Source organism: Hydra vulgaris, chromosome 15 (assembly GCF_038396675.1).
Source record: "Hydra vulgaris chromosome 15, alternate assembly HydraT2T_AEP".
In the NCBI taxonomy this organism is placed as follows: Eukaryota; Metazoa; Cnidaria; class Hydrozoa; order Anthoathecata; family Hydridae; genus Hydra; species Hydra vulgaris.
The window spans coordinates 39,927-112,015 of record NC_088934.1 but is presented as its reverse complement, the minus strand read 5'-3'; the positions used below and the strand labels follow the sequence as shown (position 1 = coordinate 112,015).

The 72,089-nt window shown below is 27.1% G+C and overlaps 2 protein-coding genes across 2 annotated transcripts; one reads left to right on the top strand and one right to left on the bottom strand.

The window, feature by feature from the left end:
• The first annotated feature begins 35,191 nt into the window (after positions 1–35,191).
• Positions 35,192–35,575, top strand: LOC136092440 (uncharacterized). Its single transcript, XM_065820682.1, has one exon. It carries the CDS (start codon positions 35,192–35,194, stop codon positions 35,573–35,575), a length of 384 nt encoding a protein of 127 aa, XP_065676754.1.
• Positions 35,576–45,709: 10,134 nt separating this feature from the next.
• LOC136091342 (uncharacterized) lies at positions 45,710–57,323 on the bottom strand. Its single transcript, XM_065818786.1, has 2 exons — positions 57,236–57,323; positions 45,710–47,900 (listed from the first exon to the last, which is right to left on the bottom strand). The coding sequence occupies exons 1-2, from the start codon at positions 57,273–57,275 to the stop codon at positions 45,823–45,825; spliced, it is 2,118 nt and encodes a 705-aa protein (XP_065674858.1). The 5' UTR covers positions 57,276–57,323; the 3' UTR covers positions 45,710–45,822.
• Positions 57,324–72,089: the final 14,766 nt, after the last annotated feature.

Below are 72,089 nucleotides of genomic sequence, written 5' to 3'. Positions count from 1 at the left end.
AATGGTATCATAATTTATTTAGTTGTTTTAATAGCTTTATTTAGTTTTAGTTTAAATGGAAAGTTAGTTAATTTGGTCAAGATCAAATCTAGCGTTAAGCTCAATATGTTGCATTAAATGATTACTATGATGTAGAATGTGTTCAAAAATTTCATTTGTATAAAAATAAATAGAGGTAGTCAACATATTAACAATGATTTGTCACGATTCATGTTGAGGAGCAACCCAATTTCTTCAGAATCAAAAATGCTAATATCAATGAGGCTTTTTTGAAAGTAACTGGGAGTTTTCAAAGAGCAATTAAAAAAAAAAAGTCATAAAAAAAGAGCAATCTTTTGATTATTTATTGTTTAATATTGTTGTTGTTAATTGACTGTTATGAATGAAGTTTAAAAGAGTTGATTTATTGACGACTTACTTTAGCTTTTTTCCTTTTTCAAAGATGTCAAATGGTATCCTTGATAAAGGTTTTTATCTTTTCTATTTCTGAATTTAAATAGACATTGGAATATAATCCTAATGCAGATTTCCTTTTTGCTTGCTAACAGTCCATTTAATCAGCCAACTACACCAGAGAAAATATATTTCAATAAAGTTCACCTTCAGGTAGATAGTGAAGTGGAGCAATTCTTTGATTATCTCAACAACCATTGGAGGTCACAAGAGAGGTGGAGCACTTCAGTGATCCTAACATATGCTCACCCAAAGAATATATTGCAAAGTATATTTTATGTGCAGTTTGCTGCAAAAACTTTACAATTGCTCAGGATTAGAAATTCCAAATGACATAAACTTTGACAGGACAATGATGAAGATGATGTTGAACATAGTCTTCATCAATGATGATGAGGACTATTTTCAGGCTAAATTAACACAAATCAACCAATTTGACTTGGCATTGGCAACAAAGAACTCTAATTAAAACTTTGTTTTTAAATCAAAGACAATAATGTATTGTTGAATATTACAAAGATTTTTTATAAATGTTTTATGTATGACTTGTTTAAGCATGATACAAACTCCAAAGTTATGCTCATGCTTATGTCAAATTAGTATACAAATTTTTAATTATTTGCATTTTAAAAATTATACTATTTATGTGAAAGTTTTTTTAGTTTTTATTAATTGTATATTAAACAATTGTCAAAATTTATCAGCCCTTTATAACCTCTTTGAAGAATAATCAATTCTGAACCCCTTTCTATCTCTTTTCTACTTAAAATCATTTTCCTAATTTTCATAGTAATGTTTTTTACTTAATAAATATTCAATAAAAAGTATTTAGTTTTTATTGCGTTTTATAGTAATATTATTATCATTATATTAGGCTGTAAAAAATATTAATTAGTAATAATCCTTAATTTAAGTTAGTTAAAAATTATATGAATTCAATATTAAAAAAGTTTGTATTATAAAATTACGAAAACTTGGTTCATTCAAAAAAAAAATCAACTTGGTTGTCTTTTGCGTAAATTTTTGAGTAAGTTCAGGGCAACTCATGCGCAACCCTAACTTTACGGTTAAATACTTTATTGTTACTTTACGGCAATCCTAACTTTACGGAAAATTTAATGATGATGCGAAAGGAAAGCGATTCGTATAATTCGCTTGGCGAATTTAAGTTAAATTGATTCCTAAAAGTTTTTCGGATTAATAATCCGAACATCAAAAAAAATCCGCAAAATAAAATCCGCAAGCAGTTCGTAAAAATTTTTGGATTAATAATCCGAACAGCAAAGACTATCCGAAAAAAAAAAATTCCCTATCAGTTCGTAAATTTTTTTTCGGATTATGGTTTGTAAAATATTTAACGATCGGACTATTTTAATCCGCAAAATCAGTCGAACTTTTTACGGACGTTACGAACCGGCGGTGCCTAAGTAAAATAATATATACAAATTTTAAATTTTATATAGATTATTTTTATAGACGAATTCTTCCAGAGCAGTGCAATTAAGTTTCTTTTTTTTAGCAATTGGTTCAATTTTTTCACAAGCAACGTTTCTTCTAATTGTTGTTTTTATCGTTTGGTGAAGCGTTGTTGAATAATCCATAAGTGACTGAAGCTATTTTTTTTTTAAATTTCATTAATTCTGAAGAAAAAGAGTACTTAATAAAAAACAAAATGTAAAATAACAGTGTTTTTTTTAATTTTGTTCTTTAATCTTTATTAATTACTAAGTCGTGTTATTTAGTAAATCGTGATCAAAACAAAGTAATATCTTTTACATATGCAATATAATAAACTGCATAAACAGTAATTAAAATCGTGTACATATATATATATATATATATATATATATATATATATATATATCGTATTACAATTAAAAATAGTTGGAATTCGTGATATATAATAAACCGTTAACAGAATATAGGATAGCAAAACATGAAATATAATAGATTGCTTTTACAATATTTAATCGTTTACATATATAGTAAGTTGTTTATTGGGTAATTAATATATTAAATGATTTTGGAATATACAAAATTACAATTAAGTTGTGGCTCATTTTATGGAACGCGTGAAACTTGCAGAAGACTAAAGGTCTTATGATCAAGAAACCGCTTTTTTGTACCTTATGATATTTTTTTGTACAATTTCTTTGTAATAACTTTATATTTATGAGCCACGTCATGTCCATAGTCTCTTCTCTGTATCGGTAACAAAATAAAAGAATGCTAAAAAGCAGATAATTTTAAATTCTCTTGACAATATAAGTGCTAAATTTGATTATTTTATTCAATATATTTTGATTATTTTAAATTTTATTCATTACATTTTATATATTTTAGATTTTAACAGTATGTATAATTTTGAAACTTTTGTTTTGCAAATAAACCGATTCAGCAGATTTCAAATAAATATTATTATTTTTATATAATTTTTTCATGCGTAAAGTAATAACAAATATTCTTGGAGAAAAAAAGTTTGTAAAAATTGAAATGCGCATGCTTTTTTGTTATTTATTCTTAAATGACGGAGGCACGGGTGGTAAATGGGATATGTGCATTCCCCCTTAATTTTTATTCTAATATAGATAAGTGATTGTGATTTTTGAGAGATTTTAATAGAAAAGAAATCCTTGCTTTATGTTTTTTCGAAGGTTTTTTATCTAAGTAATAAAGAAGTTATGTCTTCATCAGCAAAGTATTTTATAGACGCGGTAATAAATAAAAATTACTTTAAATCTACCAAATGGTGCCGTCACTCGTTATTTATGCGAGTAACGGCACTATTCTTTTGCATATAGCAAACAACAACGTTGCATATAGCAGATATAAAACGTTGTAGCAAAGCTCTAAGAATTAACACAACAACATCCATATGCATACTGTTTTTGTCACTAAGAGAGTTCTTTGTAAAATTAAATTATAATTACTTATCATATATATATATATATATATATATATATATATATATATATATATATATATATATATATATATACATATATATATATATATATACATATATATATATATATATATATATATATATATATATATATATATATATATATATATATATATATATATATATAAATATATATATATATATATATATATATATATATATATATATATATATATATATATAAACACTTGCTATGTTAAGGATCTTTCTTTCTATATTTTGTAAAAAAAACTTACAAGAGATATGTAGATGATTGTCACGCTCGCTTCGCTTCAATAAAACAACAACAAATGTTCCTGAACATCCTTAATGAACAACATCCTGCCATAAAATACACAGTGGAACTTGAAAACGACCTCAAACAACTCAATTTCCTAAATATTAATATTACGAACACAGGCTCTGAAGCTTATGAAATTCAAATACATCGAAAAGAAGCCATTACAAATGTTTAACTTAAACCTAACTCGAACATTAATCCTAACATTATTATTGGCGTTTTCAAAGGATTTTTATGTCGTGCAAAAAAAATTTGCTCTTAAAAACACCTTCAAAAAGAAATTGATTTTCTAATAGACGTATTTGTTGAAAATGGTCACTACAAGAACATTCTAAATAATATTACTATAGACTATTTAAAAAATGGTTCAAAAAACACCACATGTCAACCTTTAGATACCCAACCCTTTATAAAACTACCTTGGATACCAATTGTTGGTCCAAAACTTTGTAAAGAATTTCGAAAACAAAACATAAAGGTTATTTTCACATCAACTCCCAATTTAAAAAATATTTTTTGCAACAATAAAACTAGACTACCAATAAACACAAACCCTGGCGTATACCAGCTTAAATGTTCATGCGGTTCGATTTACATTGGTGAAACTAAAAAGAAGGTGATATCGAGATGTATTGAACACCAGAAAAACAGCTTAAAAGAAAAATGGTCCAGTTCGGGTGCAACTGAACATTCCAAAACATGCCATGGTAAGTTTAATTGGTTGCACCCCAAAACATTATCTGTAGCCCCAGAATATCGAACTCAAACAATCAGAGAGTCACTCGAAATAAGCAAAGCTAGGGTTCAACAGGAGTTGAGAAATGGTGATGCGGTTCTCAATCGGGATGACGGTGATAACGTGACAACTAAAACCTGGGGGCCATTTATTAATAAAATCTACTGACGTCAGTTATTTGAGAAAATTTTTGTATTATATTTTGGCTTTTTAGTGTTATCTTTATAACGGTTTGTTTTTACTATAACGATTTCTTTGTAACTATTTTATTTATTATACCTGATGACGCTGATCACGATAGATCAGCGAAATATCGAAATAATTATATATTATTAAAAAATATATACATATTTAAAAAAAAGTTTAAACAAAGCCGTATTTATTGAATTCTACCCATATTTTAACGTATAACAAGAAAATGACTTTCAAAGATAATATGTAATATAAATTTATATTATATATTATATATATATATATATATACAATATGTATATATATTTCATAAACATATATATATATATATATATATATATATATATATATGAATGTAAATTATGTTAGTGTATTTTACAAATAGAGTGCTCAATGTTCTTAAAAAACAGAGCAATAATAAATTAGTAAAAAACTTCAAGTTGACGAAAAAAGTTAGATAAGTGTTTTTTACTAATTTATATATACTGTGTATATATATATATATATATATATATATATATATATATATATATATATATATATATATATATATATATATATATATATATATTTATATATATATATATATATATATATATATATATATATATATATATATATATATATATATATATATATATATATATATATATATATATATATATACAGTGGGTGGCCATTGAAATAGGGCCATTGAGTTTTCTTCACATTTTTGTGAAATTTTATCTATAATGTATAAAAAAATGAAGGTTTACGGTAAAAAATAATTAAAAATTTAAAGAATAGTTGTTTATTATCAAACATAAATATAAAAACAAACGAATTTTTTTTTTATATGTATAAAAATTGTAATGTTATCAATATTTTGTAAATCCACCCTTTGCTGCTATAACAGCTTCTACTCTTCGTGGCATGCTGTCAATGCATTTCTGTGCCAATTCTTTTATGTGAGGGTTTCGATGCCAACCTTCAATTAGTTTTTCAATAAGCTGGGTTTAATTTGTCACCAGTTCTTTTGAAGAAACCTCCCGTTTTAATAGCTCTCTCAGGTTTTCTATAGGATTAAGATCCGGGGAATTTCCTAGCCAATCCAGCAGTGGCATTTTTTTCTCTCCAAAAAACTTTTTAATGGATTTTGCGTATGGCATGGGGCAGAATCTTGCATAAATATAAATTCGCCATCTGGAAACCATTCCGAGACTTGAGGAATGAGCTTTTGCTCCAAATCTTCTTTGTATTGGTCCAGGCTCATTGTCCCTTGTACTATGTAAAGCCTTCCCGTACCCTTACCACATATAACAGACCACACCATAATTGACAATGGATGTTTTACCGTCTCGGTAACACAGTCTGGATTAAATTTTTCACCCACTCTTCGTCGCACAAATGAGGCTTCGTCGTCCAAAATCTGAAACGTGGATTCATCAGAAAAGTACACCTGAAAATAAATGTTTCAAAAAATGTTAGTCTTTCATTAATCTAAAGAAAATCGAGAAATAAAGCAGAAAATGACATGTTTAAGAAATAAATGCTTTTCTCCAATCATCTGTTGTCATATTGCGGTGTTTTATAGCCCATTTCAGTCTTTTATCCTTTATGGCAGGCGTTAATTTTGGTTTTTTCGCAGGACGGTAACACTTAAAGCCTAACTAATCTAAGCGTCTCCTGACTGTGCGACCACTAATATTAGTTCCAGCATCTTTAATCAATGTTGTGATTATTTTTATGGGTTTCTTTCTATCTCCAAGCAAATATTCCTGATAGTTCTCTCAAACCTTGGCGTTGTAAGGCGTTTTCCTTTACAGTTTTTACGGAGTGTGGATATAGGGTTTTCGCCATTTTTTATTTTTGATGCTATTTTTTGCACAGTCTGCCTAGAAACGCCAATTCTTCTTGAAATATCTCTTTGAGATTAGTTAGTGTTGCTTAAAAGTGACATTATTTCACTTTTTTTACAAACATTCACATCTTTTTTTTTACCCATTGTGAGAAACTTTAAAAGATTTAAAAGACAAATAAACACACTACAAAAATATGTAAAAGAAAATTAAAAACACTTAAAAAAGTAAATTTTTGAAAAATTGTCAATTAAAAAAAACGTTTGAAGCAAGATCCTTAACACACACACAACAAGCTTCGGCACTCTACAAATGGTAACTGAACACAATTTCACGGTTTTACTTGTTAAAACATGCAAAATAGAGTGTTGCTAGCAACAAAATAGTGTTGCCTACACTATAATTTGTAATAATGTCGTAAATAATTATGAAAAATTGTGAATTTTCATTTAAAAGGTGAATTAATGCTGACAATATAGCAAAAAACGTGATGGCCTTATTTTAATGGCCACCCACTGTATATATATATATACATATATATACATATATATATATATATATATATATATATATATATATATATATATATATATATATATATATATACATATATATATATATATATATATATACATATATATATATATATACATATATATATATATATATATATATATATATATATATATATAATATATATATATATATATATATACGTATATATATATATATAAATTATAAATTATGTTAGTGTATTCTACAAATATAGTGCTCAATGTTCTAAAAGAACAGAGCAATAATAAATTAGTAAAAGCGCTTCTCTGATTTTTGATTACTTCAACACTGTGTTTCACCATCAGTAGGTTCATCAGGAAGAATGTCTAAACATAAAAAATTTTTCAAATTATAGAAAAATTATTTCAGTGGAAGTTGGGAATTTTTATAATTAATTATGTAATAACTGTAGTATTTTGCAACCAGGAAGTTGCATCAACTACATTAGATAATTAAAAAATCATGAAAAGAATTCTTTAGAATTAGGATAAATTTGGACTGATCATTTTTTTTTATAATTTTTTAAAAGGAACTTTTTTTCATGTCTGCATTTAGAAATTATTTCTGATTTTTTATTCAGTAAATTTTCTTGATCTAAATGAGTAATAATTTCAAATTTTTCTTGTAAACATAGTATACATTTTTTGGAAATGTTGTTATAGGCAGGTGCAGTTTTTAGGATAGACCAGTTTAATTTAAAATTAATATTTTTTTCTTTTAGTTTCCAAATATATTTAGACAGCATAGTCTCTTTTGAGTATTTTAAGTTTAAAAGATTGTTTGCGATTGGCATAACGTTTTTTCCATTTGCTCTCGGTTAAGCCAATATAATGTTTATCAGAGTTGTTTTGCGAGGAAACAATGCATTTGTAAATAATATTTTTCGATAAGCATTTGCCATTCATAGGGCAGTCAAGTTTTTGCTTGCAGTTACAATTTTCAGTATTTTTTTCTTTGAGAAATTCATTTTTATTAATCAATGCAAAATTATGGCTTTTTATAATTCTTTCAATATTTTTTGTACAGCTATAGCTTACTTTAATAGCTTACTATATTGATCGGTAAAATAAATAAATAAATAAATAAAAATATATATATATAATTCGTTTGATTTAGTGTTGTATTAAAATAATGCAAAGCTCTTGTTCGTTGAAAAGTGCTCAATGTTTAGGAAATTTATTTTGATTATATATAAATTTCAAAACAGAAAGATTTATAATTATAATTAAAAACGATAAAGAAAAAACTTTTATTATGGAACTTTAAGTTTCATGCCTAACGGCAATCATCAGCCATATATTACCATTATATATATAATATATGGTAATATATGGCTGATGATTGCCGTTAGGCGCGAAATTTAAAGTTCCATAATAAAAGTTTTTTCTTTATCGTTTTTAACTATAAATATATATATATATATATATATATATATATATATATATATATATATATATATATATATATATATATATATATATATATATATATATATATATATATATATATATATATATTTATTTTTATTTTTTTTTTTTGTTTTATTTTTTATTTTTTAACCATAAAAATATTAAAATTTACAATAATATTTATAAACTCACATAAATAAGGTTAGGTGTCACTCATATAGTTAAAAACTAGTCAATGGAGTGACACCTGAAAAAAAAAAAAAAGAGAAAAAAAAATAGAACACAGAAGGAATTATAAATAAGAAAAAAGAAAAATAAAAATTTTCAAGAAAAACAGAAAAGAAAAAAAAAATAAAATGGAAAGAAAGGAAAATAAAGCACTAATAAATAAAGATGATATTAATATTTGCAGTAATAATATAATAAAAGTAATAATATTAATAATAATGTGAATAAAAAAACAAATAGTAACTATATCATGTTAACTATGATAAAAATTATAACTAATAGTAAAAATAATGATAGTAAAGTTTATAACTACGACAGAAATTAATAAATAAACATAACAATTGCAAAAATTAGGGTAATAACCATAAAAACTATTTTTACAATTGAGTCACTATCACTATCATTATAAATAATATTAATAAGATTTAAAATCAAAGATAAGTTAATGATAATAGGAATATTAGTAGAGTTAAAAAAGACAGCATAAAATAAAAGTAATAGTAGTTTTATAAATACAGTAATATAAAAAAATCAATTGTAATAAAAGATAAAATTAATATTCATTAAATATATACTCAAATATAAATTTCTTAATTTGGTTTCGATTGAGAAGAAGAATGTTAGTAATAAAAGGGTTAAAATATTTAAAATCTTTTTTTTTATAAATGGTGTTATTTGGCTCCAGTGAGAAATACATTTTTTTTTAATAGAGAGCTTGCCATATTTGATAGTGCCGAAAAAGGAAGTGTGCAATTTAAAATTTTCAGTATTTTGAGTGTAATACTTGTTTAATAAAAAAAATGTGTGTCACTTGTTTTAATAAAAAAAATTATTGAACGAATTTGGTAGCTTATTTTGAAGAAAATCAATCACAAAGAGACAATTACAAAGCTTTAGAAGATCTTGAAATTTTAGAGTTTTTAATTCAGAAAACCTATTTTCGATATTAGAACGTAAGGGAGAAAATGTCATAATTCTTAAGGAAGTGCGTTGTAAGCTGTTTATACGATGTAATAGAAAACTAACTTTTTGACCCCAAACAGTGCAACAATAACTTAGATGCGAGAAGAACAAAGAATAGTAAATTGATATTAAAACATGTTGGGGAACATAGTGTAGTATTAATAACAGCATACTGTTGGCACGTGAGAGTTTTTTATTTAATTGAATTAGTTGATAGTATCATGTTTTTGTCAAGAAATATCCCGAGGTATTTTATATATTTAGATGTGAAAAGTCTTTTACCATTAATTCTAATTTTCACATTATTACTATCAATCTTTTTTTGGAGGGTGAAAAATAATAAATTCAGTTTTATTGATATTTAGGAAAAGACGGTTACTATTTAACCAATGACACAAATGATGGAGATCTGAATTATCTTTTTTACAAAGCTGCGCAAGTGATTTATTTATGTATAGAAGATTAGTGTCATCAGCGAAATGATGAACAATCGAATTATTTATAGAGTGAGGCAGATCGTAAATATATATTAAAAAAAGTAAAGGTCCTAGAACAGAACCCTGTGGTACACCATACTTAATAACTTTACATGTCAATTGAAATCGATTAATCGAGACAAACTGATTGCGATTGTTAATATAGGATGAAAACCAATCATTAGCGATACCCCGTATACCATAGTGATACAATTTTTCAGTTAAAATCTTATGGTTAACTGTATCAAATGCTTTTTAGAGATCAATAAAGACGCCACAGGCAAAAGAACCACTATCAATCGCACCACAAATCATATCAGTAATGCTAATAAGTGCATGGGAAGTAGACTGTTTTAAACGAAATCCAAACTGACGGCCGTAGAGACACTTAGAATTATCAAGAAAGTGGTAGATACAAGAATACATTAATTTTTCAAGAATTTTGCTGATGTTTGAAAATAATTATATTTGTCTATAGTTATTGCAGTCAAGTTTTGAGTCCTTCTTATGGATTGGTTTAACAGATGCAGTTTTTAAAATATTAGGGAATATACCAGTGGTGAATGAGAGATTAAATAGTTTAGCAAGTTCTGAGGAAATATCATTAGCAAGAAGTTTTAGAATAAAGGTTGGAATGCTGTTTGGACCAGAAGCCTTACCATCATTTAGAGAAAGAATAACTGATATTATTTCATTTTTTTCAGTAGGTTTAATGAAAAGAGAGTCAGGGTTTAATGTTTTTAAATATTAATGGAAGTCAGTGTGAGATGAATGAATATTTTTTTGCAGGGATTGAAATAAAAAAGGAGTTGAAAATTTCCGAGATTTTAACTGGATCATTGATAATGGTGTTGTTTGAAGATATACAAGATGTATATGAGATATCATTCGAACGTATATTTGAAAGAGTTCTAATACCCTTCCACGTTGCTCTCAAACTGTTACTATTGGTAGTAAAGTAGTGAGAAAAGTGTTTTTTTTTGCTTCTTCGAATAAGTGTTACAAGTAAATTTCTATAGGCTTTGTAAGTTTTTTCAAGAATTAGTTTGTCGTGAAGATTTTTTGTTTTAAGGAACTTCTTAAATATATTGTTTTGTTTTTTTTATCGAGGTTAAAATTGTTGAAGTAATCCATGGTTTAAGGCTTCGAGTTAAGCCACGGTTTCTTAGTTTTTTTAAAGGTGCGTATTTGTCAAGAAGAGAGTTAAAGGTATTGAAGAAATCTTCATATGATTTATTTGTATTACTATTGGACACTTTGATTACTTTATCCCAGTTGATTTCCAAGTAATCATTCCTGAATTCTTCACTATTTAATTTTTTGAAGTTTCGAAGAATAATATTGCTTTTTTGAGAATTAATAGTTCTCTTTGTAAAAGATGAATAAATTAGAAACTGTGGCAAATGATCCGATATTGTAATAGTTAGATTGCCGGAAAAAATATCTTTAGAAGTTGAATTTGAAAATATATTATCAATTAAAGTACTTGAGTGATTGGTAATTCTTGTTGGTAAAGATATAAAAGGAAGAAAGTTATTTGAAGCAATGGTGTTCAAATACTCCGAGATTGAATTATCGGAGCCTGCTTTTATAAGATCGATATTAAAATCACCCATTATAAAGATAGCTTTATTTTTTTCAACAGCAAGTTTTTCAAATAGAATAGCTAGATATGAAACAATAAATTCATTAATATCCATGTTAGGATGGCAATAAACACAGCCTATTATGATATTAGACTTTTTAGGGAAAATGATTTCAACAAAAACAGACTCTAAGAATTGGGGTTTATACATAAGTAAATCATTTCTAGATTTATAAACTAGTTTATTAGAAATATAAAGTAGAGCACCTCCAAATGAAGTTTTTGTTGGAGTATGTTCATAAACATATCCACTAAGATTAATTGGAGTTGTTGGGAGTAAATCAGATATCAGCTTAGTTTCGATTATACTAAATTCATAATTTATTAGAGATAAAAGTGAGGTTAATTCGTCAAAATGTTTAACTAATGAAGCGATATTTAAATGAAATAGAGAAAAGCAATTAATATTGATGTTTAAAGAGTTAAATTTTTCAATATCAATGTATTTACAATTGATTGGATTCTCAACTATGTTCGTATCATCATCGTCGTTGTTATTTTGCTGATAAGTAAAGTAATTATTAAGTTGATTAAAAGTATCAGATTCTCTAGAGCAAGGAAAGAGGGAAAGGTCATTTGGCAGATCATTGAAATGTAATATATCCCAGTCGGCAAATTTAGTTGTAAATGCGCATTAGAAACTCGTTTAAATACGTATCGATGTGGTATGTATGTTAGCCATTTTATCGTGTCGAACATGCATTAGAAATACGCATTAGATGCGTATAAAGACAGGTATACAATACGACGCCTTCTGAGTATCAGACTTGCATTTGAAACTCTTGTAAACACGTATAAAACACGATAACCAGAGAACATTCAATACGATATTTTCCTGGTATTACATGTGCATTTAAAACTTTCCAGAATATGCATTATTTACGAACATATGTTAGCCATTTTATCGTATCAAACGCGCATTAAAAATAACATCAGATGCGTATAAAGACAGGTATACAATACGACGCCTACTGAGTATCAAACTCGGATTTAAAAACGTATAAAACACGATAACCAGAAAATACTCAATACAATTTTATTAACTTAGTTATTAAATCATTAATCGCAATAAAAACACATTAATAACTTAATATATTATCTAAAATAATAAATACAAATTTATCTATAAATATTTTGACTTTGACTCCGTATCAGCAACGTCATTGCTTATAGGTAACGACATAAAGACCGCATTAACATCAGTTGAGTTCTTTTTAAAATCTGTCACAACACAAGTACCAGAAAAGGAAAGTCAAGTAAAGCCTGCAAATACCTACAAAAAACATTTAAAAAAAATTACAATTTTTAATTACAAAAGTACTATTTGCATTTTATTGTTAGTAGAATTAGGATAATATTAACAGAAAATATAATATATTTTCTGTTATTATTATCCTAATTCTACTATATTAATATAATACTACTATAATAATATATTATATTGTAAAATATTTCTTATAAATGGTCATTATCATTTGTGGTATTAAGAAATACGTAAGAGCTCAGTAATTACATAAGTTTTATTAAATCTCCCTTTCATCTAAGAAAGAGAGAGAGAGAGAAAGAAAGTGTTTCCAAAGCAGCATGTTAACAAATGTAAAAAAGCACGGAATAAATAGTAGAAACTGGATTTATTATGTTACCAGTAAACAAAATTATTTTTACCTTGATAAAAAGCTAATTTCCGGCATTTCATAATTAAGCTCCAGCTTCTCTCTAACTGTTGACTAATGATTAATAGAGTAAATTTCATATCATACTAAATTTACAAAATTAAAATCATGTTTCAACAGTTAGCTAACTAATCAAAAGATGACAAAAGGAAGACAAACTAAAAAAAAAAAAAATGAAAGAAAGAACATAATTATGATAGAAATTATAAAAAAAAATAAAATTATTTAGATTTAAAAGTGTTAATTGTTACTATAAATAGCTAAACTCATACTTTGCTTTGTTCTGAAGCGTGTAAAGTAAAATCAAATTAACAAACATTAACACTGCTTGACACGGAATTCTGTCAAGTAAGTTTTCTGCACGCCAAGTTGCATTACTTACATTTCAACAACGATTAACTTCATCCTGCCTAGATCTATTTTTTTCATTTGACAACTATTTTCAAGTTGCCTATTAGCATTTTACATTATTAACTTCGTTGAGCCTAGTACTATCTATTTCAATTTCACTGTTATCATTAAACATATTACCAGTAATCTTACTGTTGTTACAATTGAATAAATGAACGCAAAAGAATCTTACAAATTGTGATCTTTTCTAATCAAAGACTTTATTTAAACTTAAGATTTATTGAAATCCATATCTTTTTATATGTTTATATACATAAGTTGTTTATCAAAAATATTAAATAATATTTATTTACATCAATTATTTTTAATTTAAAAAAGAATCTACAATGCACAAAATTTTTTTTACCTTAATGAACAAAAATAATAAATGCACAATCTTGTATAAAAAATTGAAGCAATGTCAGTCAGTATATTTTACTCTAAAGTAAACATATATATATATATATATATATATATATATATATATATATATACATATATATACATATATATATATATATATACATATATATATATATATATATATATATATATATATATATATATATATATATATATATATATATATATATAATAATATACTGAAATATAGGCAGTTTTAAGTTTATAAACTTTCATGTCAACAAATTACACTCAGTTTTGCATGTTAAATACACAAAATATATATCTAATATAATATATATCAAATATAAATTAAAAACAATATGAAATAAAATAAAATAGTAAACTTTCTCAAACCAGTATCAGTTACACCGTGTGACGTAACTAAAAAACACTTCAGTTCGTTTCAATCACTCTAAAAAATAACTTTCAGCTCTTTCCAATTGCATTAAAAAATAAAACAAAACTTGCTTAGCTGAGTTGCCTAGTTTATAAGAATCTGAAAACAGATTAGTAAAAAACCAAGAACAAACAAACATTTATTTGTTAGAACTACAATATTTAAACAAATTAAATTAAACAAAAAAGTAACGCCAGTTCTCCTTAAAAGCTGAAAAAAAATTTCAGCTCAAATTTGCTTGCAGACCTTGCTTGTAAAACCATGTTAATAAGAAACACATTTAGAAAAGCCTGGAAAAAATTCATAAAAATTTACATACATTTGTTCTTTTATATTGCATAAATCCATCATATTATAAATCTGAAATGAAAAAATGTCATGGATAAGTAAATACAAAGAAAAACATCATATATGAATCGAAAATCAATATATCTGATAGAGATAAGATGTCACGATAAGAGAGTAGTAGTTGTTAAATATTGTTATTTCATGTTAGCTTTTAGAAAACAAATCATGTGGTATAAACAAAATGTATATACGGCAAAATGATTTTTCTTGAGTGGCTTTTAGTTAGTGATTAAAAGCAGTGAGTTTCAATAATAAAACCACTTATAATTTTTAACAATAGACACCGACATAAAGGTAAGCCAAATGTAACAACATTAGTAACATAAATAACAACTTTACACAAAATCTTGCTCAACATGTTTGCCAAGTCACACACTTTAAAAACATGGAAACAACATAATATAAACATATATAATAACTATAAAACAAAATACATTTATTTAACTTTATATAACATGTATAAACATATAATATAATATTTATATACACAATACTATTGTGTATAGATACATTTTATAATATTTTAATGTCACATTTATAAAACAATTACATAACACATATTACCACATACATATATTTATCAAAAACTTTTTAATTTTGAACATAATATAAACATATATGCAAACTATAAACATATATAACTTGAATTGCGCGAACAAAAAATTTAAAAATAACATAAAAAAATCTAAAAAGATTCATATATATATTCATATATAAAAACATATATCGCGTAATAAAATATCAAATTTTAATCATATTTAATTTAAATCAAATACTTATTGAATAAAAAGCAAAAAACAGATAGAAGAACTGCATTTCTTATAACAAAATTTAACGTTTGGCAACAATAAAATGTCAGTGTTGGCTCGAAATTTTAATTTATATTTCTAAATTTTTTAAAATAGTACAAAAAAAAGGTAATAGCATAACAGAAATGTTAATACAATAATAATCAACATAATAAAATAAGCAAGGTATGAAATGATAGGATTTATAATATATTTGAGTTATATTAATTTAGGACTTCATAAAACTAAATAAATTTAAAAGTAGTAATAAATATTTTTCTGTTAAAGTTTTATCAACTTTTTTAGTACAAAAAAGTACTGTAACTGTATTGGGGATATGCGATACTGCTTTAGCAGAACGATATCTCTTCATACAACTTTTCATGCATTCCTGACTATTCCTTTTCATTCCAGACAAACTTTTTACTAAATTTCTCAAGAGAAAACTTTTTAATTTAAATTTTGCTTTCACAGTTTCAGTTTAAGCATGCGCTTTAAAGCAAAGTTTTTCGTCTTTCCGTTGTTTGTTGATATTTGATCAAAATCGGGTACGATATCATATCCGAATTTGATCAAATATTAAATAATACGTACTTTTGATAAATAAGTGGTATTGAACTCGAATTCGAAACTTAAAACTAAATGCGTATTTTTCTGATATCAACGGCGGTATGTTATACGTGATCAATACTCCGAGTATTTACAATACTAGATATGCCGACTGGGATTGTCAATTGAAGTTTGAAGACAAAGTTCATTATCCGATATAGAACTAAAAAGAAAAATACTGTTTCAACATGTAATACAGAGCCAATAACTTATGGAAGAGTTTTTTAATAAACTAAAATCATTATTATTTAAAAAACTACATTTCTTGTGGATTGAACTTAGGCAGTGATTGCATTAAAGTGAATGATGATTAGCACGAATAATTTTATCACAAGTTTTGCAGAGTTTAGACATCATAAGTAGAAATTTGTTTAGAAATAAAGAAATTGATATTAGTAAGATTATTACAACAGAAACAATATAACAATAGTAGTAACTATACGACAATATAACAATGATGAAGTTTATGATAAAAATATTAACAATATAATAATAATAATGACGGATAATAATAACAATAATAATAATAACAACGATCTCAAAAATAGCAATAATAATAAAAATAGTGACAGTAATAACGAAAGTAGTAGTAGTAGTAATGTATGATAAAAATATAAATACTATAAATATGACTAACGCTTGATAATAAGATATACAATTATATAGCTAATAATAATGTAATCAATAATATAACATAAAAGATATGTAAAAAAGAAAATAAATTGAAAGAGCTAAAAAAAAAAAAAAAAAAAATAAAAAAAGTTTTTAAAATTTCAAATACAACCGTAAATTTTTAAACTTCTTTAATTATTATTCATTTAACTTGACTCGCTGATAGATGGCAAATAAGTAAAAGTTCATTTTCTAAATTCGAATTTCGTTGATGTTTTTTCTTTTTTTCTTTTTTATCTGTAAGCAGGTATGATCCACTGAATTCAATATAAACACTTTATTTAACTGGTTACTTATTAATTGAATAATTTATAACTTAAGTAGTTTTTTAAACAAACGATTAACTTTTTGACTTTTATATATAATTTGCAAATGCTTTTATCCTCTTAATAAGTTTTATTCTTTTTATACAAATAATTTCATTCTACTTTTCTTTTTTCTTTTTTTCTTCTTCCTATCAACCGTTAGATAGACACATCCGCCATTTGCGAACACCTTACAGTAAAAAAAGATATATATATATTTTTTTTTTCTTTTCTTTTTTGTTCTTTTTATTACATTATAAATAAGCATTTCGTTACAATATTTAAAATACAAATATATAATAATAAAAACATATATATATATATATATATATATATATATATATATATATATATATATATATATATATATATATATATATATATATATATATATATATATATATATATATATATATATATATATAAATCGTTATTAAATAATAAAAGAACGCGGGAACTCGTAGAAGACCATACGGTCTTGTCGTCGAGTACCGCTAAGAAATGATCGTGTTAAAATTTATAAAATATTTACAAGATAAGAAATAAGTCAACGAAGAAAGAAACTTAAAATATTCCGTTACAAATACAAGATACATTATTATATATTACAATTGTTAATGATGCATATTTAATTTTTATAAATCATAGTTAAATAGGGGGTAAAAAGGAAGATCACTAAAAAAAAAATATATATATCAAAAGTATATTGTTACATCTTCAATTGTAAAAATGAGTTCTTTAAGCTTTCGTTTAAAAGAAAAGTAGTTACTTTGATGAACAAAATCCTTAGTAACATTTTTTAAAACTATTTTATTCCATAAGAATGGTCCGCGATAATCAATACAAAATTTAAAAAGATTTGTTTGAAAAATGGGCTGCTTAATAAAATTATCATTCCGCAAAATGTATTTATTTTTATCTTTTGATGAATACAAATTATGGAAAGAAATAGGGGATGAATTGGTTTTACATTTAAACATAAAACAAAGAATATTAAAAATGTTAAGCTCATGTATATTAAAAACTTTCATTTCAAATAATAGAGGCTTGGCATGAGTATAACGGTCTTTAAAATATATGAGACGTGCTACATGCTTTTGCTGACAATAAAGAGGTTTAAGTTTAATTTTCTTTGCACTACCCCAAGCAATGTTTCATAGTTTATGTGACAATGAATAAATGAGTGATATAATTGTACTAAAGTACGTTTATTTAAAACATTTCTTGCTTTGTACAATATTCCTATACTTTTTGAAGTTTTAATTGATAAGTTTTTTAATGTGACTTTTCCATGTAAGATTTTCATCTATACAAACACCTAGAATGTTGGTTACTGTTACTTGTTTAATTTGTATATTGTCAATAACAAGAGGATGTTATTGTAAGAATAAATGAGGCATGTTAATTGGCAGTTTATGTTTTTTGATAAGAGGATGGAAAAGAACCCATTTAGTTTTATCAATGTTAAGAGATAATTTGTTAGTCTTAAACCAGTCAGATATTTTGATTAACTCGATGTTCAAGCAACTAAATAAAGTAGGAATGCTTTTGTGTGACATGAATAAATTGGTGTCATCAGCAAACATAATTGTTATTAAATCCGAGGCTTTGTATAAATCATTATTATAAATAAGGAAAAGAAGAGGTCCTAATATGGATTCTTGAGGAACTCCACATGTAATATTTAACAAATTTGATGATAATGTTTCATCGGCGTAAACAAATTGTTTGCGATTAGTTAAATAACTTTTTAATAATTTTAAAACATTGCCTGTTATACCACAACATTTTATTTTTTTACCAAGAATTTTATGATTAATGGTATCAAACGCTTTCGCTAAATCAATAAATACTGCTAATGTGAATTTAGAAGTATTAAATGAGTCTGATGTACTTCTTGTAAGCTAAATAATTGCATGCTCTGTTGAATTATTTTTAAAATCCATATTGCATGTTATATAATAATTTTTTTGATAAAAGGTGATTGTATATTCTGTTGTACAAAATTCTCTCTAAAATTTTTGAAAAAACAGAGAGAATAGAAATTGGACGATAGTGTTTAACATTAGTTTTTTCTCCTTCTTTAAATAAAGGAATAATTTTTGCTATTTTTAAATCATCAGGAAAAACTCCCTGATTAATAGAGCATTTAAAAATTTGGAAAAGTATGTCTTTTAAAATGCCAAAACAGTTTATAATAACGTTCCCATTGACATCATCTGGACCAACTGCTTTATTTGACTTTAACAATTTATAAGCACTTTCAAACTCTTCAAAAGACAAATCAAAAAAATTTAGATACGAGTTTAGAGGGTCATATGTTGCCTTAAATGATTTTTTAGGGTTTGGAATTATTTCGGCTAGGTTTTGTCCTACAGATACAAAATATTTATTAAATTCGGAAGCAATTGTTTTTTGATCAAGAATAAAATTATCATCTACTTTAATAACTGAGGGCAAAGATTGCGATGTTTTTTTTAGTGTTACCCGTAATTTCGTTTATTAGTTGCCAAGTGCGTTTAGAGTTTAATTTGTATTTTTCAAGTAAATTAGTGTAATATATTAATTTTGAATTTTTCCTTAGGCGTTCAAATAGTCTTACGTAATTTTTATAATTGGTCTTACTTTCAGTTGTTTTCAATTTTAAATATTTAATATAAAGTTTTTATTTAATTTTAGATGATTTTAGAATACCTTTAGTAATCCATGGCGATTTAATTTTTTTATGTTTGTAATTTATTTCTAATTTGTGAAAATTGATGTCATAAATTTCATAAAAAATTTTAAAAAAAGATTTGTATATTAAATTAATGTCTTCAGAAAAGTTAATAATGTCCCAATTAACTAAAGAAAGTTGATATTTAAAAGACTCTAGGTTTTTATTATGAAAAAGTCGTTTTTTAAATGATTTTTTTTCATTATATAAAATTTTCGCATAAATATCTATTGAAAAGAAAATAGGGAAATGATCAGATATGTCACTTTTAATAATGCCTTTTTTAAGCGAATTATTAAAAATATCATTGATTATAATGTTATCAATTAAGGAAGTTGTTGTTTGAGTAATTCTTGTTGGTTTGTTTATTAGAGGAACTGCTCCATTTTCAAATAGGCCATTATAAAACCCATTAATGTTTTTTTTGACGTGATACTCAAAGCAATTTAAATTCAGATCACCTAATATGTAAAGTAATTTCTTTTCGTGGTTGATTTTATTTACAATATCGTCATGTAAAAATGAACTAAATGTATTAATTTCGCCAGTAGGTGGGCGATAACAACAGCTAATTACAATATTTTTAGTTTTATTGCTTAATATTTCAATCGTTAAAACCTCTATATTGACGTCAGAAATACTCATGTCATGCCTAACAAATTACCGTAGGCTTTCTTTTACATAAATAATTAAACCACCGCCGCGTTTGTTTGTTTTCCACCCTAATGAAATTAAATTATAGCCCGGTATTTTAAAATTATTATCTAAATTTGAGTCAGCAGAACTACATCAGGTTTCAGTTAGGCAAATTACACTAAAAATAGTTAGATTTTTCTCAAAACTATTGCAAAGATTTTCAAAATTTTATTTTAAACTTCTTATATTTATATGAATTGCATTAAATTTATCACGCTCAAGAAATTCTTTTATTTCAAAAGTATAAAAATAGCTGCAGTTGCTTTGTAAAGCATCTGTTTCACTAAAATAACTTTGATCCGGATCGGACTCTTTGTTAATATAAAATCATTAAATTTAAAAATGTCAAAATTTTAAGAGTTACGAGTTTATTATATACAACTTTAGCATATTTACCTTTGGCTCTCAAATCTTTTGCTTCTTTAAATAACTGTTTTCGCAATTCTAAAGTTCTTTCACTGTAGTCTTCATTTACGTAAAATCGATCGTTCCACAATTTTAACTGAACATAGTTATCCAACGCAGTTTTTTTGTCTTTGTAGTTTAAAAATTTAACTATTATGGTTCTGTTGTACTTTTTTCCATCGCTACTTTTTTTCCCTGTCCTGTGCGCCCGTTCAATTTCAACATTACTTTTAAATCCAAGTTTTGTCTTTAAAACATTTTGAATCTTTTCCTCACTCAATTCCCACGTTTCGTTTTCATCTTCTTCAATTCCCGTAAACCTTAGGTTATTTCTTCTGCTCCTGTCTTCCAACTCAGCTAGTTTGTCTTTTACAACAACGTTTGTAATATCATTTTGGTTTGATGTTAAGTTTGGCTTTTTTTTCATTTCAGAAAGTTCTTGAACAGTTGCTTCATATTTCTCGCTAAGAAACTCCGCCGATTTCTTTAGTTCATTAGTTTCTTTTTTTAGTTTTGTATTTTCTTCTTGAAGAGTTAATAGCTTAATTTCCATTTTATCAAACTTCTCGTTAAATATTTTTAACAAAGTATTCTCATGAATATCTAACAGGTCTTTAATTTGAGAAACGGTAAATTTAGCCATTTTTAATTTAGTTTACAAAAGCACGTCCGTTCACGTCAAAGTTTTTGCGTAAGTATCAATATATATATTATATATATACTAATATATATATATATATATATATATATATATATATATATATATATATATATATATATATATATATATATATATATATATATATATATATTAGTAGTAGTAGAAAATCACTTAACAAAAATTTTTTCCATTTAACACTGTGTTTCATCAACAAAGATTCATCAGAAATGGATGATCAAATTAATAAAACTTCAATTTATACCAAAAATTATATTACAGGAAGTTGCAAATGTCTTAACTACTGTAAATTTTCACACATTTGTGGAATTTGCTGACACTATTATAAAAAGAATTCTTTAGAAATGATTACTTATGCTATTTTTTTTTTTTTTTTTTAATGTTTTTTTAAAAAGGGTAGGTAATATAAATATTATTTGAACTCATTTATTTTTATAGTTTTTTAGGAGAAACTTATTTTTGTGCCTACATTTAGAAATTAATTCCGATCTTTTGTTTAATAAGCATTCTTGATTTGCATGTGTAATTATTTCAAATTTTTCTTGTAGGCAAAGTATGCATTTTTTGGAAATATTGTTATATGCAGGCGCTGTTTTAAGGATAGACCAATTCAGTATAAAATCATCAATATTTTTTCTTTTAATTCCCATATATTTTTACAGCATGGTGTCTTTTGAGTACTTTTTATTCTTGAAAGATTGCTTATGATTGACAAAACGTTTTTTCCATTCACCCTCTGTTATGCCAATATATTGTTTATCAGGTATATTTTTAGAGGAAACAACACATTTATGTACCACCTTTTTTGATAAACAACTTCCACTCATTGGACAATTGATTTTTTGTTTACAATTACAATTTTCTGTAGTTTTTTCATTTAGGGTTTCTTTATTGTTTAACAAAGCCTTATTGTGACCTTTTATAATTCTTTCCATATTTTTTGTGCAACTGTAGCTAACTTTAAATGCATTTCGATTAAAAATTTTATGTAATTTATAAGATCGCGGGAAATGCTTATCGACCAATTTTAAAAACACTTTTCCTATGTTAGTAAAAACATTTTTGCTATATGGGGGGTTGAACCAAATTACATTTCTAGTTCTATTTCGTTTTTTTTTATTCTTTTTTTCAGGGTCAAATTTTAGTTCAAAATTTTCAAAACCACTTTTTTTTAGGGCATCTTCAAATATTCGTTTAGAGGAATTGAACACATTTTCATTTGAGGAGTTTTGGTTTAGTCTGTTATTAATTGAAATCGGGATTTGTTTCAGAACTTCAGGTGGATGGTTAGAGTTAATGTTAATATATATTAGTTCATCCTTTGGTTTTTTAAAAGGCTTATATGAATTTTCAGAGAGGTTAAATGTGACATCAAAAAAATTCACAATTTTTAAATTTGTGTTTATTTCGATTTGAAAGCCAATCTTTTTAAAAATTATTATAATATCTTTTCTAATTTTGTCGAGCTGTGGACCAGATTTTCTACGCATTACTATTAAACCATTGTCGCGATAAAGGCCTAAATCTTTTCGCCGGTTTTTCCACTGAGGTCTTCATATATATATATATATATATATATATATATATATATATATATATATATATATATATATATATATATATATATATATATATATATATATATATATATATATATATATATATATATATATATATATATATATATATATATATATATATATATATATATATATATATACATATATATATATATATATATATATATATGTATATATATATATATATATATATATATACATTAGGGTGATGCAAAATTTGTAGGTTCAAAACTTTAGTTGTCCTCAAGCTTGCCCTTGTTCTATATGACAATAGTAGTTATTGGGCAAAATTTGAATCAAATCGGATGATATTTAGGGGTTGCCATGTTATGTCACATTTTGGTATAAGGTTACAAAAAGTAAAAAAAATATTTTTTATTTTTACATTTTTTATATTATATTACTGAATTATTTATTATCAATTTCTTATTGATAATAAATACTAAATACTATTACTAGGCAATAATAAATCAATCATCTTCATCATTCAACAGTCATCTTCATCAGGGTAGACTTTGATGCAACTGGAAATTCCTTCCGGTGAAGATCAACCAATCTAAGAAGAAACTGCTTTTGGTTTTCATCTTTCGTAACGCTTGAGTTAAAGGATGTTATAAGTGCTATGCCTCGTTCCGCGCAATCGTTGACGACTTTCATTTGACGAACCTTGTGCTTCATTTCAAGATATGTTGAATCCATATCCCACTCTGAAGATTCTTTCATTAAAAATGATTCAGCTTTTTCTTTTTCATTTTTCAAAATTAGATCGAAAAGTTCTGCGGTTCGTTGTGTGACGAAGGAAGACAATGGGCTGTGACAATCGAATGTGGCAGCATCAAGTCTTTTGAGAGATTTCTGCCTTGGCTGTTGTTTCAGGTTGTTTGCCATGTCTCTCTTGGTGTTGTTGTCGACACGGGAATCGAAGAAAGCCAATCCTATTAGATGTTCAGAAAAATACCAGAGGTGGCGATGCAAAACTTTTGCTGCATTAATTGCAATTGTACAATTTGGATATTCTTGAATCCGTTGAAGAAGCTTGGCATCATTGAATGGTGCTCGTTCAGCTAACGGAGCTTCATTCCAAAACTGTCCGTATACAAATGCCAAAAAAAGACTTATATCTGTTATTCCTTTCTTTTCCTTTGCAGTAATAACAAATTGATCCTGAAACAAATATATCTTTATACAATATATAGCTTTTGCCATCCAACGTGCATTGTGTGTTGCACCTGGAGCCCGAAACTTCACTTTGTTGTAGTTGATCCTCCAAGGAAAATAAGGCACAAATTCAAGAGTTCTAAGTAATCATCCCTGGGTTGTTGACCTTTAATTGCTTCACTATAATATACTACCATTTCTTCACGGAGTTTGAGAAAAAAATCGCAGTTGTAAAATTCTTTATTCCCTATAGTGAACACCTCCTTGTTGATTGCTGGCCATTGTTTCTGAAACGGTTAAAAATTCCAACTTCAGGTCCTCCACTGGTTCCAAATGCAGTCGTGAAAATGGTGGAAAGCATGACTTCAAACATATGGTGCCTGCATGCTATCCATATAAGATTACGGTCAAGATTCTGCTCCATTATTGTGCAGGCACCATTGTTCAACCCAGTGTTAGATGAAATAGTGTCAAAAACCAGTCCCCGAACAAATTCTTTCAATTTCCAGTCTTTAAGAGCCTTCATGCAAGCATCAGCCTGTTGCTCACCTGTACCTCGATCAATCTTTGGAACACCCAGCAATTTTTCCACCCCACCACCAGTCACAAGGATGGCAATTCTATCCACTTTTTTTTGACCACCAGTGATATCAGGTAAGAGCTTTCCATCCCAATGCAGAAGAAGTGGATCATCAGGAGAGAAATCAACCTTGTCAGCTGTAGTCACCGCTTCACGAACAGATCGCCTTTTTCTGCGGATTGTGCTGTACGACAATGATAAATCTTTTAGAGCCTGAGACACTGTTCCAACCACGAAGAGTGCACGGCGATCAGAAATATTAACACGATCAAGAGATGATACAACATTATTTGTTAGAAATTTCATCTTCTTTTTCGTTGAACCACTTGTGCTCAGTGTGCTGGAAGCGGAAGGAGTCTGATATTCATCATCATCCGAGGAACTAGAGCTACTTTCACTCACAATGTCAACTGCTGATGAAGAAGAAATGAGTTCTGTTTTTTCCATCAGTTCCGCTTGACTTCTTTGACGCCTCAATTCCATTTTAGTTTCTCGGACTCGTTTCCGTGCCTCCCTAGCTGTTAAATTCCGATCAATTCCTGCCATACTACAACTTAATGGATCTTCTTGCTGCTGACGTAAAAATGCTTTATCTTCATCGTTTTTCATAACTTCTGATGCATTCTTGGTTGAAATATCAAAAAGTTCTTCAAGGTCAGCGTGGAAAATTCCTTCTTTCATTTGACAGCTGTCCAATTTTGATCCTCGGTGTTTTTTCAGCAGCAGATATTCGTCATAAAGTTTTTTTAACTTTCTTTCCGTATTGTCAATTCTTTGAGTTGGAATTTTTCCTCTCTCCCATATAACAAGAACTGCTTCAATTGTTGCCCGAATACTTTTTTTCACTTCTTGTTTCTCTTCTATATGATGGAAGAGCTACCTCCGAAGAACATCCCCTCTTGAAGGAAGTCTGGCAGTCGACAGAGTTTGTGTAGGTTTACCAACAAGCCACACCTCAGCAGAAGATCTAGTGGTTGCCATATTATCAATTTCTAATTTATAAATAAATAAACAATGAAAAAACAAATTTGCGAAATTTGAGAAAATCACAAAATTTTACCAATGGTTAATTCATCTTATAAAACATGGCAACCCCTAAAATTGCTTCTTTTAGTCTAATTTTTGGTACACATGATCCTAGGTGATAAAGGAACACAGGCAACCTTGAGGAGAATGTTTTTTGTGACATTTTTTTTTCTATTACAATCTGAATCACCCTAATATACATATTATAAAAAGTTGCAAAATGCAATATCTGAGTCAAACATATCTTGACAAAATAGTTGTATATCTGTATATCTTGACAACATAATTAACTAAATTGACAAAAAAGGTTTATTTGTGTTTGACATTTATTAATAAAATCATTTGCAATTTCTCAACAACTCTTGTTCTCAGCAAAACAAACAAACAAACAAACAAAAAATTGCTTTCTAATAGAATGCTGATAATAATCCGAAAAGATGTTGATAATAACATTATTCAATTTGACAATGGAATTGTGATGTGTAAAAACCGCACGTGGATCTATTATATATAATAAAATATTAATACTACAGAAACGTTTAATGTTGAGCGTCGTTTTATTAGTTATGCTTTGAAAGAACGCGTTTTCAAAATGCACTCGGTCATTGGAAAAAGATCTCAAGCGAGTTGAAACTTTTTTCCTTTTGAAATTTAATTATTAGTTTAGATATATTACATAAAGAATCATACTAAGATAAATAATCATCGTTAAGATCATATTATAATTGAAGTAAGTATATAAGATAGTTGTATATACATATTTTTATTAGATAAAGTAGAATAGATTAAATTTTTATTAGATGAAGTAGCAAGGATTTTAAGTAGAAAGGATTTTAATTTTTTAAATCGTTTATACTTTGTTTGTTTTAGTTTTTCTTTTAGCAGTTTTATTTTTATTATTTTATTTTTTGAAGGAAAATAAGGGTATGGCTGTTATTTAAAGTTATACTAATTCTATTTCCTTAAAATGGTTATTACTACTTTGAAATTTTTGTGATGCTATTAACTATTTTTGTTCTTTTTTAGAAAATTTAAAAAATTAAATTAAAATTTTTTGCCAACACTGACATGGCATGTCACATGTTATTATATGTAAAGGTTAAATTTTGTTATGAAGATTACAGTTCTTATGAAAAAAAAAGGAAAGGAGTATTGTTTGTAAATATATATTTTGTTTACTTTGAATCTTTTGAAATTTTCTCGCGTCATTTAAAAATTTTTTGTTTGTACACGTTTATTGTTTGCATTTATGCTTTTTTGATATGTATGTGTATGTGGTAATAAGTGCTTTATAGTTGTTTTATCAATGTGTTTTTATAATAATGTAAAGTGTTTTTTGTTGTTTGTTTATGTGTTAATATGTGTTATATAATTGTTTTTAAAAATGTGTTTAAATATGTATATGTGACGCATTTGACCAAAACCAGTTGGATGTCGCGTTATGTTATATTGAGAAAACCATCAAAACATCTCAAAAATTCAATTTTTATCATTTTTTATTTTTTTGCATAATTGTTTACATAATTAACTTTTCTTTGCTATTCAAACTTAACTTTTTATAAAAAATAATTTTTTGATGGTTAATTTGGTGAACTTTGTGAGGCTATTGTCTTAAAATTTCTGTGATTACTCATTAAATAGGTCCACTTTCAGTAATAAACATGACTATCTAGCGGAATAACAACCTTGACATTTTGGTATGGTTAGAAAGCTGACCTCTTTAGCTATTTAATGGTGTACACGTGTTTCTTTGTCTCATTTGAAATTTGACCAATCAGAGCAATTTTTACAAGCCACCACGTGTAAACAAACTTGGCAAGCGTTGCTATCACGTGGTTTCCATTATGTTTTGATCAATTCTATTGGACAACAACTTATAATCTGGCCATCGCGCATGCTCAGTAGTGATATTAAATAGCTCAGCGCATGCGCAACGACCGTGTTTCGTTATTGTTGATCGTGTAGCAGTACAGCCAGTAGTAAATAAATGATAACATTCTTTCAGTTTTATTTTAATTATTTTAATTAAAAAAATAAAATGGCCAACAATAGTATAGCAATAGCTAAGATGCTAAATTCGTCAAAGTCTGACACAGACAAGCTCAATTCAATTTCGGAAGAATATCTCTGGACAGATCGAATAGATGACGAACTCAACAGCTCTGATGATGAAGTTGCCATGGCAGACCATGAATCCGAAATTTCTGACTCTGATGATAAGAAGAATGAAGTTGATATGAAAAAAAATGATTTTGAACTGGCAATAGAACATGCTCAAGTTACTCCAGAGATCGTTACGGACGAGAATGAAGAACTTGGTCAAGCTGAAGCTTTCAGGTAAACAAATTTTAATATTAAAATTGCACAAAAAATAATGGCATTAGGTGTTTAAAAATTATTATTAAAAAATATCTGATTCTATATGTAGCACATAGTAATTATTCAGTTTGTGACCAGTTGTGTTCTTATCCTTGTAAAGTAGGGAAGGGATATTTATTAGTCAGCTTTATTTACTGTACCCACATGAGGACTGAGGTTGTCTAGTTTGTCGGAAAATGAGGAAAATGGTGAGTTACATATTTTGTGCTTATAGGATTAAGTTTTTGATTAAAATGAGATATATTTTGTGGCCAGATGCCACTCTCATCTTTATTCTGCTATAGGCTGGAAATGAGTATTTTCAATAAAACATCAACTATGGAGAAAATTATGAAGAAGCAAATTGTAAATGATTTTCAATTTTGAAAATTTTGGTATCAAAAATATAAAAATTTTTTTCTTTTATTGTAGATGTTCTTGCAAGCATTTTAAGGGTGAACTATGTTATGTCATCTTTTCACCAGAAGAAATGGTTCGTCGAATGATGGATATAGATGACATGTCACCAAGAGATCAAATGCTTGTTCTACTTGGAAAAATATTGTGCACGGTTAATTTATCGCTTCTTACCTGTCGATCCAAAATAACAGCGGCTGACAATAAAGAATGAGAACATTAGCGAACGACATACATGATCGAAGGCAACATTGTGTGTCGTGACACATTCAAATTTCTTCATAAAATTAGCCAGGATCGTCTAACAAGTATACTTAAGTGGTACAAGGAATATGGTCTGGTGCCTAAAGAAAAAAAATCGGGAGGTCGTCAGCACCAGAGCATAGCCTATAAATTCGAAGATGTGCAACGCACGGTTGCATTTATCAACAACTACGCTCAGGATCATGCTCTGGTGCTTCCAGGACGGGTACCTGGATTTAAAAAAGAGGACGTTAAGCTTATGCCTTCGTCGGAAACAAAAATTAAAGTTTACAAACTTTACGCCGCAGCTTTAACGGAAAAAAATAATAGAGTGATGTCTGAGTCCGTGTTTAGAGATACATGGATGAAACTTTTGCCGTTTGTTATCACTGCCAGTCCAATGACTGATTTGTGCTGGACATGCCAGAAGAACAATACTTTAATTTATTGAGGTGTGAACACTCCTGAAGAGGAAAAATCAGATCAACTTAAAAAACAGGAGCAGCATTTGATGATCGTTCACCAGGAACGCTCACTATACAACGACATGGTTGCTCGATCTCGACAAATCTGCCAAGCTAATCAGTTTGATAGTTTCCACAAGAATATTCCTTCTAGTCGACCGATCTCAATGCACTACAGTTTTGATTTTGCACAGCAGGTTCATTTGCCTAGTGATCTCCTCCAGCCAGGATCACTGTACTTTCTTGTTCCCAGGAAAGTTTGCCTGTTTGGCGTTTGCTGTGAAGGCATCCCTTAGCAAATGAATTATATCATTGATGAAGCTCATCTCATCTCTAAGGGTTCAAATGCTGTGATTTTTTATCTGCATCATTTTTTTGAAACCTTTGGTTTGGGAGAAACAGATGCGCAACTCCACTGTGACAATATCTCGGGACAAAACAAAAATCGTTTTGTCTTATGGTCTTGTGCTTGGAGAGTGTGCACTGGTCTCCACAAAACCATCGATTTAAATTTTATGATTGCAGGGCACACAAAATTTGCACCCGATGGATGTTTTAGGCTACTCAAGCGGGCATTCAAACGCCACGCTGTGTCGTCCCTGGAGGAATTTGAGATGGTCGTGAACGAAAGTGCTTGTGTAAACCAAGCACACCTTATTGGTAAGGAAGATGGAACATCATTTGTCGAGGTTGGAGAATGACAGCAGCATCTGAGTCCATATTTTAAACCAATCCCAGGAATTAAAAAATTTCATCACTTCCGATTTGATGCTGAGCACCCTGGCAAATTGTTTGCCAAAATTTCAACAGACACTGAAGTAGTTGAATTTGATCTTTTGCGGAAACCAGTGGCATATTTGCCAAGACAGGGTGCGCAACCAATTGTACCACCAGGACTTCCATTACAGCGGCAATGGTATTTTTACAATCAAATTCGTGAATATGTCAAGGATTCATTGCAAGATGTCGTTTGTCCGTTACCAAATACTGGTGCTCAAATAATTCCTCGCGATGACAAAATTCAGTCGATGACTTCTGTACCTATGGACCTCGACAGCGATACCGATGACTACGAAGTTTTGACAGAGGTACAAAGTACAAGAAGACTTTGTACAAGAGGTACAAAGTCCAAAAAACGATCAAAACAAGACAGTGAATCCGGTAAAAAAACAAAAAACTGTCAATGAGACGCGACCTAGAGGTCGAGGTTGGGGTCGTGGTGCATGAGGGCGTGGTTTAGACTTTTAACTAATTTTTTTATTTTGTTTTAAACTTTTAATGTTTGTTTTAACTCTTCACTTTTTACTCTGTTATGCTTGCTTTTAAACCAGCACATGAAATTTTTTATAAACAACATTTAGGTATTTTTTTTGCTTTAAATATTGGCAATAGATTTAAAAACCTAAAAATTAAAAAATTGATAATAATTTAATTTTCTCGATGTACTAAAAGTGTTATAATTTTAAAAGTAATTAAGCTACAGTAATAATTTTTTCAGGACTTGTTGCAAATGTATCACAGTAGATGTGTGCCAAATTAGAACAAAGTCAATCCATGGTTGCTAAGGAGTTTTTTATTTTATATGACATCAAACCTTTAAACGCGTTTTTTTCCGTTTTAAAATTTTAATATAGATGTTACATTTTTGCTCATAACTTTGGCTAGGGTCAAGCTAGAGCAATAATTTTTGCATCATTTTAAAGCAGAATATTATACCTTTTCTAATATGTATCACACTCAAAACTTAAAATTTTATACATGTGACTGGTTTTGGTCAGATGGGTCACATTTAAGGTATATATTTAACCTTATATACATATTTCAACACATTTATTGTGTTTAAAGTTGGTACATATGTTTATATTATGTTGTTTCAAAGTGATGTGACTTTGTAAATTTGTAGAGTAAGATTTTTCAAATTTGCCAGCCAAGTGATGTACTTATAACAGAGGGTTAAACGATAGTGTTTAATGTCAAAAAAAACATAATAATGTATTTTAATAACATTTTGCTTATTATTGTTACTTATGTTTTTTTAAATATGAATGTTATCTTACTTAAGTTATGTTATATACATATTGTATTAACTTATGGTGTGTGCTATTGTTGTGTGTTGTTGCTGTGATGTTTTTTGTTATATTTTGAGTTGATAGACATTTGGCTTATCTTCATGTTAGTGTCTATTGTTAAAAATGGTAAATAGCTAATTTTATTAAAAATCACTGCTTTTAATCATTCACTAAAAGCCAATACAAATTATTTTGCTATATATACAATTTGTTTTATCTCAATTTGATTTTTTGTCTTTAGCGCTGTTTACTACATGATTTTGCTATAAATATTTTGGAATCATGATGTTCCAGCATAAATTATTTTGTAAAAGCTAACATGAAGTATTAATATTTTACAACTACTACTCTGGTAAATCACAACAGCTTTTCTCTATAAGGTGCATTAATTTTCATTTTTTGTATGTAATGTTTTTCTTATTTACTTATTCATTACATTTTTTATTTTAGATTTATCAGATGATGTATTAATGTGGTATAGAAGAACAAAATATTGTAAAGTTTTTAAATTTTTGAAAAAAAGGTTTACTACGAATTTTTTTTGAAGAAATAATTTTTAAGTTTGCGACAATGGGTTTACAACGTTATTTTTTTAATCTTTCTTTTGTTAGCACTATGTTTATTATTAGAATTGCATGTTTTTAATAATTTTTTTTATTATTAATTTCTTAGCTTATTTATTTTCAAACATTTCCTAGCTGATATATATAATTTTTAAAGTCATAACATTATTGTATAGTTTATTTTAAATGACAGTCTGTTATACATAAAAATTATTTGTGTGTGCTATTTAGAGTAGAAAAAAATTATACAGGAAAGATCGCAATCTTCAGGATTCGTTTAAGATTTTTTGTTACTACTTTCAATTAAAAGTGAAGTTTAAATGGATGATATTAGACTTGACGCAGATATTAGTTTAGAAAATGGAAATGTTAATAGGCAAGTTGTTTGTGGCACAAATGAAACAGATAGACTTAGGCGAGATGAAATTAAAAATGAACAAAATGCTGCTGGCAAATAATTCGAACCCAAACAAGGAGAGCTTGGTTAGGTGAGTTGAAAATAATTGTCGCAGAAATGAAAGAGATAGGCTTAGGCGAGATTAAATTAATAATCGACAAAATGCTATAAATGCTGCTCGGCAAGCAGCAAATAATTTGAATCCAAATGAGGAGGGTTTGGTTAGGCGAGTTGAAAATAATTGTCGCAGAAATGAAAGAGATAACCTTAGGCAAGATGAAATTAATTATCAACAAAATGCGAGAATTGCTGCTAGATACGAAAGAATGCATTGTATAGCAAGAAGTAATACTATTCCAGATTATAATTATTTAGGAGAAATGAATTATATTTGTCAGCAGCTGTGGTGCTAAGAAATTTTCTAATAAAGCACATTTTTTATGTTGCCATAATGAAAAGGTAATTTTGTCACAACCTTCATCATTTTCACAAGATTTAGAAGTATTATTTAAAGGAAACTATGCAGATAGAAATGCCAATCTGAATTTTTTAAAGTATATTAGAAATTATAATGCTTGTCTTTCTTTTGCTTCATTTGAAGCTAATGTAGTTTAACCCATGAATTATGGGTCGCCATGTTTTAGATTATGTGGTCAAGTTTTTCATTGTTAGTTGACATATTGTCAACTAGACATCTTTGACCCACTTCCAGCAGTAAATTTTAGAATACAACAACGTGGAAATGACCTTTGCTTAAATGATTTAATGTTTCAATTGCAAACTATTATTAGAGAAGAAAACTCATTTGCTCTTGCATTTAAAAACATGGCGGAAGTGGAAGATGAAGAAATTTGTTGAGCAGTTCTAAAAGGTCGCTCCGTGTCAGTCGTAAAAATGTCTTTACTTGAAGGGCATGATAGACGTCGCTATAATCTCCCTTTACATAATGAAGTTGCAGTTGTATTTGTTGGTGAAGATGGTGCACCACCTGCTTCCAGGGAAGTTGTTATTTACCCAAGAGGTCATCCTCTTAAAACTATATCAAGTATGTCTGCCAACTTAGATCCTGTGGTTTATCCTCTATTTTTTTCGAGGGGTGATGCTGGTTGGAATAATCAATTGGTTCACAACCCTGAACGTGCTACATCGGTTAGAAATCATGTTACATTATCTCAGTATTACAATTATAAACTTTCAGTTAGCCAATTTTTTTCTTTACTCTTTTATGGCAAAAAACTGTTTCAGCAATATGCTGTTGATGCGTATGTTAAAATTGAAGGCCAGCGCCTTGGTTTCATCAAAAATAGCCGAAACAAACTGAGAAGCAAGCAGAATGATGTCTTACACAAACATGTAAACAACCTTGGAAATGATCATTATGTTAGACCAGGCCGTTTTGTAGTTTTGCCATCAACTTATGTAGGAAGTCCTAGAGCTTTAAAAGAAAACTTTAAAGGTGCTATGGCTATAATTAAAAAGTATGATAAACCAGATCTTTTTATTACTTTCACTTGCAACCCAAAATGGAAGAGAGATAACTGAAAGTTTATATTCAGGTCAGACAGCAAATGATAGACCTGACTTGGTTATTTGAGTTTTTAACTAAATAACCTTTTCAATGACATTTTTAAGAACAGTGTATTAGGGAAAGTTGTAACACATGTTCAGGTTATTGAGTTTCAAAAGCGTGGTTTGCCATGTTCATATTTTACTTCACTTTGCAAATAATGATAACTTGAAACAGCTCATGAATATCAATAATTTAATATCTGCAGAAAATCCAGATCCGATTGTTAATCGAGACCTTTATGACGTCGTTAAAACTTGCATGATTCACGGTCCATGTGGCGTACTAAATCCAAATTCTCCAAGCATAAAAGATGGGGTGTGCAGTAAAAACTATCCTAAAGAATTTAGCAGTAGCAGTTTATAATGGTTTTCCACGCTTTAGAAGTCGTGATAATGGTTTGGTTATCAATATTAAAGGTAACAATGTAGATAACCGCTGGGTGGTACCTTACAATCCATGGTTATCAAAAAAATATCAAGCTCACATTAATGTTGAAGCTTGCATGTCTGTTAAGGCTGTTAAATATTTGTACAAATATGTAGACAAAGGTCACGGCTGTGCCAATATTTTAATAAATGAACAAATTAATCATGACGAAGTAAACACTTTTTAAGATTGTTGTTATGTGAGTGCACCTAAATCATTGTGGCGAATTTTCGAGTATCCAATAATTCATATGTCACACACTATTATACGCCTTAAAGTTTATCTACCTGAAAATGAATTAGTGTATTTTAGAGAAGGAGAAAAACAAATGTCTTTAAAATACTGAAAATGAAAGAGTACATTGCTATTCATATTTAGACATTCCTTATTACTTTATATTTGATGATAAACATTTTAAATTGGAAATTTAGACAAGGGCTCTTCATCAAATTGAAAAGATTATAATCAAAGTGGTAAAACGCTGGCTGATTACAATCTGCCTGTTATTGATGAGTCTATGCGCCTTAATCTAGAAAATTTTGATGAAAATGTTCAACAATCTATTGACAAAGCCAACCGAATGAGACTGTTGCTTAATGTTAATCAATTAAATGTATGTAATGCTGTCCTTGCTGCACTGAATGAGCAACCAAGTGTAGAAAACCAACATTCTAGATTGTTTTTCATGGATAGACCAGCTGGTAGTGTAAAAACCTTTACTTATAATTATTTGATTGCTGAAACCATATATAGGGGCTTTAAATCTGCTACAGCTGCATGGACTGGCATAGCTGCAACTCTTCTTACAAATGGATCTACATTGCATGGCTTATTTAAACTTCCTATTCCAATATTGGATAATAGCACATGTAATGTAACTCCTAACTCGGGAATTTTTTAAGACAAGTTAGTTTGTTTTGCTTGATGAAAAATCAATGATACCTAAGCATGCTTTAAATGCAATTGATAGGTTGTTAAAATATATTTTCAACAACAACTTTCGGTTCGGAGGAAAAGTCATTCTTTTTGGTGGTGACTTTAGGCAAATTCTACCTGTTGTGAAAAGAGGACAACCAGTTAAAATAGTAGAATTGTGTATAAAATGTTCTTTGCATTGGCAATGGGTACAGAAGTTTGCATTTACTGAAAATATGAGAGTGCAAAATGGGGAAGGTGAATTTTCCCAATGGCTACTAAAACTTGGGAATGGAACAATACCTGTCAAAGAGGAGGATCTTTTTAAAGGATGCATTGAGATACCAAATTAGTGCATGATTAGAGAAAATGAATCAATTGCTGAAAAGATTTTTGAAGATGCTGATCAAAATGGTTATTCTAAATGCGTGATTTTAACACCAACTAATGTTGATTCATTATCAATCAATGAAGAAGTGCTTGAATGTCTGCCGGGTGAGGTCAAAATTTATTTAAGTGCTGATCAAATTGATACTGATAACTTTAATGAAAGAAATAACTTTCCTGTTGAGTTTTTGAACAGCTTAACTCCTTCAAGTATGTCACCTCATTGTTTAAAATTGAAAACTGGTTGTGTAATTATGCTACTTAGAAAATTAGATCTCAAAGCTGGGTTATGCAATGGTACTCGAATGAAAGTTTGTGCTCTTCAAAATAATTATATTGATGCAGAAATTTTGACAGGTTTTTCTGGTGGTAAACGGGTTTTTCATCAGATTCTAATTTACCTTTAGTCTAAAACGTCGTCAGTTTCCTGTCAGATTGGCTTATTCAATGACAATTAATAAAAGTCAAGGTCAAACATTTGATAGAGTTGGTTGGGTTATATCTCAAAAAACGTGTTTTTCTCATGATCAACTATATGTTGCATATTCAAGAACTAGAGCATTTAATAGTTTTTTTTTCAAAATTGATAAACATCTCATTCAAGGTATGGTAGGTGGAAAGTGTTACACAAATAATGTTATATTTTCTGATGTTCTTAATTTATAGTCTTTAGATTTTCATTTTGAAAATTTATTGTTTGTAGGTTGTGAGCTCATTTTGTATGTATAACTTTATTTGTTATTTTAATTTTTTTTTCACAGTTTTTGATAAATATATCTGTCATTTAATATTGTTATAAAATGGGTTTATATGTGTTATATAAAACCATATTTGTTTATAGTTGCATATATGTTAAAATTATGTTGTTTCCATGTCTTCGAAGTGGTGTGACTTGGCATTATGATGAGCAAGATTGATAACCTTGCCAGCTAAGCGGTGTACTTATAGCAGAGGTGTGACTTCGCAGCATTTAGTGCCAGGCGGTGTTACAGCTTTAGAGCTAGGTTGTGTTGTCTAGCCTTTTTTAATTATTCTGGAAGCACATAATGTCTGTTAATGTTTAGCGTAATGTGTATGAGAGAGTATGCAACCTTGATCTTTAAATCTAGGGCGTTTTAATGTTCTAAATTTGAAGTAATTGAATAACTAATATTGAATATAAAAGCAAATATACTTTTATGTATTTATGTTTGAGTAAAAACATAAATATAGTTAACTTTAAATTGGTTTTCTAATTTTGTCTTTCATATTTTAATTTGGTTTCTTATTTTTGCTGGATTTTAGGATCAAGGGTGTAAATATTCTATTGTTATGTGTTATTGTTGAGATGTTTTGTTTTATTAGACTGCTTGGCTTACCTTCACGTTGGTGTCTATTGTTAAAAAAATTCATTATTGGAACTTACTGCTTTTATATATTCACTAAAAGCCAAGACAACATTTTGCTAAAATGCAATTTATATCTTAATTTGATTTTTTTTTTTTTTTTTTTTTTTTAGTATTTTTAATTCTTTGTACTTCGAAACAGATTTTATAGTTACATTTCAATAAATGTTTATATTAACTGCCATATCAATATAGGTTACTATAAATAGGTAAATCGATTTTGAGTTTTTATGTGGTGTTTTTTTTTTGTTTTTTTATTATTATCATTTTTTTTATATATTTTTTTTATTGTAATTATGGTATCATAATTTCATTTTTTTTTTCTTTAAGATTAACGATTGACGCATTTATGCGATTTATTAAAAAAATCCTGATTTTCTTTTATTGTAAGTTTTTGTCAGTTAAAATGATATAAATATATGCAATTAGTTCAACTTTTCTAAAAATTTCTCAATTTTATGCCTAATAATTTGTTGTACGTAACTTAAGGGATATTTTTAAACGGGGGGTCGCAACTAAAAATAAATTAAAATTCTTTAAAACATGGATATTGTAGTTTTGCGCATTTATCAAATATCGAAAAATAAGTAATTAATTAGCTTAGTTTAGCTTAGTTATGCAAATGCAAACTAGCATTTGCAACACTATTGAGGAAAGAAAAAATTCTTATATATGTTAAATTCTTATATATATTAAAAAGAAAAAATTCTCATACATGTAAATGATTGTTTTAAATTTTATTATATTGGTAAAAGGTCTTCATCAAAAACTTGATTACTCCTAATAAAAATAACTCTATTCTCCTGGCCACCATTAAGGCAAAAACGAGGAAGGGAGGTCCTTCATTAGTGTCAAAATATTTACGAGAATTAAATTCCGAGTAACAAAAAGAATTTTTAGTAAATGGTAGCAAATTACCGTTTACTAAAAACTATTGAAATAAAGAGGCCATACAAATAATATAAAAATGGTCTGTGTTGAACAGACTTAACAAGCCCCGGGTCCAGTCAGCTTGGTTTACAAACATGAAATTATGTCACGTTAAAAACTATGAACTTAACGTAACCTTTAAAAGCCAATTTAAAACATTTTTGGTAGCCAAATGCGATAATACATTGAAAGAAGAAATGTGATAGTATAGTAAAAAAAACTATTTTAAGAGTTTTTGGCTCATAAAATGGAGTTAAGACTTAATTGATTGCGGTTAAACCGCAATAAATAACGATTAGAAGGCTATATGGCCCAGACGAAATATGCGACATAAATATCAAATTTGTATTTTACTCATTCACAAACAATGGAGTTCAGATAAATCAGCTCTTATGTCCAGATATGTTTACTGCACACATTAATAAATAAACTCAAACTTTAAGTTGTGAAAAATAGCCACTATTAATTAAGAAACAGACCGATCATAACCAGTATTACGGGTTTCTTTCTGCTAGTTACAATAAATACTTTATTTTTTGCAATAAAATGCAATATTGAGAAAATGTAAGATTTTCGCAGATTTTAAGTTTATTTCAAGAAAACAAATGCTATAAAAATAAAGTCATTCTATAACAAATGTTAAGGCCAAATAATTAAATAATATTTTTTTTCTTAAAAGTGTTTTGTTTTTGAGAAGAAACAAAGTTAATAAAACAATTCTTATTAAGTTATAAAACTCTAATCCCCTACCGTAGCTACGCGCCAGAATATAAGAATTTAGTAGTTTATAAGTATTAATAACTTTTATTTTCAACGGTTCCATATCTAAAATAATCTTTTTTTTTGTTGTTGTAACTTATTTCGTCACTATATAAACATTTTGCATACAAATAACTTTAATAAATTTATAAATACAAATATATTTATATGTATACATGTATAAATAAGATAAAAATTAAGATAATGGCAGGAGCAAGTAGGAGACTGCAGTCTTGTCATCAAGCCTCTTTCATTCGCAACTTTACAATCAGTTACAATAAGTACCAGGTGGGCAAAACGACGGCTAAACAACGTCGGATAAACATCGAAGTTGGCGTTGGATTGACATCGAGTGGCCTCTGGTTTTTACTTTTCCTCATTTTCAGTTAAATACAAAGTTTTAAAGTAAAACTTCGATTCTTCTTCAAAAGTAGCATTGAGTGCCATAAGTTTCTCGAGCTTAAGTTTCTTCTTTCTTTGCGATGAATAAAGTTAGGAACACTTTTTGAGGATTCTGGCCCTTCCGAACTAGCAGGTGAAGTACATACCTCTCTTACTTTAGAGGCTAACATTGGATATCGTTTTCGTACCAAAATTTATCGATTTTTCAAGCTTTTGCTTTTATAGTGTAATTGAAAAAGGATAAATCTTCTATTATATTTTGCTTTGAGTGTGTTTTTTTCACACAGATTAAAACTACACAAAGTTGCAAGCTTAGCAAACCCATTTTTGCGTTTAACAAGAACTTCAGGTGAAGCATGAAATTGTAAATCAATACATGAATCAATCACATCTAAAAATGAAAACAAATATTTATATATTGTCGAAATGTAATCTATTTTTTAACAACGCTGAAAATGTAAAAAATGTAAAATTTATGTATAAATTTAAAAACAAATACTGTTTTTTAACAAACGTAAATTTTAGGTTTATAACTAACCACTTCTCGAATAGTTTTGTTCCTTTTGAAAAACAAATGTTTGTATGCGTTGATCTTTAAGGTTATTGTCGGAGTGCTGACTTTAAAAATTTTTTTATAAGTTTGCTTTCTGCTTCTTGATATTCTTTTTCTGTGAGACACTCGTTTGTTGTTGGATCAAAAAAACATGCCAGCAAACTTTGCAGATTTTGCTTCGTAGTCATCTTTTCAACAAAGTATACAATGAATTTGAGAAGACTAGCTCCTAACATGTTCTCTCTTTCCACCGAAGGCGATGGTTGAAAGTGAAAACATTTAGTTTAAGATTCATTTTCAAGAAAGTTCATTAACGTATTTTGGAGAAATTTTGCCGAAGAAAGTGTTGGAAAATTTTTAGTAGAGAGAAGTTTAGTTGCCTCTAAAAATGGAGCAAGATTATAATGTAAAATGTCTTGGAACTTCCAGTCGTCTGATAACAAAAGTTGGTTTCTTGAGTTTAATTATCTATTTTTCTGTTAACTCATTGATAGTGCCAGGATCTATGGTAGTTTTATTGTAAACATATTAGGTCTAGGAATTAATTCATGCGCTTTTTAATTGAAAATTGAAGGTTTATTTCGAAAACTAAATGGATGAATACATTAATAAAAATAGTGTCCATCGCTAGTCACTACTTTTGCCTATCTTTCCGGCAATTTACGAGTTCCGTGTCGAAAAAATGCTTCATCCTTAGAAGTGATCCAATCAGAGACCCATTTTTCGATATTTTCTGAAGAAGTGTAGCGCTGTCCAATCAAATCGTTATTCATGCAATCGAACAAGTAGTAGTCAGAGGGAGCAATGTCCGGAGAATACGGCGGGTGGGGCAACACTTCCCATCCGACATTTTCCAAATAGTTTTTGACAGGTTTTGCGACATGTGGTCGAGCGTTATCATGCTGAAAAAAGAGTTTATCATGTCTGTTACCCCAATCTGGTCGTTTTATGACCAGAGCTTGCTTCAAATGCATTAATTGTCTTCGATAACGTTCTCCATTAATAGTTTCACCAGGTGTCAGAAGCTCATGGTACACCACACTTTTCATATCCCACCATATACACAGCATAACCTTTGTACAGTGAATATTCCGTTTGGGTTGTGATGGACCTGGTTCACCTGGCTTTACCCAGACCTTTTTTCGTTTAGGATTCTCGTAATAAATCCATTTCGATGCAAAAATCCCTTTCTTTTCTGTCTTTCAAGCAACAATTCACAAATGGTCTTTCTTTTTTCCACGTCTCTGTCTTTCAATTCATGTGGAACCCAATGAGACATTTTTTGAATCATACCCATGGCTTTGAGGCGTCTGGAAACTGTTGATTGTTCAACTCCTAACAATTTGGCAAGGTCATCTTGCGTTTGAAAAGAATCCTGATCGAGCAATGCTGCCAATTCTGCATTTTCAAATTTTTTCGGCTGTCCTGGTCGCTCTTGATCTTCCAAACAAAAATCACCACTTTTAAACCGTGCAAACCACTTCTGACACGTTCGCTCAGCTAGAGCATGATCACCATAAACTTCAACCAAAATACGATGACTTTCTTCATGTTAAAGTAATGAAGAAGAACCCCCCGCAAAAACACTTTATCAGGAACAAAAATCGACATTATCAGTTAAATTAAAAATAGTGTTGTTTACGCTTAAATCAAATGATTTATAATGAAAATGATGCGCAATAAAAGTTGTCTTCGCACGCATGCGTGTCTAAACGAAACGCTGAGACAATAAGCTAGTTTCGTAATCCCTTGTCAAACTGCACGAATTAATTCCTAGGCCAAATATTTCGCTTTTATTATCTTACTAATCATCAAAAACGTTGAGTTCCAACGTACCTAAAAATCTGACAATAAATTTTTTAATTCCAGTCCCTGCTTTTTAATCTCACTAAAAACAAATGATTGTAAAACAAAAGTTCGTTTAACAAGTGCTATCGTTTTTCTTAACTTAAATAATATGCTGGAGGAAGAAATAAGTAACTGATCAACAGTTTCATCGGTTGATGCCTCCTCCTCCTCGCCGCATTCTTCATCATCTGAGCTGACGTCTTCTTTGCCATAAGTGCATGCAATTTCTTCTTGATCTTCAGATAAAAATTTTCCATTAGATTTAATAATGCTTTCATTATAATTATTGTAATATATAAGATCTTCATCTACATCTGCTGTGCTATCCAATAAGTTTTGTGATAGCTTAGTCCACAATTTGATTCCATGATTCAAAACAAGATTTAAATTATGACAAATGCACGAAAGTCGTAAATCAATAGATCCCATCGCCTTTTTAATATCTTCAGCATTGTCAGTTGTAATTGAAATAATTTTAGATTCAATTTCAAGTTTATTAATTTCTTTTTGTACAAATGCTGTAAGCCTATTACTTTATTGCCTTCCGTAATACCTACGAAAGCAAACTACTTTTGATTTATATTTAAACTTTTTTGTTAGATAATGCGCTGTTATGCAAAGCCAATACAATCCAACTCAATTTTTCCACAAATTGTTAGTGCAATGTAGGTAACTGATTTAAGCTTAGCATTAAGATCATTCATATATTGATAGTACCGCTTTCTCAAGCAATTGTTTTTCGATGAGGCGGCTTGTAATGCGGAGCAAAAGTGATTAAAAGTTGCAAACCAGATTTATGAAAATCATTGAAAGAGCGGTAATCTTGAATAATGCAATTTATTATGGCTTCATCTATTTCATCTCTGTTCTTCATTCCGAGGAATTGATCTTGAGCAATTTTTTTTTATTTTTGAGAATCGTAAAGGTACTCTGATTTTTTATGAAGATGAAAAATATGTTTCCGCAGATTTGGCTCAGGCCCATGTATGTGAATACAAGCCTTCCATTTTCTGGACACATCAAACAAATATACTTATTAGCTACGGAAGCAAATGAAAATAGTGACTTAATGGGAAATGCCTTCATTTTACAGAATGGTTTTATAATTTAATCATCGCCAGTATCATATTTCGAACCTATAGTATAAAAAACCTTGTAAGAATATATTTTACGTACTAACGCAATTTTAAGACCGATTTCAAACACATAACTGTACAATAGTATTTTTACCGGTTATAATTTTTTAATATTATTATTACTACACTCTGTTTTCATTAGCTAAACATGTTTATGTTTTATTATACAAAATATGTTTGCGAATATACTTGAATATGTAATACTGCCGCCAGGTTGACCTCTAGATTCTTCAGTTTCTATGTTTCTCTGAGATAAAGTCAAACGTTTTTGACGATGTATGTTGATAAAGGCTTGCGTTCCAAATAAAGATCTTTTAGATAATCTTCTGTCTTTATCTTTTTTTTCAGCAGTATCTGTAAAAATAAAAATTAAGCGGTACTGGTGCCTTCATCTTCTTTATATTATTTATAGAAATTCAATAATGAAATGAAAATAGAAAAAGAAATATATATACCACATATTTTCACTAGCATAATATATTTTAATATATATAAATGGAAATAGGCAAAATATTAAAGTTTACTACGAAAAAGTATAAAAAAGTCGCAGCTATCTGATTTTTGATATTTAACAGTAGTAAGTAGAAGTGGAACTCCAATTTTTTGAGCTTTTTTAACAGTTTTGCTAACAAAAAAAAAGGAATTACTTAATGCTGCTCTTTTTTTTTTTTTAATTTGGTTTCAACTTTTATTATTTTTTAACTAATAATGTAATTTATTGCTAGAAAAAAACTCTCAATATCATGTTTTTACTTTAAGTTATTAAGAACATTGTTGTGTATTCCGCTAAAAAATTCTTGTATCTGTTCAGGATATTTTATTTTTATGCTTTTTATTTGATGATATGTCAGAACATAGTTTCTGTTTCTCAGGATGTTCAAATTCTTTCCAAAAAAATATAGCCTAACACTTAAGATAAAGCCAAAATATTTGTTACGATTGTATTACTAAATACTTATATATATATATATATATATATATATATATATATATATATATATATATATATATATATATATATATATATATATATATATATATATATATATAAATGTATATAAATTAATAAAAAACACTTATCTAACTTTTTCTTCAACTTTAAGCTTCACCATTGCTGGAAAATCAAGAAGAGTTACTAAATCTCAAAAAAAAATAGAAAAAAATATTTTACAGGAAGTTATAAATTATATATATATATATATATATATATATATATATATATATATATATATATATATATATATACACATATATATATATATATATATATATATATATATATATATATATATATATATATATATATAAAGTTATCATAACACTCGTATTAATTTATTTTTTTATTTAAAAATAACTATTTACGTCATGTTTCTGTTCTGTGTTATATTTCAGTGAACGTGATAAAGGTGTTAACTACCGTAATAAAACAACTACTGTGATAAAAAAGCAATCAAATATACCATCAGTTCCGTATGATCGGCACACCCAGCACCGGGTGCGCAATTTTATTATGGGGCCCCTTATGTTTGGTTGCCCTACAGATATTAATTTATATTTATAGAACTTAAATATAAGAACTGAAATATAATATAGAACTGAAATATAATAAATATTTTTGACTTAAAAAATGTAATTTCCCAAAATATACAAAGTGTTTGGTTTTTTGTTATAAATCTTATTTTAGATCAACAGCAAAACGTAGCAATATAAACTTTCTCTTGCTTTTTAAAATAAAATCTTATTTAGAGCGTGTGTAACTCGCAGGAGGTATCGTAAAAATATTTTGAGTTTTAAGATTTCACTTCCAACCGCAGATTGTCGTGCGTTATTTACTGAATAAATATATATAGACATTTTTTATTTTTTTAATGAAACTATTTTTACTTATACTATATTATTATTAACTTTTATATTTGTAACTAAATATAAAACTTAGTAACATAATAATGCCAGCAAAAGATGTCCATAAAATAATGATATTTTTTAAACGAAATGAATCTCAAAACAAGACATGTTTAATAAATACTCTTCCCGCTTTGTAGGGACTTATTCGTGTAACCAATCTATTAAGATCACAATATTTTTAGTGTTAATAATTTTTTAAACGATGATAAATTTTATTTAACATCTATCTAATTTAAGCTAATAAGAATAGAAGAATTAAATCATCATCACTTACGTAAAGAAAATTATTATCGTGAGAGTTTACAAACGTATCATTTACTGTTTTAAACATTCTATACTATAATTCCTATGGGAATCAAATTCTTTGGTTCACCTTTTAAATATACATTTAACAAAAAAAAAATTATATTTATATATATATATATATATATATATATATATATATATATATATATAAACATATATATATATATATATATATATATATATATATATATATATATATATATATATATATATATATATATATATATATATATATATATATATATATATATATATATATATATATATATATATATCGCAATAAAAAAATTTTTCTTTTAAAATACTTTAGACTTTTATAAATTAACTAAACCAATTTAAATACTTTAATTACTTTAGTAAATAACTAAAATTAGTAAAAACCATAAATTAGTTTCATTTTTTAATTTATAATCAATAATACGTACAATATATAACATGTAAATAAATGATAAAGTAAATGAGCTTTTCGTTTTATTTTAAAAAAACGCGCGTTGGAATGATAACAAAAATTAAGAAAATTTTTATAAGAATTAAGAACGGAGTTCTACAACTTTTAAAGAAAAATGTTTGTCAATTATAAGTTAAGTATAACACTTTACATATATTAAAACTAAAATAATAATTAAATAATTAAACAACTTGTTTGCTGTTTTTCTTTATTTTTCAAACAGTTTGCGATATTAATTTTTGTTCTTGTTGTATCTGGATGGTTGATACCTAAAATTTCAGTTCGTATTTTATCAACAGAATAATAAATTTCTAAAGCTTTGTTATATTTTCCCATATCGCTCAAACAGTTTGCGATATTATGTTTTGTTGACATTGTATCTGGATGGTTGATACCTAAAATTTCAGTTTGTATTTTTTCAACAGAATAATAAATTTCTAAAGCTTCGTTATATTTTCCCATATCGCTCAAACAGTTTGCGATATTATGTTTTGTTGACATTGTATGTGGATGGTTGATACCTAAAATTTCAGTTTGTATTTTATCAACAGAATAATAAATTTCTAAAGCTTCGTTATATTTTCCCATACCGCTCAAACAGTTTGCAATATTATTTTTTATTGTCATTGTATCTGGATGGTTGATACCTAAAGTTTCAGTTCGTATTTTATCAACAGAATAATAAATTTCTATAGCTTCGTTATATTTTCCCATAAAGTACAAACAGTTTGCGATATTATTTTTTGTTGGCATTGTATTTGGATGGTTGATACCTAAAATTTCAGTTATTATTTTATCAACAGAATAATGAATTTCTAAAGCTTCGTTATATTTTCCCAAATACCACAAACAGTTTGCGATATTATGTTTTGTTGGCATTGTATTTGGATGGTTGATACCTAAAATTTCAGTTCGTATTTTATCAACAGAATAATGAATTTCTAAAGCTTCGTTATATTTTCCCATATCGCTCAAACAGGTTGCGATATTATGTTTTGTTTCAAGCGTAAATGTATTATTTTCGCCATAAGTTTCTGCATTAAAACTTTGAATACTTTTTAATATTTCGATTGCTTCTTCAAATAAACCTTTTGATACTAATAATTTTTTAATAGATGTCGTCATATTATGGAATGTTTTTGAAACATTTATTCCTTTAGTGCGAAACATACAGATAAAATGGAAAACAAAATAGTTTCCGTAATCCATGTGCTCTTTTACTTCATTCAATTCAAATATAAATAAATTTTCAATTAAACTAAGATACGTACTTGTAGTTGAATTTCTATTTTGAAAACATCTACACGTCACCTGTGTCAGTTCGTGCATTGAATATTTTTTATCATCAAAGTTTAGTAAAGAATAACTTATTAGTAACCCAACGGATTCATCTATTACATATTCTTCGTTTATTTCCATTTGTTTTGAAATTTGGATTATAAACTGTTTACTTATGTTTTGATAGTCGCAATGAGATAAACAGTTTAATATTTGAAATGGAAAAGGTTTACTTTTTTCTAATTTTGTTAAAACTAAGTTAATTGCTTTTATTGCAGACTTTGGTTTTTCTTCGGTTGGAAAGTTGTTGTCTAATATTTCTGGTTTCGATCTATATCGATCTACGTATTTTTCTATCGAAATTCTATGAATATTTATATATTTTATTGCCTGAGTAATAGCGAACGGATGATAACCAAGTTCTTTAATTAGGTTTCTTATATTTTCATCGGCGTTTTCTTTAATATTATTTTTTACATAAGCGAATGCTTCTTCTGAAGTAAAAACATCAACTAGCATTTTGTTTACGTCATTCGACCACGCTCTCCATTGGGAGGTAATCAACGTAAATGAAGCCGGTTTTCTTGAAATATACATGGTCAGGTTTTTAACACTTTCATCGTCGACATTGTCAAAAATATACAATGTTTTTTCATTTTTATAATGGTTGTGAATTTTTTCAGCAATCACTTCTATATTCAAATAATCACCTTTCGAGTCATGAACTTCGAATCCTAATATTTGACATTGGTTTCTCATTGAGGTTTGTAACTTTCCAAATGCTGCGTCTATCCAAACAAAGTTTTTGTAGAAGTTATAATAAATTTCGCAATACTTTCTTGCAATTTGTGTCTTTCCAACACCGGACATTCCATATAATATTAAAGTTGACTTGTTTGCTCCATGTAAAAAACGTCGAATTTCACGAAGTAGTTTTTCGCGTGAAAATAAATTTTCTGAAAACGGTTGAACTTCTAAAAATGAACGCATGGTTAGTTTATAAAAACTTATTCTCTCAATTGAAATAAATTTAATATCATTTATTTTAGTAAAAAGTTTTAACTTTTTACTAAATTTTTTCCAATTTTTTCAAACGTGACGCGTTATTCATTAGCGTATTAAGTCCAGTTTTAAAAAGTTTTAATATAAAAAAATTATAAAATTATACTACTTTTGAAAATGTTTTTAAATAAAGTCTCATGTTACAGTATATTTAAATATTAAGAGAGCGTTTTTGTGAACAAAACTTAATATACTGTGTAAACTTAACAATTTGAAAAACATCAAATAATTATTCTCGAGAATTCAACCAAAAGAACGATGTTTTTTTTAAAATTCAAATTTTACGAAATTTAAATTTTAACTGAGTTTTGGAGTTTAAAATTCATTAAAAAAAACACAATTTTTAAAGCTTGTGCTCTACCAAACCGTAATGCAAATGTTTGGACTTTCATAAAATTTCTATTTCTATTTTATGTTTGCTTGTTTATTTCATTTTCGAATTCTAAAGTTTTGTACAAATTAGTTAATTAGTAAATGTAATTTATATTTTTGAATTAAATTAAGGAAAACTAACCAAAGTTGTGGTTGATTTAATTATCAGGTTGAAAGATTGCTTGCGCAGGTTATGATAAATAACCTAAAAGCTATAGTCAATATTTCTATAAAACGGCAGCAAGAACACTCAAAAAAGGTTTCTCGATTTACTTTCTGATCATTATTTATAATCATTTGGAAAATGAAGTACAGATAGCTGATGCATTAGAATGATATCTATAAGTTTCTTCTTTGAGACTCTAAATATAGAACTTCGCAAATCTAAGTTGAATTATATATCCAACATGTCTAGATAAATTTTTTTTGATGAACCTATTTCTTATAGTCATAAGTGATCACATACCCAACAAGCATTTTCCGTTTTTTCAATATTAAAATTAGGTCAATATTTTGAAGCCATTTTTTTTTAAATTCGACATATTTTTCACGTCAAACCTCAGATGTTGATTAATTAACCTGATTTCAACCCAGGGCCGTGCACAGGATTTAGGGGCTCCGAGTATCCTTCAATTTGATCCCCCTTATTACCAAAAAAAAAAAAAAAAAAAGCCTGCTAAAATATTTTGATTATACTGCTGGTATATAACCATAATTAAGTAGTCCAACTTTTGTGTCTTACATTGTTATTTTTTTTGCTTATTTTTAACAAACTCTTTAATCACATCATAAAGTCAATATTTTGAACTAATTGCAATCTATTACTTAAAATAGCAAGATCATAAGTTCGTTCTTGCGCAAAAAGTTCTTGAAGAGCTTTAATTTATTGAATTAAAGAAACGCAGTGCAATCACTACATATTTTGAAAAGTTTCCCCAGCCTTATTTTAGAAATTTCGTTTAAAAAGCCGAATGATTTTGTTTCATATGAAGCAGTTCCTAAGTCAGTTCATTTTCAGTCTCATCACATGAATATTTCTGCAAAAAAATGGGAGCAGGCTCTCTTGATTTCTGGTTCAAACAGTTTTTAATATTCCCACAAAAATAGAGAATTTAGCAAAAACTTCTTGAATGGCTACTAGCAGTGAGTCCACCAATCACAGAATCAAAAATGTGATATAAAACGAATCCTTGAAATGATGCCTGCTTTCCTCATTCTGTCTCTGTTGATTCCACAACATGTTTATCAATTCAATTAGCTCCCCAGTAAAACCTTTGCGCTTTACTTTTTGTTGAACATTTGAAGAAGCTCATTTATTTATAACCACATAATCACTGGTGCTCGAGTAAATTGCTCGGGGCTGCGGCACTAAGCAATTTGAAAACTTTGATTAAAAAAAAATTGTCGTTAATTTTATCACTAGTTTTTCACTCTAATAACAATTCGTTAGAACGAATAGCTTAGGAACATTATTTGTTGTTTTAGATACAATTAGATTTGATGCTGTATGCTTATTTATTATATTGCACAAAAAGATTTTTGTGCACTGCATTTAAAACTTTGAAATGTTTGCAATTTTAGCATTTAAAAAACTTCTTCATTTAAAAGTCTTCATGTGAAAACAAAAATCATAAATAAAAAAAAATTGAATTTCTGTTGCATTTAGACATATACTTATACATATTTATAAGATTCGATTTCTTCTTCAATTTGTTGAATTTAATTGCACTAGTTCATTTTTAGCATTTTTATCTGAAACTGAAAATTGAGGATCTAAAATGTTAGTAACATTTATTTAGGTTTTAATAATTTAAGTTTTTAATTTATAAAAATTTAAGTTGGTTGTTATGACTCCTCAATTTTTTTAAATTTAAAAATGTAGCTTTTGATTTACCTTTCTTATTTTCAGCATCCAAGAGATACCCCTTATTATTCATATCAAAACAGGTAAGTCTTTTTCCAAACTTTTTTTTTTTTTTGAATTTTTGTGTTTAGCAGTAATCAGGTAAGTTTTTTTTTTAGGAATAGCTTTTTTCTGTTAAATTAACGAAGTAATTCGTAGCCAAAAATCACAAAACCAACGGGGTAAAATTAACTATTAGCGGATTCTTCAAAATTTCGTTAAATCATCGGATTAAATATTCAAACCCGTTGAAAAACAACTAAACTTTTTATTAAAAAGGGTTTCCATAAAAAATTATAAAGTGCTGCTTCTGTAGATTATATTTTTAAACCTTGTTTGTTTTAGATTTGTCAATATATTATAGTTCTTTATTTATAAATGATATAGTTTTTAAAGGCGTTTTTTCAAACCACATTTAAGTCGTATATAAAACGTTTGTTGAAGTAAGTTTAATTTGCCATTTTTTAAATAGCTTCACATTTCGACTATATGTGAAGCTATTTAAATAAAGCGTAATTTAAATTGTATTTATCCACTTGCTTTTTTTTACTAAATTTTAGTAGAGAAAGCAATTAAATAATCACAGTTTAAATTACACTCCGTTATTTGTAATTTCGAAGGTTGTTAAACTTATTTTAAATTTTTTATATAAACTTTATATTGTAAATTTTTTATATAAATTTTATATTTTAAATTTTTTATACAAACTTTATATTTTAAATTTTTTATATAAACTTCATATTTTAAATTTTTTACATAAACTTTATATAAAAATTTTTTATATAAACTTTATATAGCAAATTTTTTATATAAACTTTATATAGAAAATTTGAAATAAGTTTAACAACCTTTAAAATTACAAATAACGGAGTGTAACTTAAACTGTGTTTATCCATTTGCTTTATATGATAACTAAGGGGTTAGTTGAACAACTGTTTCTATAATATAGCCTATATGACTTGTATATATTCTTGTATATTCTTCTATTTTAAACGTGACATGTTGTAGTTTACGATATAAGTTTAAATCAGTTGTAAAATTAAAAGTATTAACATATCTTTTATTGGTTATTATTATTTAGGTTAGTTGCAGCTATGTTTACATAGAGCTAGATTTAGATATTAATTTTAGACACGTGGCATGCAATATCACACTGTAAGTTTCATTAGTTGTAAAATAAATCAGTTGTAAAATGTTTACTTGCATTTTTTTTGTGGGTACTTATTTATGCTAGTTAGAGCAAAGTTTATATTTTGATTATTATAATTAGTCTATTTAAGTTTTATCATTTGCTATTTTAGACACGTTTTTTTTTTTTTTTTTTTTTTTTTTTTTTAAATTATTTATTTTGCCATTTAAAAATGTTTACATTGCAAATAATAGCAATAAATTACACATTACCGTAACGTAAAAATATATATAAAATAAAAAATAGAAATGAAAACCGAAAATAACTAATATAATTAGAAATAAAATATATATATATTTTTTTATTTAAGAAGTGTTGAAAACAATTGCTAAAATGTTTAACAGATATATTAATAAAAAATAAAAAAGTCAAAAAATAAAATTACTTGAGGATAAGAGACAACAAGAAATGAAATTTCATAATTAATATAATCACTAGATAAATTATTAACATCATCAGTGATATTTTATATATGTATTTTTTTTATTTTAAATATTTTGTATTAATTTATATTAATCACTGATACAATTAAATCTATTGTTTATATGATTGTTTTTAGTTTAAAATAAACATTTAAAGTTGGAATATATCCATGAATAATAATAATCGTTTTGATTCGTCCTAAAATTGCTCTAATGTAGTCTGTTTATTGTTAACAATACCTGGAAACTTTTTCCACAGATTAGGTCCGCGGTATTTAATTGAATAGGAAGTTAATTTTAATTTATATTGTGGAGCAATAAAATTGTTATCTGAAAACTTTGTTGAGTGTTTATGGTTAATTTTATTAAATAAGATTGAAATATTTTTGGAGATAATCCAGTTTTTGTTATAAACATAAATAGTAAAACTTGGTGTAAATTAAGTTTATACACATTTAAAACACTGAGCACACGTAGAAGTGGTTCGCAAGGAACACTTCTGTCGGCTCTAAATACTATTCTGCACGCATGTTTTTGTTTGTTCTAGAGTTACTTTAGCTTTGTATGGTTAGTACTACTCCACACAATATTACAATAAGACAAATGACTATGGATAAAGGCATAATACAATTTTTTCAGGGATGATATATTTAGAAAAGGTTTAGCCCTAAACATCGTTGCAATATTTTTTGAGATTTTTTTTCAATACTATTTATATGTGAATACAACTGTAAATTTTCATTCAATTTTACTCCTAAAAAATTTATGAATGATTCTCTTTTAATAAAAGTGTTATTAATTTTAAGATCTGGTAAATTAAGAGGAATATTTTTAGATTTACTTACTTTATGAAAAAGTATATATTTTGTTTTATCCGCATTTAGTGAAAGTTTATTACTTTCAAACCGCTTACTAACTTTACATAGCTGTTCTTTAACTATTTTCAAAAGTAATTTAACATCTCTGTGAGAAAAAAAAAGATTAGTATCATCAGCAAACAAAATTTGGTCGAAAAGATTTGTTGAAAAGTTTAAGTCGTTTATGTACAACAGGAATAAAAGGGGTCCTACGATAGATCCCTAAGGAAACCCGTAAGTTATGGAGTATGGAACAATATTTGTTTGATCATAGTATAAAAATTGCTTTCTGTTTGTCAGATAAGCTTTGAACCAAAGTAAGTTTTTATTTTTCACTCCGTAGTTTTCGAGTTTTTTTATTAGAATATAGTGATTTACGGTATCAAAAGCTTTGGACAGATCAATGAAAACTCCTAATGTAAAACAGTCATTATCTAAGGCGTTAGATATTTGATTGGAAATTTCAACTACTGCGTGTTCAGTAGAATGTTTATTTTTAAAGTCAAATTGTTTGTAATACAACTTATCATTCTCGGTTATATGATTATAAAGTCTGTGATACATTATTCTTTCAAGCAATTTTGAGAAACATGGTAATATTGGTATAGGACTGTAATTTAAAATATTTGACTTACCTCCAGATTTAAAAATTGGTGTAATACGGGCAATTTTTAACTTATTAGGAACAATACCTGACTTTAATAAGAGATTGAAAATGTGAAATAAAGAAGATTAAATGACGTCAAATACTGATTTTACAATACCGACACTAATTTTATCTAAGCCTTCACTTTTTTTACTTTTGAGACTGCTAAAAGCAGTTCTTAACTCACTCAGTTTTAAATCAGTTTCATCCGTAAATTTATCATAAGTTTTTAAGTATGAATCAAATCGAATGGAATTGTTAAGAGTTTTAGAGGCCGAATTTGGGCCAATTTTAACAAAGTAGTTGTTTAGTTCTTCAGCTATAATTGATTTTTTATAAACTAACTTTTCATTAATTAAAAGATTTTTTGGCAGCGAACTTTTGTTGTAATTATTTTTTCCAATTAAATCCTTAATTACATTCCACTTATTTTTTGGTTTTTTCAAATATATTTTTATATTTTTTTTTTGAGGATTTTAGTAAACTTTTAGACATCCAGGGAGTTTGGAGCGACTTATTATTTATACTTTTTTTTATTTCTGGAAACGCGATTTTATATTTTTTGCAAAATTGATTAAGAAACAATTCATATGCATTATTAGCATCATTTGATTGCAGTACTAGATCCCAATCAACGCAATTTTGTAAACAGTTTTTAATTTTTTTTATGGAGTTTTCATTAATCTGTTGCCAAATTAAGGTGGATTTTGTGGAAATATTGTTTATTAAAAGATTATTTGAAGCTAAGAATGTAGGAAAACGATCCGAAATATCGATCTGTATTATATCTGTGTGAAGAGGGTTATTATGAAAGTTGTTAGTAATGATGTTATCAAGAAGAGTAGAAGATCTATTTGTTATTCTTGTAGATTTGTTTATTGTTGGGATAAGGTTATTTTGTAGAAGAGTGTTTATAAAATTCTTAGCATAAATATTTGAGGTATAGTTAATCAGGTTGATGTTAAAATCTCCGACCATATAAATATGTTTTTTTTTATTTATAATTTTGTTTAGAAATATTTTAAGATGAGTTTTAAATTTTTTTAAGTTTCCAGATGGCGGTCTTTAAGTAGTATGAAAAATTATTTGTCTGACACAAAACTTGGTGTAAATGCGGTGAAACAAATTATGAATTTGAACTAATTAATTACACATCAATTCATCAAGCACGTGAAGTAAATGCAAGTGAGGGCGTTTGTATTTATATCCACAGTTCAATAAATTTTGTCTTACGTAACGATCTCTGCATCAATGAAACAGATAGTGAGTTTTTGTGCATTGAATTAGTAAATTCAATGCACAAAGACTCACTATCTCTTTCAAAGCAGAAAGAAACACAATTATAAATTTCACAAATTGTGTTTCTTTCTGCTTTGAAAGAGATAGTGAGTCTTTGTGCATTGAATTTACTAATTCAATGCACAAAAACTCACTATCTGTTTCATTGATGCAGAGATCGTTACGTAAGACAAAATTTATTGAACTGTGGATATAAATACAAACGCCCTCACTTGCATTTACTTCACGTGCTTGATGAATTGATGTGTAATTAATTAGTTCAAATTCATAATTTGTTTCACCGCATTTACACCAAGTTTTGTGTCAGACAAATAATTTTAAAATCGTGTTTAATTGTATCCAATAATATTTTTAAATTTTCAAAGTTTTTATTTAAACTTCGAATATTGATATTTAAAATTGAAAAAGTGTTTTTAGTTTTTCTTAGATATTGTGATGATTTAGAAACTGAATAGTATTGAATTTCTAGCATTTTGTGACTAAAATAATTTAAATCAGTGCCGTTATCATTGATAATGTCATTTCCATTTGAAGATTTAAATATGAAATTTTTCTCCATTTTTAAAAACAGTTTAAATTAAATATGCATAATAATAATGAAAATAAAATTGCGTTAATTAATGACAAATATTATAAAACTTATTGCTTTTTTTTTGCATCCCAATCGCGAATTATCAATTGATCGTAAGATAAATTGGCAAGTATCGTAAGATAAATTGGCAATTTATTTATCTTCAACAACACAGTTTAGGAACTGATGAGAGTAATTGGGATGAGAAGCATCTCTTTTTTATCTTTCCCAATTACTTTTGAAACAAGAATGTAAAGCTTTTGTGGCTTTTTACTATACAGTCCCAGGCTAATTTTTTTCACCTTGATAAATTGTTGAACATGATGAAAAACAGCATAATCCTTTGGAGTGACAGATATTTGAAGCTTCAGAAAACTGGATTTAAAACCTTTGATTTTCAAAACATAAGCAAATGAAAGAGAAGGAAAAACAACGAGCTTAGATAGCAATAACCAAGGCGCTGAGAGAGCAATTGATGTGGAAAAAGTAAGATATTTAAAAAAGTAATATTTCTCCTCACAAACTGGCTATCTTCTGAGCTGGCAGTAAGTTCTTATGGTGAAGTAGTCTCTTAATGCCTTTTGCTGAAAGTTGGTTTCAACTAGCCTTACTAGGCTAATCTAATTGAGAGCAAATCCAATTTTCCTCATTCCGGTATTTGAAAGTCCCATGTTCTCTTGGATTGAAATCATATTTTGAACACTCAAAGGACCAAAAAAAAGTTACTGGGAAGCTGATGACCCTAAAAATTACATTATAAGTTAAAATTATCTTATTTATATTTTGATCCGAACTGTTTCTCTTGGTGATGCATCTTTGCCTGAAATCACAGTTGATGAAATCTGCTCTGCAACTGTTGGGTCGGTTAACACAAGTTCTCTGAGGTTTACATGACGATTTCCTTGTTTACAATGATAAGGATGTCCACGAGCAAACACAGATAAGCAATTGTGCTTAGCTGTGCTAGTTTGTGATTAAAAAGTAAATCATATCTGGGCTTGGATCAGATTTATTTTTTGAACTAAACCCAGCTATTTTATCTTCTAAACCTCAAATTACGTAAATACAGCCATAAAGTTTTTTACAATAAAAATTTATTATTTTTAAACTTAATAAATGTTTATAAAAACATTTTGTTGTTTTTCTTACGTTTATGTACTATCTCCATTAAAAATGGTTTGGAGTAAATCAATCTGTAAAATTAATCAAGCGGTTTGCACGTTTCTGATTGCGGTAAAAGTAAATTTACGTTAAGTTTTTGTTACTTTTTCAGTGCTTTCCAAAAATATACTTTGATAGTTTATATAAGTGCTAGTAAGTAAGATTTTTATTAAGATATGATATGGATTTGTATAAGACTCCGTTACAATTAAACTTTTTTGAGCAAATATTGTCAATGTGTGGTTTCCATTTATTGTTTTTGTCGAGAAACCACTCCTAAATGCTTCGCTACAACATCTCTTTTTATTTCAATTTTATCAATAAAAAATTTGGCTGAATTTTGGGGTAAATAGCGTATTTAAGAGACCGAATGGATATAGATCCATTTGGTTTTAATAATGTTAAGAACTTATATCTATAAAAGTTAATATAATTAATATCCTCCATGTAAAATAAAATTGATCCCAAAAATAAAGTAGGTAGACAGTAGTACGCTTTTAAGAGTTTTTTAAAATCTAAATTTGATTAAAAATAAATTTCCAAGCTCGAAAATAATGCTACATTTACTGATGTATCCACATAAATCTTTGTATTAATACTACTACTAACTTTTTTTAAGTGTTTTGTAAAGTTTTATAAATGTCAGATCTACTCGAATATAACGAAGATTCTTTTGCAGGTTGTTTACTACAACTACTACTACTACTACTACTACTACTACTACTACTACTACTACTACTACTACTACTACTACTACTACTACTACTACAATCACTAAGTATCATTGAAAGAAAGAACTAAAAAATGGACTTTTATATAAAAATTACCTTTAAAAAAGCTAATTTTATCTCCTTGATTTGGTTCCATTTAAATTTGTACAGTCGTTATTCTAAAAGGTTATTATAAAGTATTAATGAGTATTTTAAAATTAGATAAAAAAAAAAAACTTATAAATAATTAAGATTGTATATATATATATATATATCAAATCTGAATATAAACAAGTATAAACTGAGTATTAAACAAAATGAAAAAAAACTTTATATCTTTATATAATATATATTATACATATTATGTACATAAAATTTCTATATATATATAAATAAAATTTTCAACATTCGAAATTATTTGAAATAAACGTTTTTAACTTTGAAAAATGAAACTATATGTAGTATTTAATTCCTGAAAACAAACCTTTGTTTATTTAGATGTTTTTATTTATCGAAAATACAAAGTATGTTTGATTTTTCATTAAATAATAATGAACATTTTTACTATTAAAGGTGAAAAACTCATCATACGAAATATGACACTGCAATTAAAAGTTATGTAAGTCATTTCACCTACTTACGTGAAAAAGGTTTACTATATTGGGGCTTTGAATTTCTTATTGACTTAAGCTAAAAGAATATAATACAAATTTTCTATACATATTGTTTTTTTTTTTAATTACCCAACTAGTGATTACAATTTATGCTTTGAATCACGTGAAGTCAAAAATAAAGAATAAGAGAGTGAAAAAAAACTTCTGCAAAATCCTTTGTGGTTTAAACACACTAAATAAGCGTCTTGAATAAAAAAAAAACCTAACTGGCTGCTGCGTTTGTGATTTAATATAAAACTGGGCTAGGGACTTTATTGTTATCAGTTAGTACGCTTTCCACTTTAAATAACTTTACTTTAATTCTTTAATAAAATTTTAAACGTTTTTTTAGTAAGTTAAATAACTGTTAATTTTGTGATGTTTTTATTCTTTTTTTGTTGATAAAAAACATTTTTATTCAAAGAGTAAGTATTTAAAGAAAATATTTATGGTTATAAAATATATGTTTAGAGTATAAATACTTTTTTTGCATATAACAAAATCAATCGTTAGAGCAAGAAAAGTGCAAATTTAGTTTTATTATCGCTCATTACTTAAAACATCTTTTACAAAAACGTAACATATAAATATATATATATATATATCATGACCAAATTTGTGAAAACTAAGGTAAAAAAAAACTTAAATTAAAAAAGGTTTAATACCGCCAAACTGTTTATGAAATAAATAGTATTTAACATCATCGCAAATTGATATTAAAACAGCAGATAACGCTGTTGAAATGGCATAGAAAGCTGATGAGATGGCATTTAAAAGGCAAGCGAAGTTGAAACAGCGTGAGAAGTTTGCTTGATTACGAAACGGTATCTTAAGTTATGGCAGATGACGGTGACGATATGGTAAATATTTTATCGTTTTGCGTCGAAGTAATCATAGAAATTGCTAGAAGCTTTAAGTTACTTTATTTACAATATAATGACATTTTAATAGTTTTAAGTTTATTAAACTATCAAACTATTATTATTAGTTTTTTAAACATTAGTAGTAGTTAGTTTTATTTCGTCAATTAACACACATTTTACAATGTTATCTTTTAGATCTAATAAATATATATAAATACAATCTGACTTGGGCAAGTAAAAGACAAATTGTCTTATCATCAAGCCCCCTCGTGATGTAGAGAAATATATAATTTGACAAGTTCTAATATTATACAAAAGAGTGAAACTAAAAAGTTTAAAAAGAAATAAAAAAATTTAAAAGTTAAAAAAGTTTGAAAAAAAAGTTGTAAAGTTAATAAATTAAATCGTTTAAAGTTTAAAAATTAAAAATCGTTATTTATACCTACCGTAATATAAATTAAATATAAAAATGACGTATTGTATAACGTAAATATAAAAGACTGCAAATCGATATTTACAATTTACAAATCGATTTATACGTATACATATTCAATTCAAAATGGAACGTAGTAATTACTTATTGAATGTCTTGTTTCGTATTTAGGATTAATTAGAGAAAATTTTTAATAAAGTTTTATAAATGTAAGGTAAATATATATAACTTCCCGGTGTTGGCAATTTTTTGGATCTAACACCTATTGTTCATCAATTATATTGAACAAAGCACCCGGTCTTCGCCATTTTTTTAACCAAGGTAAATTTTTTATAACTTAAATTTAGTAAGCAAAATTTAGTAAATTTTTATTTCATAAATTATCAATCTCTTAGTCCTAACTATAGAAAGTTGAGCTTTACAATGCTTTAAGAATAAATGAGTTTTTTTTTTTTTATCTTTTGGCTTGTTTACGTTTGTCATCATTTACAAAAACAAATAAACAAGGCTTCTGAAATAAGATCATAATGGTCTTATCATCAGAATCTTTTACCAGAGTAAAACATCTTTACATGAGAACATAAACAAGAATAAAATATGCAATAAATCATTTTTCGAATTAAAAATATAAATCTTAAGAGGATACCAAATGTTATATGTAATTAAAAAATAGGATCTTATTGTTAGAACCTATAAACGCACAAATATCATATAAATTAAATATATAAATACATACAAAAATTAAATACAGTAAACAGGGCCATCCGAAGAGAGGGGTGGGTTTTAGGGGTGGTGGAGGGGGAAGTTACGTATCTGTTTTTTGCGGACTAAAGCCAAAAAAAAAATTTTCGACTAACTTATTTGAAAAAAAAAGTGTCCTCATTGGCTGACATTTTTGTTGACGGACAATTTTGCCGCCTCAAGTGTCCAATTTGTTGGGGGGATAGACACCCCCCTACGCTCCCTCCTCGGGACAGCCCTGAAAGTTAACACCGTTAATACAGACATCTATTTATAATAAGAATGAGAAAAATGCAATAAAAGATTTACAATTAAAATGTCAAAAAAGTATTAGATATATCAAAATTAGATTTAACAATTTTATTTCTGAGATGTGGTGCATGAAATATGATGCAAAATCTGTTGAACTTTGATCTGCAAACTTTTCATTAAAAAAACAGTTATTTCAAAATGTATGTTTATTAACTGGGTTTAGAGAAAAAAGATCTTCAAAGGTTGGTAAAGTTAACTTGTTTTTAAACACGTATATAAAGCATAAAACGTTATAAATATTGAGTTCGTAAATACTAAGTATTTTCGTCTCCATTAATAATGGTTTGGAAAGAGTAAAACGATCTGCAAAATAAATCAAGCGAATTGCATGCTTTTAATGGCAGTAGAGGCATTTAGTATTTTAGTTTTTTCAGTACTTCACCATGCTATATTTGCATAATTTATATGGCTGTGAATAAATGAGTGATAAATTTAGGTTAAGATTTTTTTGTTTAGATATAATCTGGAATTATTAATCACTCCATTAATCACTCCATTAACTTTGGATGTTTTTGAACATATCATTTGAACCACATTTTGAATATAATCAAAATGTGGTTTCCATGTAATGTTCTTGTCGAGAACCATTCCTAAAAATTTTGTAACAAAATATTTTTTTATTTCAGTTTCATCGATAAATTTTTGTGTGCAAATTTTGGGGTAAATAGCGTTTTTTACAGACCATAAATGTTTTTTATGAAAATCTTAAATCTAAAGTGGCTCTCTTTCCTGAAAACTTAATTTTATAATCCTGTTTTTACAAAAAGTGTACTTTTTTAACCCATTAGAATAAGCAGCCATTCTCGAATCTAATCTCACTTCTGTACCAGATAGGGACTTGCAGTGCCTTATGAATTGTTATACTAACAAAACTCTTCTTAGATTATTATTTGCTACTGACCTCTCATAAAAATCATTAATACAATAAATTGAAAAGTTAGAATGTGCTAAACTTGTTTTTGCTTACCGTCCGTTCTCCACCTTTTGATTCTGTTAAAGTTCATACTCAGAGTCTCTACCTCTAAAAATTTTTTAATCTTCTCTTTATAAAATACTGGTGTATAGTTTTTGAAATTCCTTCATTTGAAGAAATTTTAATAAACTACGTTTAACAAATCTTTAATGTCCTTATTATTTTCAAAATCCAAAGAGTTAAGTTTTCTTTTTTCGCTTTTTTTAGTTTTAATTGACAGCAAAACCTATTTTCAGTTTTTTTTTGTATGTTTTTAAAATATTCCATTGTTGTTAAACATTTTTCATTACCATGTTTTCAGCTAAACCCAATAATTTTTTAATAAATGGGATATGTTAAGGATTCCGAGCTTATATCCATTGTTCAGAGCTATAATCTATTATCCAGAGTTCTGGTATTTTGAAAAACTTTCGCTCCCCTAACAATAAATATTATTATTATTCTTTTTTTAACATTGCATTTTTCCATCTCTAGATTTTTTATTTTGTTTTATTTTTCAAATTTTGAATTTTAGTTTTAGTGCCCCAAGAAGACCTAACGGTCTTGCCACAGAACACGGAGGAGCATTTAACTAGGGCGTTCACACCTCCTTCTCTTACCAATAATGCAAAAATATTCCCGGAGCTCGCTTCGAACTCTTAATTTTTTGCTTTAGAAGCTAGAGATTTTTTTAACCACTTACATTAACCACTACCGAATGATTATTACTTTGTTATAATATCTTTTGCTTTGTTATTTATTCTTTTTTATTTTTATAATAATTATCTTCATGGTTTTATATAATAATTTTATGGTCATTTCCTATTTTCTATAAGTGACAAACCTTAAGTTTACTTGGGTATACCATTTTTACATAGATTGCAGCAAAAGGGTGTTTCGGCGTTTCAGTTTTATTTCAGAAGCTCTTAAATAGTATCTAGTAAAAGGCATTTTTGGGGATAGATTTACATTACATAATATTTTATGAACAACGATGTTTTGAAATAACATGAATTTTTATATATTATATGCACAAATTACTCAAAATACATAAGGGTACATTTTTTATTTACTCAAAAAGAATACTATTGAAACTTGAGAATTTATTATTTAGATATATTAAAATCCAAAGTACACGTTTTACGAATGATTTTATGTATAAAAAAATATTTTTGATTTGATTTTAAGTTTTATAGGAATTTTCGTTTGGTTGAGAATCCAAACTAATGTTTTGTTAGTAACCAAACTAACGCTGAGTTAGTTACTAAACTAACGTTCCGTTAGTAACAACGAAATACTTTTTAAGTAGTCACAGCATGAAATTGTTTTTCTATTGTATTACCGAAATAACGCATTTTTTATTTGTATTTTCATTAAGAAAATACAAATAAAAACTTAAGATTGGTGTAGTTTTTTAATATTACTTTCAAAATAAAAACGTAAGCGTACACTCTTTCCAATTACTTAAAAAAAAACATTGAAATTTGAGAATTTATTCTTTAGATAAAATAAAATAAAAAATACCAAACTGTTTTACAAATAACTTTAATTGAAAAAACATAAACCTAAATCAAGATTTCGGTTTAAATTTGTTAAGAATGTTAGCTTGGTTCAAAAACCAAATTAAAATTTTGTCAGTAACCAAACTAATGGTCGTTTAGTAACCGAAATAACGTTCGGTCATTAACCAAACTAAGCCAGTGGGCACAAGTACGTTTTGCAAATGTTTAGTAAACGTTTAATGATCGCTTGAACGACGATTGTTTAAATATGGAGTATTTATTAGTCATAATGACAGATTGTATTTATGACTTTGGCACAGATTAAGTATTTTCAAGTTTCTCTACGAATCTACGAGTTTATACGACTGTAAAGAATCTTTTTTAAAGTAAAATATACCTTTATAAGTTCTATTACAGCTCTTACTAAGATCATACTTAAATACAATTTTTGTTAAGTGATTTTCTACTAATATATAATTGCTCTGTTCTTTTAAGAACATTGAGCACTCTATTCTGTAGAATACATTTTAAAGTTGTTTAAATATATATATATATATATATATATATATATATATATATATATATATATATATATATATATGTATGTATGTATATAGTTATATAAAGTTTGTTTCAAAAATTGAGAGTCTTTGAGCGCTAAAATCCAAGAAACATTTTTTTTTTAAACATTTAGTTCACATATATGCAAACTTTTTGAAAAATTATATAAATATTTGTGTGTATATAAATAAAAAAATATATACTAATATATATATATATATATATATATATATATATATATATATATATATATATATATATATATATATATATATATATATATATATATATATATATATATATATATATATATATATATATATATATATATATATATATATATATATGTATATATATATATATATATATATATATATATATATATATAGATATATATAAATTATTATATAAATTATAAATTATGTTAGTGTATTCTACAAATAGAGTGCTCAATGTTCTAAAAGAACAGAGCAATAATAAATTAGTAAAAACACTTATCTAATTTTTGATTACTTCGACGCTGTTTTACACAATCATTCGGTTCAACAGGAATATTCTTCCTCATGAACCTACTGATGGTGAAACACAGTGTCGAAGTAATCAAAAATTAGATAAGTGTTTTTACTAATTCATATATATATATATGTACATATATATATATATATATATATATAATATATATATATATATAATATATATATATATAAAATATATATATATAATATATATATACATATATATATATATATACATATATATATATATATATATATATATATATATATATATATATATATATATATATATATATAATATATATATATATATATATAATATATATATATATATATAAAATATATATATATATATAATATATATATATATACATATATATATATATATATATATATATATATATATATATATATATATATATATATATATATATACATATATATATATATATATATATATATATATAATATATATATACAGAGTGGGGCAGAGGAACTACCTTATTTGAATAAGCCTTCCTTACGTGTAATTTGCTACGATAACTTTAAGGAGGGGCTTAATCAAGAGCGGAAACTGTAAAGTTTTGTTTATATGATGAGCCGCATTCAGGGTTGGCACTTCCCTAAAAACAAAAACAAAAAAACTTTTTATTTTATTTAAGTCAGCAAAAAAACACACCACCAAAAAAACACACCACCAAAAAAACACACTACCAAATATTCTATCCTCTCTAAAGAACTCATGAAAGTAAATTTTTAGGAGTTATAATTGATGAAAACTTATCTTGGAAAGATCACATAAATGCTTTAAACACTAAAATATCAAAAAACATAGGTCTAATATATAAGGCAAGACCAATTTATCGCAAAGTAATTTAAAAATTATACATTTCTTTTTATACTTAGCTTCCTCATATGAGCGAATACGCGAGCTTGGGCGAGTACACGCATAACCAAATTGAAAGTTTTATATCGACGTCAGAAACATGCTTTAAGTCTAATAATTTACCATAAAGAAAAATTTACTCACGTTGAATTTAAAGAAATGAATGCGTTTAATATTTATCAAATTAACATTTATTAAAATATATTGTTTATGCTAAAATTTAAATTAGGTCAAGCACAATATCACTTTATAAATAACTTTTTTACAAATAACGTTAATAAATATAACACAAGAGAAACAGGAAAGATTAATTAAACCATTCAAAAAAAACAAAACTTATCCAATTCTCAATTTCATATCGTGGTCCCTATTATACTAGTAACTAAAAATAAATCAATTCGGAACTCAGTATTATTGGTATAACTGAAACTAAATTAAAAAATGACATCCTACCAACTATCCCATTAAATCTTACCCGTTATGTTTATGAGCACACTCCAAAATCTTATTTTGGAGGAGCTTTACTTTATATATTTAATACATTAATTTACAAACTTCGAAACAATCTTAGTATGCTTTAACCAAAGCTTTTAGAATCTGTGTTCGTGGAAATCACCTTTCCTAAAAAATTAAACATCATTATTGGCTACATTTATCGCCATCCTAATATGGATATTTCAGAATTTGTTAAATCATATTTAATTCCACTTTTTGAAAATCTATTTATGGAAAAAAACAAAACTACTTTTTTAATGGCGATTTTAATGTCGATCTTTAATCAGCAAACTCAGATAATTCTATTTCTTTCATCCCTTTATTTCATGCAAACAAGAATCACAAATCACTCCAAGACTAATCGATAACATATTTTCAAATGCAACTTCTGAAAATATTTTTGCAGGTAATATTACTTCTACGGTATCAGATCATTTACACCGATTTTTGATACATCCGTTTTATAGAACCAAAATTAATCCTCGTAAAAGCAGCATTTTTCGTCGGAATTTAAAAAATAAATAAATTGCGAGGAATTATTTAGTGATTTCGCAAAAATTAGCTGGACTAATGTAATAAATGACGACGAAGGTAATACTACTAAGTCATTTTAAGAGTTTTTCACAAGTTTCAATTCTCTTTTGGATAAACATGCATCATTAAAAAAAGTCAGCAGTCGCTGCTTTTCAAGGGGTCTCAAACCTTGGATAACACGAGGAATTTTGACTTCAATTAAAATACGAAATAAAATATTTAACAAATTTCTTAAAACAAAGAATCTTAATAACAAACTCAATCTAGAAAAGTCTTATAAAACGTTAAGAAACTTACTTGTTACTCTCACCCGTCGTAGTAAAAATAAATCTTATAAAACGTAAAGAAACTTACTTGTTACTCTCACCCGTCGTAGTAAAAAAAAATCTTATAAAACGTAAAGAAACTTACTGTTACTCTCACTCGTCGTAGTAAAAAAAAATCTTATAAAACGTAATGAAACTTACTTGTTACTCACACCCGTCGTGGTAAAAAAAAACTATTGCTCTAAGTTCTACTCTTATAATGCCAAAAATTTTAAATCTGCATGGGATGGTATTAGGAATCTTTTAAACATTATTTCGAGAATTAACTCACATCCTTTCTGCTTATCTTCTAACAACTCCATGATATATGAACCCATTAAAATTTTGGAGTCTTTTAATTCGTTCTTTGTTTCAGTTCCAGAATAATTACAGAAAAAGATTCGCTCGTCCAATACTGACTTTAATAAATATCTTAAAAATCCTAATCTTAAATCAATATTCATAAAACCTACAGACAAAAAAGAAGTCATCTATTAATCATTATTTTAATGAAAGCAAGGCTTTGGGACCTAACAGCATTTCAATACCTATTTTTAAAGCTCTTGCAAATGATATCTCTCCGGTACTTTCTGAACTATGTAATCTGTTATTCATCACCGGTGTATTCCCTGATATCTTAAAAACTGCTTCTGTAATCCGAGTTCAAAAAAAAAAGATTTAAAACTTGAATGTAATAACTACAGACCAATTTTATTATTATCAAATGTCAGCAAACCTTTAGAAAAACTTATGTATTCTTGTATTTACAACATTTTGAATAGTTCTGCTTGTTTTCATATTCGAAAGTTTTGGTTTCGCTCAAATCACTCCACTTCTCATGCTCTTATTATCATTACTGAAATGATTCTTGGTGCAATTGACAGTGGTTCCTTTTCTTATGGTGTATTCATAGATATTCAAAAAGCTTTTGATACGGTTAATCACAATATTCTAATAAAAAATTAAACTACAACGGAAAACGTGGTATTGCTAATCATTGATTTTCTTCATATATTAGGGATCGCACTCAGTTTGTTTCAATTAATGAATTTGAATCCACACAAAGTTATTAAATATGGCGTTCAACAAGGTTCCGTTCTTGGATAGTTATTGTTTTTATAATATATATAAATGATTTATCTTGTTCATTAAAAAAATATTAAGGTACATCATTATGCTGATGATACAAATCTTTTATATATCAACAACCCACTTAAAACTCTTTTTAAAAAAGTTATTCAAGTTCTTTATCGCTTACGTAACTGGTTAAATAGTAATCGTATTTCATTAAATGTCAATAAAATTGAATACATCATTTTTCATTCCCCTCAAAAAACTATTGATAGTATTAAATTTAAAATTAATGAAAAAAAACTTTTTCCATTTAATAGAATAATGACATTTTCCCGAAAAAAATTTTCTGAACTCAAAATCCTAAAACTCTATGATCTAGTAAAGTTTTACAATTGTCTTTTTGTGTTTGACTTTCTCCAAAATAAACTACCGAACTCTTTTTAGATTTTTTTATTAAAACAAATAAAAGTCACAATCATCACACCAAGAATACAGAAAATAGTAAGCTATACTTTTCATTTTTCAACACAATTAGATATGGTAATTTTTCCATAAAACAAAAATGTATTTCCCAATGGAACCAGTGTATTCCTGCATTAATAAAAGAGTTTTAAAAAATATCCCCTTGTTACAGATTATTTACTGCTAAACAGAATTTCTTTATAATTTTTCTCTTTACCTAAGTTGCCTTTGATATATAACTTCTTTAACGAACAAGAGATTTGATTTTTGCTTTATTTATTATTTGTCTATATTATATTTATTTATTATTGTGTTATTATTGCTAGATTTTATGTTATTATTATATTTAATTATTATCTATGATATGTACTTACAATTTATGTTGTATTATAAATATTCTTCATATTATTGATACTTTATTATTATTATTATTTTGTATTATTACTATAACTATTACATATATCATTAATATTTGTTTAACAATCTAATTATTACAAATATGATTACTGTTTGTTTAGCAATCTTTTCTTTTTTTTTCACTCTTACTTATATTTTGTATGTTTTTTAGGTGTCACGCCATTGACTAGTTTGTAACTATATATTACACTTAGTCAATGTGACACCTAACCAAATTCTATTAATTTACGATGAGCATTTGTAAATCTTTATTAATATGGTTGAATAGAAATATATATATATATATATATATATATATATATATATATATATATATATATATATATATATATATATATATATATATATATATATGTATATATATATATATATATATATATATATATATATATATATATATATATATATATAACAATACGTATATATATATATATATATATATATATATATATATATATATATATCTATATATATATAACAATACGTAACGTAAGTTTAGTATTTTCAAAAGATTTGGAGATTTTCCGCCTAAATTGAGTAATTGCATGCTCAGTTGAGTTATTTTTTTTAAAACCAAATAGAATTTTAAGAATTCCTTTTTGAATATCATTAATAAAGATATCTGTTGTGATGAATTTATCTAGCAATTGCAGAGTTTACTGAAAATTAGGGCAATTGATTGAGGGTACAGCTCTTGCTTCAAATACTGAGTCATAGAAGTTATTAATTTTGAAGTCGTTGAAACAGTTCAAATTAAAAACTCCTCTAAATCTTTTTTTTTCTCCGAAAACACGATTATTTTAATTTTTGTCATGAGTTTTCTTATATATATATTTAAAAAAACTTTATTTGTATATATATGTATATATATATATATATATTTATTTATATTTAAAAAAACTATTTGAATTTTCTTGGAGAATGACACAAGTAATCAGTAAATAAATCATTATAGTTTATGTCTGAGTCTATGTTTTCATCCGATGAAAAATAATTAGTTTGTTAAAAATTGAAGGTGATGATTGAAAATCATTTATTTACTAGACACTTCACACGATTTTACTATTATTTTTATCTCTGGCTATAATTAACACCAAAGTACAAGGATAATAAAGACGTTTTCAGAATAAATTCGTTTTTTGAATTTGGAGAACTGGTTCCCAAGTTATCACAATTTATGTTGGGCTCAATAACGTGTTCCCATTTTGGGGTGAATTGGGCCAAGAGTACAAAAAGCTCTGTTAAAACCATAAAAATTAATTATAGTTAAAGTAAAAGAGATTTTCAAACTGTCAGAGTGACCAAATTTATTTACATTTTATAAATGTAAAAAAAATATGTAAAAAATTCAGGACTAACTCACCGATCGAGGCGATTGGCGGGAACAATTTAGGCTCTGTAAAATAATAAAAATTAACTTTAGTTAAAGAACAAGTGCTTTTTCATATTGTCGGAGTAAAAAAGCTCATAATCATTTATAAAAACCCAAAAAATATATTAGAATCTCAGTGCTCGTTTGCCCAATTGCCCAAAATTGGGCAATTGAGTAAAAGACAATAAAATTTCTGTAAAAACCAAAAAAATAAACTTTAGTTAAAAAAAAGGGAGTTTTTTAATATTGTAAGAGTAAAAAGATTCAAATGCATTTACAAAAATCCAAAATTTCCAGAAAGAAATGTCTTTGTAAACCATAGAAATGCAATGCCTCGCTTTGTCCAACCACTGTCCGAAACACTCCATCTACTTTCTTCTGGGGCATTTTCATATTAATTACTTTAGAGAGACTTAGTAGTTTTTTCTTTAAATATGAAAGTGGTGGAAAAGAGTTACCAATTGCATTGACACAAGCTATTACTCTGATTGTTTCCCGGTTATCTGATTGACAACATTGTAGATACTTCGCTCTTTTTTTGCAACTATTTTTCAAGGACGTTAATCAAATTGCATCCCAGTCTCATCCACATTTCAAATGTTTGCGGTTTCTGAAGTAGGTTGTTTTTCATTAACACATTTTTAAGAATTGAAAAATATTTCGACACTTTACAAACATTCATACACTAATGGTTAATAGCTGCTGTACCTTCTGGTTGATGTCAAAAAAATCTTTGTGCCTTTTGCAGATCCCACGCCACCATTTTTTTGTAGGAGTTCTATTCTTGAATGCTTTTTATGTTTTAAAGCAAAATTTTCAGCATATAACAACATATTAGAAATTGCAATCAACTAAATCTGATTCCTAAAGCTGCATGATTATATGCAAAATCAATTAACTTCTTTTCTTCTTCTTCATCTAAACTAGTTGGATGTCCAGGTTTGGCTCTCATTTCTGTTACACTAGAAAGTCAAACTTGTAACAAACATCTTAGAATGTTAAAATTTTTCATGCTGCTCTCTGTGAAACTCCATTTTTAACAGCTTAATTGCTGATATCTTCGATTTATCATTCCATAAGACGGTGTTTTCTGCTTTTTGAATTTTCGTTGAATTTTCTATTTTTTTAGTTTTATTTTTTTTTTCCATTATAAAAAAAAGTGCAAAAAACACCATGAAAATTTTATTATAAAATTGTTATGACTGTCTAAAAATAAATGTCTTTGTTTCTCTGATTATATCATATACATATATCAAGTAATTTAAATTTGTCATTCTCTCTCTCTCTCTTTCTCTCTCTCTCTCTCTCTCTCTCTCTCTCTCTATATATATATATATATATATATATACATATATATATATATATATATATATATATACATATATATATATATATATATATATATATATATATATATATATATATATATATATATATATATATATATATATCAGTGTTTAAGTAATTAACTTTAAAAACTATGCATTTCATGCATGGCCAGAATTAAAACTTATCATGGCCAAATATAGGATAATGGAATTATCCTATATCTGAAATGAAAGTATATTATAATATTGTATACAGAAATATACAAAAAAAAAAAGAACTATTGAACGTTATACAGAATAACCATATAGGCATACACAGTTTTAACAGTATTATATCATAATACATGCATACAGTTATTATATCATAGTACATGCATACAGTATTATATCATTATACATGCATACAGTTTTAACAGTATTATATCATAATATTAATAGCAATTTAAAAGATTTACAGACGCAAAATGTTAGGATGTAATCAGGAAAACTTTGAAAATTTCAAACATCGAGTTTACAAAATTTAATATTTATCAAATTTGAAAAAAATTTTCTTGATGCAGTTAACGAGTCAATAAGTACTTTAAACTAGTAACCAGACTAGTCTATGGATAGACTTACAACACAGACATAGACAATTCTGTATGTTGTAATGGACACAACAAATGTTTAATTTTTTGTCCTTGTTGTGTCTATCAAATTTTTGATGGTGTCCTAAGATTGCTCAGTTAAATATAATTTTCACTTCATTAGTCTACAAAGCATAATTTTTTGTCTATTTGGTGTCTATGATTTTGTCTAAATTTACTTGATTTCATAAAACCAGAAATATTGATTTTTGCCAATAAAATCTAAATTACCCAAAAAATCCCTTAGAATTATTAACACCTATTGGAATCTTCTACTTACTAATCCACATTTTATAAAGGACAACTCCTTGATCACATATTTTTAAATTAATTTTATTGAAGGTGATAAAGATTTTAGTGACTAAGGAAAATTTTTTAAATGATAAACTTACCTTCAACTTTTTTGAAGTAATCCCAAACTGGAGAGGCCATTTTAAAAATAAATTTTCACGCACATTCACTGAGAATTGAAAAACAACTGAACTGAGTAATTAATGAACTTCAATTGAGCAGAAAATAGTCCATTTTGAGGTTTTTAAATAGACATTAACTTTTTAATCAACAGCATACGCTGGACAAAAAATTAAAAAATGAACTTCTGTTAGAAAAATTGTCTTTTTAATTTTGTGCTCGTTTTCAGTTTTTGAAACGATGCTGCAGTGAAAATTTAATTACTCGTTATAAGTCCAAATTATATATTAAATAGATCTTCTATACCTCATTAAAAAATCGAGATTGTTCATTTAGTGTCCGTTTTTAAAATGATTGTCTAGAAAGACAAACATTTTTTATAGACAATTCATTTTTGATAGTTGTAATTAAAATTGTTGCAATTAGTGCTTTGTCGAAGTCTATTTTTGTCCTTTTATAATAAGGCCATTAAAGATTGTCTGGTTGCTACTTTAAACTGCATATTTATAAATTATAAAGTCTAAATATT

Bases quoted from the DNA above. Each gene is read 5' to 3' on its own strand.
- LOC136092440 (XM_065820682.1), top strand. From the start codon at position 35,192: ATGCGCCTTAATCTAGAAAATTTTGATGAAAATGTTCAACAATCTATT.
- LOC136091342 (XM_065818786.1), bottom strand. From the start codon at position 57,275: ATGGAACCAAATCAAGGAGATAAAATTAGCTTTTTTAAAG. The intron at 47,901-57,235 runs GTAATTTTTATA...GTTCATTTTTAG, and splicing joins TAAAATTAGCTTTTTTAAAG to AAGTTCAACCGTTTTCAGAA.